The sequence below is a fragment of the Loxodonta africana genome, chromosome 7, assembly GCF_030014295.1.
Source record: "Loxodonta africana isolate mLoxAfr1 chromosome 7, mLoxAfr1.hap2, whole genome shotgun sequence".
NCBI classification, from domain to species: domain Eukaryota; kingdom Metazoa; phylum Chordata; class Mammalia; order Proboscidea; family Elephantidae; genus Loxodonta; species Loxodonta africana.
In genome coordinates, this window is record NC_087348.1 from 61,184,209 (window position 1) to 61,256,297 (window position 72,089).

The 72,089-nt window shown below is 38.0% G+C and overlaps 1 long non-coding RNA gene across 1 annotated transcript; it reads left to right on the top strand.

The window, feature by feature from the left end:
* Positions 1 to 15,892: 15,892 nt before the first annotated feature.
* Positions 15,893 to 55,451, top strand: LOC135231697 (uncharacterized). Its single transcript, XR_010322450.1, has 3 exons — positions 15,893 to 16,701; positions 18,009 to 18,097; positions 54,708 to 55,451. It is a non-coding gene; the product is annotated as an uncharacterized LOC135231697 (long non-coding RNA).
* Positions 55,452 to 72,089: the final 16,638 nt, after the last annotated feature.

Here is a 72,089-nt window from a genome sequence, read left to right on the forward strand (position 1 = left end):
TAATCTGTAAATGACAACAATGTCAGACCAACAAAAGAGGGAATAAATGGTATAAGTATAGAAGTTTCTAATGGAGAGGAAGGCAAGGTGGTACCAAGTAATAATAGACTGGTTCAAACCTAGGGAGATAGGGGAAATTTCAAGGTAACCACAAAGAAAGTTAACAAACCTACTCATCAAAATAAAGAAGAAAAACCTACAGTCTCAATAAAAACAAAATCTACAAAAACAGAAGAAAAGAAAAAGAAATCTACAAACAAAAGGAACTCAGCACAAGAGAGTATGAGGAACAAAGAAAATGTTAGCACCACAAAAAAAAAGAAGCACTACAAAATGACAGCAATAAACTCATACCTATCAATAATTACACTGAATGTGAATGGCCTAAATGCACCCATGAACAGACAGAGAGTGACAGCATGGATAAAAAACAGGATTCATTAATTGCTGTCTACAAGAGATACACCTTAGAAACAATGACGTAAATTTATTAAAAATGAAAGGATGGAAAAATATATATCAAGCAAATAACTACCAAAAAAGAGCAGGAGTGGCAATACTAATCTCAGATAAAATAGACTTTAAAACAAAATCCAGCATAAAAGACAGAGATGGGCACATTATATAATGATTAAAGGGACAATCAATCATGAAGACTTGGCCATAATAAACATCTACACACCCAAAATGCAGGGCTCCAAAATATGTAGAACAAACTGTAACAGCACTGAAAATGGAAATTGAGAGTTCAACAATAATAGTAGGAGACTTCAACACACCACTCTCAGTAAAAAAAAAAACATCTAGAAAGAAACTCAACAAAGATACAGAAGAGCTAAAGGGCACAATCAGCCAGCTTGACATCATAGACGTATATAGAGCACTCCACCCAAGGGCTGCAAAGTACACATTCTTTTCCAATGCACATGGAATGTTCTCCAGAATAGACCACATCTTAGGCCACAGAGCAACCCTCAACAAAATGCAGAACACTGAGATAATATAAAGTATCTTCTCTGACCACAATGCTATCAAAGTAGAAATTAATAACAGGAAGAATAAGGGAAAAAAAAATCAATTACATGGAAACTGAATAACATCCTGCTTAAAACCACTGGGTAACAGAAGAAATCAAAGATGGAATCAAAAAGTTCCTAGAATCAAATGAGAAAGAAAACACATCATACCAAAACCTTTGGGACGCAGCAAAGGCAGTCCTCAGAGGTCAATTTATAGCATTAGATGCATACATCAAAAAAAGAGAAAGGGACAAAAATCAAAACATTAGTTACATAACTTGCAGAAATGGAAAGAAAAGAGTAAAAGAAGCCCAGAGCCACCAGAAAAAAAAGGAAATACTAAAGGCCAGAGCAGAAATAAATGAAATAGAGAATAGAAGAACAACAGAAAGAGTCAATAAAACCAAAAGTAGGTTCTTTGACAGGATCAACAAAATCAACAAACCACAGCATTAACAAGATACAAATCACATGCAACAACACACAAGCTCCAGATGATAAGCTAGATAACTTGGATCTTCTAAAAATGAAACATTTTTGCTCATCAAAAGAGAACCTGCAGACTGGGAAAAAAATTTTGGCTATTACAAATCAGACAAAGGTTTAATCTCTAAAATCTACAAGAAAATCCAACACCTCTACAACAAATAATCCAATGAAAAAATGGGCAAAGGAAATGAACACACACTTCACCAAAGAAAATATTCAAGTAGCCAACAGACACATGAGGAAATGCTCACGATCTCTAGCCATAGAGAAATGCAAATCAAAACCACAATGAGAAACCATCTCACCGCAGCACTACTGGCACAAATTAGTAAAATAGAAAATAACAAATGTTGGAGAGGCTGCGGGGAGATTGGAACTTTTATGCACGGGTGGTGGGAATGCAAAATGATACAACCATTTTGGAAAACAATATGGCACTTCCTTAGAAAGCTAGAAATAGAAATACCATATGATCCAGCAATCCCACTCTTCGGAATATATCCTAGAGAAATAAAAGTCGTCACATGAATAGATATATGTCCACCCATGTTCATTGCAGCACTGTTCACAATAGCTAAAATGTGGAAACAGCCTAGATGCCCGTCAACAGATGAATGGATAAACAAACTGTGGTACATAAACATAATGGAGTATTACGCAACGCTAAAGAATGACAATGAGTCTGAAGCATCTCATAACATGGATGCATCTGGAACGCATTATGCTGAGTGCAGTAAGTCAATCACAGAAGGACAAACATTGTATGAGACCACTATTGTAAAAATTCATGAAAATGTTTACATACAAAAAGAAACAATATTTGATGGTTATAAGGGAGGGGAGGGGTGGGGATGGAAAAGCACTTAATAGACAATAGATAAGCAGTAATTTTGGTGAAGGGTAAGACAGTACACAATGCTGCAGAAGCCAACACAACCTGTACAAGGCAAGGCCATGATAGCTCCAAAGACATTTCCAAACTCCCTGAGGGATGGAATTGGTGGGGCTGAGGGCTGTGGGGACCATGGTTTCAGGAAAGATTTAGCTCAATTGGCATAACAGAGTTATAAAGAAAATGTTCTACATTCTACTTTGGCGAGTGGCGTCTGGGGTTTTAAAAGCCCGTGAGTGGCCATCTAGGATACTCCACTGGTCTCACCCCTTTGGGAGTAACGAAGAATGAAGAAAACTAAAGACACAAGGGAAAGATTAGTCCAAAGGACTACACATCTACCATGAGTCCAGGACAACTAGATGGTGGCTGGCTACCCCCCACTGACTGCTCTGACAGGGATCACAATATAGGGTCCCAGACAGATCTGGAGAAAAATGTAGAGCAAAATTCTAACTCAAAAAGAAAGATCAGACTTTTTGGCCTGACAGAGGCTGAAGAAACCCTGAGCCTATGGCCTTCACACACCCTTTTAGCTCAGTAGTGAGGTCACTCCTGAGGTTCACCCTTTAGCCAAAGATTGAACAGGTCCATGGGACAAAAGAAGACTAAAGGGGCTCATCAGCCCTGGGGCAGGGACTAAAAGGTAGAAGGGAACAGGGAAGCTGGTAATAGTGAACCCAGTGTTGAGAAGGGAGAGTGTTGACATGCCGTGGGTTTGTTAACCAATGTCATAGAACAATTTGTGTACTGTTATGAGAAGCTAGTTTGTTCTGTAAAGCTTCATCTAAAGTTCAATAAAAAAAAAAAAAAAAGTACAGTCAGAATGCTCCTTATAAGTGAGGATGACAAGACTTTGTCTCATATACTTTGGACATATTACCCGGAGGAACCAGTCCCTGGAGAAGGATATCATGCTTGGTAATGTAGAGGGTAAGCAAAAAAGAGAAACACCCTCAAGGAGCTGTATTGGCCCAGTGAATACGACAATGAGCTCAAACGTAGCAATGATTGTGAGGCTGGCACAGGACCTGTTAGTATTTTGTTCTGTTGTACGTAGTGTCGTTACAAGTCCGAATTGACTGGACGGAAGGTAAAAACAACAACAAGATTAGATTTAGAGTAGTAGGTCAGAATATTAGAAGGAGAATGAGTTAACATTTTATGTCTGTTTCAGACTGTCTGCATGGGGTCCTGCACATTCAGTATAACAAGATTTTGAAATTACCCAGATCCACTCCTAATATAATTGAATACGTACAAATATGAAATAGTGATCTAATGATTGAACGCATAAAAATACATAGAACAAGAAGGAAGAGGTTACAAGAGACCACATGACCACAGAATCTAATGTTGCAGTCATGTTTTGATATATTAACCCTTCCTGGGATTGTGGAAGGACTAAAGAGGAATAAAATGGTTTCTTCGTGCTTTAAGGATGCTTATGGAAGCAAATCTACAATGAGATGAAAAACACAAGCATAAACAGATAAAAATGTTGTTATATAAAAGGAAGAAAATTGGGATCTGATGTGACTAAGCATAACCTGACTTGTCAATCAGCTTTTCATATCACTGTATAAAACCTTTGGTCCCAATGCTGAAAGAACAGGTAAAAAATTATGAGGTAGACAATCCTATAACATTTTGCTGCTGCTTCTCCTTCTCTTTCTTTTCTGTATGCAATTTGTTATCCTTTCAATGTTTCTATGAGACTGACCTTATGTAAACAGCTCCTTTTGTTTCCGATTAAATCTGGTTTTAGTGTAATAACTACTGTAGCTTCTTTGACTTTAGCTCTCCACTGTATTTGGTGCAGAACCAAGTTAAGGTTTTTGAATGTATCTCTTAATTATTTAGATGATATTGGACTCAAAAGTTATATCTGTATTGCATGCTAAGTGAAAATACATCATTCCTTCAAATGTGTTTCTCCCTTTCAAAAGGCTCTGTTGTCCTTCCCTGACGTCTCAGTCCAGAAGCGATGCTCCTCAAGCAGGTTTAGTTAGCATTGAGATAAGTAGTTTCCATTCCTAAAAAAAAAAAAACAAAAATTCCTAATCACTCCTGAAATTGCAGTATTTCTGGGTCTCAAAATCCTAGAGCTGTGCATTAGTGACGGCCCAATCAGAAGACAAAAACCCACACAGTAATTTGTATAGGAAAAATTTAAAGAATTATTAGAAATAACAGGGATTGGAGTGAGGAGGGATTGACAAGCAAAAAGTAAAGAGAATTAATTCTAAAGAGTGTAGGAATAGAAGATATAAGGAGTAGACTGAAGCACTAAGACTGAAACAGAGCACCCAAGGAAGGTCCTCCCTTCATCCCCAGGGCTGAAACCTAGTCCTTGTTGGAGAGGGCACAGCTGTGACTCACTAAATGGCAGAGAAATTGCTGTGGTGGCTCGCCAATGCAACTTGCTGGAAATCTTCCCTCTGGAACTTGCTGGAAATCCATCTTCTAGGGGCTGGGGCAAGCTGATCATAGAAAGTTGTCTCACTTGAGGCATTCCAATATAAAACTTCCTGGTTGCTTGGACCTGGGGATGCAGATATGGGGGGAAGTTGCTGCCTGCTGGGTGCTGCTAACTGCTGTGCACCTCAGGGACCAGGAGCTGGGTGATGGCATGGTGGATACTGGGATAACCAGGCTGCAGAAGCCTGCTGAGTCAGCACACCAGAACCAGGAAGGAAAATCCCTTCTTTCTGCCATAACTATCCAGTGTCACCTACTGACAAAGCTTAACATGGGGACAACTGGTAAAGGAAAATAATGAAAGGGCCCATCTCCATATTTACAGAGCAGGCAATGAAGTATAAGCTGGGAAGAAATAGGTTGATAACTAATAAGAGCTGAAAAGTACATGATAGGGTATTTTACTCACTGGGAACTTAAGACCTTGCCTAAGTTTATACAAAGGGGAGGTGGGGCCAGGGCCAGATCCCAGATCTTCCAATGCCCAGTCCAGTGTAAGATCTATTTTACCATAAGGTCATCTAACTGGAAACTGCTCTTCCTGCCCCTCACCAACCCCCTCTCCACACCCCCGGGAAATTATACTCCTCTGAAAGAATTATCTCTCTTTAATGTGATAACAGGAATAACAGCTACATTTATTGGGCAGAAACTGTGTACTCACAAAAAGCAAATAGAGAAGGTAATATTCCCATTTTATAGGTGAAGAAAGTGAGGCATAAAGAGGTTAAGTGATTTGCTTAATATTAGATAGTAAGGGGGAGAGTGTTTTTGTCTGATTCCAAAATCTGGCTCTTAGTCACGATGCCAGTTAAATGCTTTGTTATTTACAGCAAAGAAATCTTTCCTTAAGTAGGAATAGAAGTGCTCATAGAATTAAGGAAAAGGGGATGGGAAGGAAGAGACAATTAGGAAACAAATGATATACCATCACAGATGGGCTGCTTATGTGTGTGTGTGTGTGTGTGTGTGTGTAGGAGTGTGGACAGGTTGCAGTTAAGTGTGAGTTGATGGGGAACTGTTTCTTGGCAGCTGGGTGGAAGCTGGAGAGAAGTGGGCAGCTGACACTGGGGCAGTACTGCAGGAAGCAGGAGGCCTTTACAGATCAACAATGCCTCCTTCACAGTTTGCTTAATCTTTGGGTTACAAATTCAGCTGAGTTGTACAGTTTCTTTCTTCTGTCCCCTTTGCTTTACTTCTTAGCAGTGTAATATAAGTTTTCTTTTTTAAAATTTGGGAATGAATAGCTACATCATTTGAATAAGGGCAGAGTATGGATTTTGAGCAGTTACTCTGGTTTTGTAATCCCACATGAACCCCATTCTCAATGCAGAAGTTTCTGGAAATTTTGCAAGTTCTTCAGAGTACATGCAGTATGGGTACAACCTTTGTTATACAGCATCCTCTTCAAATATGGTTTCATCTGAGTCCTTGGGTAGAAAATTTTCAGTAAGATGAATGAAATGTTATTTGCGGTTTGAAAAGGGAACCTTTTATATTCTTGGATCAGCTATATTTAAATCAACCTGCTCAGAAAATGCAGATTTCTGGTTCATTCTAGTTTGTGGACTCAGATTGGCTGCTTTTGAGCTTCGGAAGTCATCTGTGAATGTGTGCTTAATGCAAACAGATCGTCTTGTGAATTTGTAGGGGAAAAATGGACAAAATATTGGTAAGCATACTTACAGTAAAAAGCTGATTAAAAAAAAAAACTACAAAAAGCATTGTAGAATAATAGAATTGGAAAATATCTTGAAGATATTCTTACCCAGTCTCTTAATTTTACACAAGGGGAACATGAGAGTTGAGTTTCTCCTTTGATAGACAACTTTGCCTTCAGAAGGTCTTTCAATAGTACAAACATACTACCATGGGATGTTACCATATGGATGCAGAGTTGAACTTGTAAAAAACCACTGCAGCAAAACCACAAACTTAGAACTGAAAGGGGCCTGAACCTCACCTTGTCTAAACTCCTTATTTCTAAACTGGCAAAGGGAACACTCTTAAAATGGAATCCTCTCCAAGCCAAAACCGTCAACTATTTCTCCTAGTTTTCTGTTGGTAGCTCTGTTATTTGTTAAGTATTGGGCTTTGAGTACTGTCATCAATGAACTTCACAGCTCTCCTTTGTAAAACTGGAATAATAATTCTTCATAGAATTATTGTGAGGATTAAAGGAAATAGTAGCTAGAAAAGTAGTGTCAAACTATGAACTGTTACATATTCATGTAAGTAAATATGTGTACACTATATACTAATATGTAAAAACAACATAAAGTATTATTTTTGTTGTTTCAGTAGAAAGCTAGATAGATTTGAGCACTGAGATAGGTTTTATTTCTATGCAAGGGAACTCAGCTTTTAGAAGAACAAAACAAAGAAGACAGGCAGCATTTAAGGCAAATCCACAAAGCATAAATTGTAACTTGGCAGGAGTCAGCATTGTAGAACCGAGCAGCCACTGTTCCTTGATTGGAAATGGACCTAAGCCTTCATCTCTTTTAAAGACTAATGCAGAACAGCAGACTATTGGTCATTTTAAAATTATCATGTGTGTATCAGTTGGGCTGGGCCATGATTCTGGTATTGAGTGATTTTCCTATACATTATAAATCCTGCCTCTGTGATGTTAATAAGGGAGGTTGGGCAGCAGTTGTGTTAGTGAGGCTGGACTCAACCTACAAGATTGGATTGTGTCTTGAGGCAATCTCTTGAGATATAAAAGAGAGACATGAGCAGAGAGACAGGGGGACCTCATATCACCAAGTAAGCCGTGTCAGGAGAAGAGCATGGCCTTTGGACCTGGGTTCCTTGTGCAAAGAAGCTCGTAGTACGAGGGAAGATTGATGAGAAGGCCGACAGAGAGAAGAAGCCTTCCTCTGGAGCTGACACCCTGAATTTGGGCTTTTAGCCTACTTTACTGTGAGGAAGTAAACTTCTCTTTGTTAAAGCTTCCACTTGTGATATTTCTGTTACAGCAGCGCTAGATAACTAAGACAGAATTTGGTACTGAGAGAGTGGGGTGCTGCTCTAACAGATACCTAAAATGTGAAAGCAGTTTTGAAACTGTGAATGTGTCAGCAGCAGAGGACCAGCACAGCAGAGAGCCTGCAGCAGCAGAGAAGTGGCAACAGCAGAGAACCAGCAGCAGCAGAACCAGGAGACCAGCTCAACACAGTGCTGGAGCCCACCCACGGAGCCAAAGAGCTGAGTGCCTGTGTGTAGAGGCTTCCTGGTGGAGTGGGGTGCCTCTGGACACTTATAGAGCTAGGCTTGCTGACCCACAGAACAAGAGAGCTGAGTGCCTGTGCACAGAAAGCTTTCTGATGGAGTGGGATGCCTCCAGGCACTTATCGGTGAGCTATTTGAGCTTTGGAACACCTGCCCCAGCAGGCCGATGCAGGCATGAGGCCCGAGGGCAGAGAGGCCACAGGAAGCAGAAGCTGAAGAAACAAAGGACACAAAAAACTGAGCTGCCTCAGTCTCAAAAGGTATGGCCATGGCCTCTGGGAGTTCAAAGTGTGAAGCCACCACCCCTGATGTTTCTAAGGGTGGAGTCCCCACTCAGATAGACTAGGAGAATGGTGTGTCTAAAGCCTAGGGAGCAGAGTTGCTGACCCAGTGAGCCTGGAAGGAGGGGCTAATACCCAGGGTTAAGGAGCCTCAATTCAGAATTCAGAGAGTGTGGCCAACACTTAGAGTCTGGAGGGCCGGGCTATTGTGTACAGGGTCTCAGAGAACAGGATTATTTCAAAGTCTTGAAGGCTAATATGTTCTGCTGTCTTGTGTGGTGCCTGTTACGCCTTCTTTCTCTCCAGTTTCTCCTATTTGTAATGGAAATATCTAGCTTGTGCCTGTTCTGCCATTGTACTTTGGAAGCAGATAGCTTGTATTCTAGATTTCACACATGAAGAGAAATTTTTGCGTTTTGGACTTGCAGTTAAGAGGTGCTATGATATATGATGGGATGAATATGTTTTGCATGTTGCAAGGATATAATTTTTGGGGAGCCAAAGGGTGGAATGTCATGGATTGAATTATGTCCCCCCAAAAATGTGTGTGTATTAACTTGGTTAGGCCATGATTCCAGTATTCTGTGGTTGTCCTCCATTTTGTGGTTGTAATTTTATGTTAAAGAGGATTAGGATGGGATTGTAACACCCTACCAGATCAAATCTCTGATCCAATGTAAATGGAGTTTCCCTGGGGTGTGGCCTGTGCCACCTTTTATGTCTCAAGAGATAAAAGGAAAGGGAAGCTACCAGAGAGTTGGGGACCTCCTACCACCAAGAAAGCAGCACCAGGAGCAGAGCACGTCCTTTAGACCTAGGCTCCCTGCGCTGAGAAGCTCCTAATCTGGGGGAAGATTGATGAGAAGGCTGACAGAGAGAGAAAGCCCTCTCCTGAAGCTGATACCTTGAATTTGGATTTTAGCCTACTTTGCTGTGAGAAAATAAACTTTTCTTTGTTAAAGCCATCCACTTGTTGTATTTCTGTTATAGCAGCACTAGATGACTAAGACACATGTCAAATGTTATTCTTAGTACACTGTCTAGTATCATGGCAAAAATTCATTTGTCAGAGATGGAATGCAGAATACACACCAACTTCATTATGACATAGGGTGGAGGAGTGAGGAGGAGAGCAGCACAGGGTCCAGAATTGGACAACTTCTGTGGAGGAAGGGCCTGATGGGGTTTTGTCCCCACCTTATCACTTCTGCCTCTGTCCTCTTCTTCTTCTTCTTCTTTCCTTCTTAGCACTTATAACCATTTGGCATTATATATTTACATACTTGCTTTATTGTCTGTGGAGTCCCTGGGTGGTACAAGTAGTTAACATACTGGGCTACTGATGAAAAGGTAGGGGATTCAAGTACACTCAGAGGTGCCTAAGAAGAAAGGCCTGATGATCTACTTCTGAAAAATCAGCTACTAAAGCTCCATGGAGCACAGTTCTACTCTGACACACTTGGGGTTGCCATGACTTGGAATCTACTAGACAGCACCATGTCACTGGTTTGTTGTCTCCATCCACCCAACAGGATAAAAGCTCCTGAGAAAATAAAATTTAGATAATCAAGAATAGTGTCTGGACATACTAGCAACTCGGTCATCATTTGTTAAATGGGTGCTAAAAGTCAGACCATGTCCTTCCATTAGGGAGAAATTGGCGAGTCAGATTTAAGCACCAATTAATTAAAACATTTTTGGGGAATCCCAAAAGCAGTTTTTATTTTTATTCTTCTACATTTTTGCTTTTTTTCATTTGAGGGAAACTTCAGAAATCTTGTCTCTCCTAAAATTTGATGTTCCTTCAGGCCTGGGCACATAACTCAATCGCAGTTCAGAGTAGAGTAGATTTTTTGCTATATATTTCCACTTAACTAATGAGGATGTAGGAAACCCTGCTGGCGTAGTGGTTAAGAGCTATGGCTGCTAACCATGCTAACCAAAAGGTCAGCAGTTCAAATCCCCCAGGTGCTCCTTGGAAACTCTATGGGGCAGTTCTACTATGTCCTATGGGGTCACTGTGAGTCGAAATTGACTTGACAGCCATGGGTTTTTTTTTTTGTTTGTTTGTTTTTTGGTAATGAGGATTTAATTAGTTCTGTTAGGAAGCCAGGCAAAGATCTTAGGAGTCCCTGGGTGGCACAGATGGTTAAGTACTCAACTACTAGTGGAAAGGCTACCAGTTTGAACCAACCCAGAGGTGCCTTGGAAGACAGGCACGGCAATGTGCTTTCTAAGGGTCACAGCCTTGAAAACTCTAAGGAATGCAGTTCGGCTCTGTGCACACGGAATTTACTTCACAGCAACTAACAACAACAACAGTTAAAACCTTGGCTTATAGGGAGCTTGAGTCAACTGAAACTCTAAGTTTCATTTACTTGACATGATGTTCGGTCAGATTTCTGCTTTCTAGAAAATCTGTCTTCATTTTTTCAGATCTAAGTGTAGGACTTTATCCATGTTTCTGTTGCAGCTTGTCAAAAGTTTTTCCACAATATTAGCCACCTTTCTGTAGTGGACATCTGTTGTTTCTGTCTGGGATTTAGCTTTGCTGACACTATTTCCTGACAGGCTTTTGCATATGTATGAAAGAACTCTAGGTTCCTTCTCCTCTGTGCTTGTTTTTAAATCAGGACTCATTTGCCTGCTCTGTGTAGACTCAGACTGGGTTCTCTGAATGCCTCCCTTATTTCTTCCTCATAACTTATAATTGCATAGTTAGGATTTTGTTTCTGAAAATTCCCCTTTGAATTTATGTATTTCTTTCTTTTGGAAAAGCTGTTTGGAGATATGCTTCATTGTCGCTATTGTTATTTATATCGGTAATATCCATTTAATAATACAGTTAAAGTTTCCATAGCACTTTCTGTAGTGCTTATACATATATTTTCTGAGGGATATGCATATGCTCAATGAAACTCAAGCAGTTTTGCTGGAGGCAGCCTTCTTAGTCTATTGATGCTTTGTAGAACAGTTGTCTTATTCCAGTTTTTAGTAAAAACACATTTACTGGAAATGCCCAATAGGACAGGAGGCTTCTAGCTCAGGATAATTCCACTCAGATAAGAATGAGAAACAGGAACCCTATAAATCATATTTGGTGATTAGTTCTGGAAACAGTCAAATGACCGGAAACCACATTCTGGGAGAGAGACACCAGGGAATCAAGGCTTATGAATAATATGTTTCCTGTAATTTTGCTGAATGCAAATATAAATAACGTGAAAGAAAGGGAAAAGTAAACTTTAATTGACCCAAAAAGCAGGTAAGTGTTACTCAGCTTGCTCGTAGTGTGCTTGCCTTTTCTTTTTATTCGCTCACACCCCTGGCCTGGAGCAGAGCAGTGCTCACAATGTTCAGAGTTAGCCTTTATTAAATGAAAACAAGAGATTCCCTATTTTAATTCCATTTCAAATTTGCAGCTGATAAAACCAAAGCAAAGGATTAACCGATTTTTTTTTTTTTTTTCTCCTAAGGATGCCAAGAGAGGGGGTATACTATGGAGGTAAGATTCTTTATGCAATAGAATTACCATACTGTTACTTCCTAGGGGTAATTTTGTCATAAAAGTAAAATAATAGTGAACATTTATTGGGTGCTTTTATGTGCCAAGAGATGTACTAAATACTTTATATGATGTATCCACCTTGCTTTTTATTGTGGTAAATACAAAATATAAATATATATATATATTTACCAAACCCACTGCTGTTGAGTCGATTCCGACTCACAGCAACCCTATAGAACAGAGTAGACCTGCCCAATGGGGTTTCCAGGGAGCGGCTGATGAATTTGAACTGCTGACTTTTTGGTTAGCAGCCTGAGCTCTTAATCACTTTGCCAACAGGGCTTGCTCTCTCTCTTTCTCTCTCTATGTATTTCAGAACATTTGCTATTTTAGCATTTTTTACGTGTACAATTCAGTGACTTTAATTACATCCATCATGTTGTGCAACCGTCAGCACTATATCCCATTTGCTTGAAATATCTAGAATAGGCAAACATGTAGAGACCCAAGTTTTTTAGTGGTTACCAGGTGTGAGATGGGGAGGAAAAAAAGGAATCATTGCTTAGGGAACATGGAGCTTCTGTTAAGTTTGGTGAAAACATTTGAAAATATCTCCTCTTAATCTTTATAATGACACTATAGGTTAGATCCTATTATCATCCGCATTTTACAGAAGAGGAGGGCTCTGGTTTTTGTTTTGTCCCAAACTACATTGTCTCTATGTCCCAATTTTTTTTTTTTTCTGACTGTAAGGGCTCAAGAACAGGAATGGAAAAGTCTGAGAATAAAAGGAGGAAGGTCCTAAGGGTTAAACGGGAGTGAGAAAGTTTACCAGGCAGAAAACCTATTGAAAAAAACAGGAACTGAGAACAGAGAGCTAACAGAGTTGTGGGAGGGTGATTTGGATTTTGTGACTTGCCACATACTTTCCTCACATGTACAATGATGGCAGAATATTCAGATGATTTTAAGATGAAAAATATATTTTTTATTTTGGTCTTTGTCAGTGTATAAAAATTGAATGCAAATATTTTCCCTCACCGCCTGGAAGGGTTAGGAGATTAAATCCTCTCCTCCATCCAGAAAAGGGGAATGATTAAGGATCTGGTTTTAATGGCCCATCAAAGTCAATTGATAAAAATGAAAAGGAAAGTTAGGGTTTAATGAGAGAGGCTGAGTGAGTGGGAGAAAAAGAAGTCAGAGGCAGGCTTCCCTCGGGAAGAAAGAAGGAGGTGCATGGGCTCTAGGCCCCTGAAGATCCAGGTGGCCCTGACTCCTGGAGATGCCCAAGAAATGCAACAAAACGTCGAGGAATGTGATGGCTCTGTAGCGCATCTAAGGAAGGGAGAGTCATAGTCCTTTTGCTTCCCCTCACTGTGCACGTTAAAAAAAGAAAAAACCAAAGCCGTTGCATCGATTCTGACTCATAGCGACACTGTAGGACACAGTAGAACTACCCTACAGAGTTTCCAAGGAGCACCTGCTAGATTTGAACCACCAACCTTTTGGTTGGCAGCCATAGCACTTAATCACTACACCACTAGGGATTCCTTGCAGGTAAAAACTGGAAATTCCTCCCCACATCTCTACTGTAGTAAGGAGACCAAGGGTGAGGGGGACAGCTGTTGCCCTTTTTAAGCCACAGCATCCAAAAGGAGGTGGTATGAGAGGTGGGATCCAATGGGAAGATCCACTTGAGAATTACGTTAAGAGATATTCTCATCTCACCCCAAAGGTTCCTTCCAGGACAGGTATTGGCAGTCCTAAGTCCTGTTTTGTTGAGATAGTACTATTTAGTCCAGCATTCTTAGTAAAAATCCCTGACACAAGTTACGTACATTCTGAATTTAAGCTAAATGCACTGTTAGTTTATAAAGGTTCTTACAGCTGAATTTTTCTGTTTATTTGGCTTGTGGTTACAAAAGACACTGAGCTAAAATCAAAATTGGTATACTCTGTGATACTCTGTGCCCTAAAGGAATCAAGATTGCCAGATTCCAGCCTCAGGTAAGCAGTTTATCACTGTGAGTTCTTGGCAAGTGACTTTTCTAGGTCTTATTTTTCCCGTTTGTAAAAATGAAGGGTGGGTGGGCTGGTTACTGCTTAAGGCTCCCATCAGTTCTGATGATTCTGGATTCCTTCACTCTCTCATACTGAGTCAAGTTAACAAATATTACCCACAAGTTGCCAAATTGACCAGCTATTCACAACTAATTAATAAAATGCTATTTAGAAGTTACCTAGGAGGATCAGTTCAGACTGGAAAAGGAGTAATAAATTCAACAGAGGCAAATAATGAATTAATTTGGTGGTCTCTGCTGCTTTGCCTTCTTGTGACTGAAATTTTAAGTGATGGAAAAGATAATGGAAAGAAGCAGCCTGGAGAAGTGACTAAGAAAACAGGCTGCAGCTGCTGTCTGGTGCACCAGTCCTGTTTGAGCCGCACAGAAAAGCTACTTTTTAGCCGTGCTGGAAGCAGCAGCGTCCTCTTGAACATTGCAGATAGCCAAAGAACTGTGGACTAAGAGGCAGAGGATCTACTTTGCCATTATTAATAATAAAAATCACCACCTTTGCCATGTATTGATCACTTAACGATATGCCAGGGCCAAGGATTTTTACTACATGATCTCACTTTATTTGTACAGTAACTTTTTGAGGTGGCTAATTTTAGTAACTCTTAGAGACAGGGACATTAAAACTCCAAACATATTAATGATTGTTTCAAGATGGACCAGCTAAGTGGCTTTTGTAATGGATAAATTAATAGCTAATCTTCGAGCAGAAGGGTACAAAGAAATGGCCGTCACATCCCTTGTTTTTCCCCTAATCCATTCTCCTGAAAATTCCTACAATATTTATAGATGAAACCAGATGATGAACCATATCTAAGCAGCAGTTAAGGAGGGAAAAATATCAAAAGGGCAATGATTTGAGAGGAGTTGTGTGAAGGAGGAAAGGAACAGGTTTTTGATGTGGGGGTGTGGGAATTGCCATAGCTAATTGTGTGGACATAAAAGAGTTGTTTTTTTTTTTAATAACTAAGTCTGTGTCTTCTCTTCCTTGGTCAAAGTCCTGACTCCAGTCCCAGGAAGTAGAAGGTGGCTCTCTTCCATTTCAGCAATCTGTCCTACAGCATGGAAGGGTTTTGCTTATAGAGTCAGTCTAATATTTGAAGAAAGCTAAGTGAGCCATTAATACCCTAAGCAGGTAGAATTGACTTTCTGACTTAGTGGATTTGAGGCAGGATTTCTGCCCACAAACACTTATCTCCTTTACACTGCCTTCCATTTCACCTTGGTTAAGTCCCAGTTAAAAAGAGAAATTCACAGGTGGGGCAGGGTCGGATGGGGTGGAGCCTGGTTAGTGCTATAACCAAAGTCTTTAGACTAGCTTTCCCAAAATGGATTCCTGGTAATACTAACCTCACAAGTTGCTCTTCAAATTAAAGGCTGTGTGGTCAAATTTCTATAGGGAATGTTAAATCTTCTATTGGTATCAGTGACAGGTTACTAGTATTCTGAGCCAGACAATTATTTGTTGTGTGCAATTGTCCCAAGTATTGCAGGGCATTTAACATCCATGGTACAGGGTTTTTAAATGCAAGTAGGGGTCCTCAGCCATCATGATAATCAAAATTACTATAATACATTTTTAAATGACCTTCAGAGGGTGGTACCAAATCTGGTTGAGCACTAATATAGCTACCACCTTATGCAGATTCACAAAGTATATCACATATTGGTGTACTAAAAACTCAAAGAGTTAGTTTTTACATATTTTATTCAATTCAGGATATAATACAGAAGTATAGAAATATTGCCTCCATATTTTTCTTTAGAACAGCAGGTGACATCCCATGGAATGTGCTTTGGAAAATGCAAGGAGAATGAGGAAAGTAATCTACTAATGACTAAGTAGACACTAATGACTATCTAATACCCGGTGCCCACTATTCAACCCATAGGCCAGATGTGGCCCACTTGACCCTTGGGACTTTCAGAAAAATTTTAAACATGATTAGTCCTTTTGAGCCATTGGGACCTACTCTTATGCTGCTCTGTGAGACTGATGGCCGGGTGTCAGCCTAGTTGGCTTGAATCAGTGAGTTATTTTATATGATGCAGATAGCAATTCATTACATAGTTTGAGCTGTTCAGGTTTTGTTTTACTAACATTTCATCACACACCATCAGGGGATCACTCTGGAATAGTCCTGCCGAAATACAAATAGGTGTGAAATGGGCCTCTATATGTCTTTGACTCGTGTCAGGGCCATGTACAAATCTTGTACACCAACCATGGACCATTTCACTTGCCTTCATTTTCAATTAAAAAGGTTAAATTAGGTCAGCACATGAAGAAAGATGTTTAGTTATGTAGGACTTACTGTAGTAGAAAATAAAATAAACTTCCTGCGTTCTAAACTTCACATCCTGTCAATGGAGGAAACAGATCCAGAAATTGGTTGGTGGCAGAGATGTGATATGGAACCAGAAAAACCTGACTCCTAGGTAGAACTCTTTATGCTGCTCCATTCTTTTATTTCATAATAGAAATGGAACTCCTGAGATGTGAAAGTAAGATACATGGAGTGAGAAGTGAATGACGGGAAGAAACTAAATTTGGTTGAGAAAGCCTTAAAACAGGAAGTTCTCAGAAAACAACTATTTAACCATCTCATTGCTTAAAAAAAAAAAAAGCAAAATAAAAATCAACTTATTTCATGCCAGATATATCTCTGGTAAACCGCCAAAGCCTGGAATCTCTATCATCAAGGAGCACTAAGCCCAAACGGTAGGTTCAGGTTTCTTGGGGGCACATAATGACAAAGCAAAACAAGGCTTTGCTTTTTATCCAAATGCAGTGTAAAAGGAGGTTTGGGTTTCTGAAATTCTGGCCTGTCTTGGGCAGGTCTTGAGAAGATTATACGGTCTTTTCTTAAAAGACCTTAAATACTTCTTTCATCCCTTTCTCAGTCACAGCACATTGTTTTTTTTCTTCTGCTATTTGACTGATAAAGTCTTTTGGATACCTCTCTCTCTTTTCCTCTCTCTCTCCTCCCCTGCTGCAGCTACAGAAATGGATTCAGAAATGAAACAGTAACTCTCTACTCTTTTGATTTTTTTTTCATTAAAGGAACTCTCAAGGTGTACTATTCTCATATTTAAATTCCAAGTGATAAGAGCTGTCTCATTATAAGCAGTTAAATCCTGAGTTACAGTTTTTATACATGCATACTTTTCCTAAGGCATGTTTGATCATTTTATGTAAAAAAAAAGACTTAGCTCCGAAGGGGTTGAGGTGTAGGGGTATGGTAGAATCAGTGGAGGTTTTGGGAGCAAGTAGTATCTGAACTCTGCTTCAAAGCAGTAGTCTAAGACTTAAATACCTGGTGGTACTGGGCACGAAACAATGCTGAGTGAAATGGGCCAAATGTAAAAAATGTAAATACGCCTGATGATAAAGGACAGATGACCCAAGGCCTCAGTGTGGGTCAGATCATAGGGAGTACCTGTAACTGCTAAACTCCAGTGGTCGTGCCCCATCTCAGACGGGCAAACACTACCACAACCATGGGGGAATCGTAACTTACTTACTGTTGGCAATCTTTGAAAAGCAACTAGAAATCGAAATTTAAAATGGTTGTAACTATTTAATAAAAACATTATATGGATGAACAAGTCAAAGAGAATAGGCTGTCTCACTGGTTCTTGACTCCTGTAAACTTAGTCCTAATGCTACATCTCTATCCTTCCAAACCACCGTCTTCCAGTATCAGGAATCTTGTCTCTGGAGTTGGTTTTCAGTGGATGGGTATAATAAGTGTTTTTATCTTCAGAGTCCTAACAGTAAAGAAGCCAGCAGGGGGAACCCACAGACTGTGTGACTTGTAATATAACTAAGGGAGTAGATAAATTGTTTTTTATAAATGAAAAAATGTTAAAAACAATTTTGAGAACTAGCAACCAGATTCTAGCAGTCTCACCATCATTGTGAGTCCTAGCTTATCTACCAACCCCTGCTTTTACTTGTTTAAGAAAATATTGTTATGTCAAAACCATTTATATAATTGGAAATATTGAATGCAAAATTTTCTCTAGGACTTTGATCAAAACATGGAATGTGGCCTAAATGCGGAAAGTGGGAATCATTATCTTACCGCGATCTGTGTGAGTGGTGACTCAGAGGGGTAAGTGGGTGAGATGTCCTTCCACATTTACTTTAACACAAAATGGAATTATCAGTCGATGTTTTGGTGTTGAGGTTTCACTATGTGTGGAACACATACATATGACCACGTGGAGGGCCGTGGAATCAGTACCTGGACAGACCTTTAGCCCACTTGTGGAATATCAGGCTGCTATTATTTTATTTTATTTTATTTTTTTATGGGGCACTGGCTGGGAGGCTGTGCTACAGGTGAGCATGTCAGAGGGGAAAGGTGAAAATAGTGGCACCTTTTTCCTTTTTATTTTTTTTCTAATACTGGTTTAGTTATTTCTCACTGGCATTTGTCAAAAAATAAACACTGTCTTTTTCTTTTTATCACTTTGAAAATATGGGATAAAATTAAAGATCTGGTTTCTCAGAAAATTTCCCCCTTTTCCAAATTTCTAAGAATGATTTATCATCAGAGAAGATAAAGCCTTGTCTTCATTTCGTGAAGGAAGGGCTCATCCTTCTGCAAGAGTTGCTTTAGCATTGTTTGGCCCATTTACTTTTAGTTCACTATTGTTTTGGGGCAAAAAGAATGGTCAGCCAGCAGGAAAAAAGAGAGCAAATAAGGCCAATGTTGAAACTTTTATTCCTAAATAAAAACCTAATGAGTACCCCTTCTATGCCATCAACCTTTACCTTAACGGTTGGTTCTCTTTTAAAAATCGGGGGCTGCTGTTTTTGTAATACAGTAAAAAAAAACCAGAAAAGTCGAGTTATAATCAAGCATATTGAAGTCTAATGGTAGAGTCATTCATGAACAGAGAGGGGACTGAATATTTTCATCTTTACGTAGAACAGCAATAAATGACCACATTGCCACACAATTGTTTTCATTTGTTTCTTTCCTTCATAGCTAATCAAGCTGGATTATACCTATTAAGCAAATATGATTTCATACTTTGAACCTAGACACAACCCACTGTAAATAAAATTAGAGGTAGAAAGGTGGAGAACCTCTCTTTTCCTCAATTTGGGATTCAAAATAGGTAAAATTTCAGACTTTTGATATTTAGTACAAGCTGCCAAGAATTCTGGTCATAGCTTATTTGGAATTTTAAAAAGTGAGATGAGGACTTTTAGGACAAGGGCAAAGTTACAGCAACTGTTTTCGTCACCTTCTGCCGTCTCCATAACCTTCCTCGTCCTCCCCAACTACTGCTGTGAATACGGTATTATATTGAAAAGGACATAGTATTAGTCGGAAGGGCATGGAAAGCTGTTGTAATTAAAAATATATATATATTTTATAAAAATATATAAAATCCTTAAAAATATTTTCAGCTGAGTTAAGCTGGACCTGAGAAGATATTCTAACTCTCAAGATGTAGGAAATGCTATAAAGCCAATATAATTTTTCAATATTCTCCCAAGCTAAGAGTGTCTGCCAGTATTTGCATTACCAGCAAGACTCTAGGTATCATAGTTACCAAGGAAATAGGTCCTCGTTGTTGTAACAAAGAGACTCCTGAGCACTTTTCTTCATTCTGTTGCAAATTTTATTTTAGCAAATTCTACCCACGGCACTATTTTTACCCCAGTGGCCCTTTATCTACCCTCACTCCGAGGCCCGGGGTGTTTCCATTCCAGAAGAAAGATCTGTCTCATTTAATTCTCTCCTATGGGCTATTCACGACAACAAACCTCAAAAGTTCTCACTTGAAGAATTATCATTCATCTCCCTTAGACCATCAATCAGAACAGATCCACAGCACTCCTGAGTCAAAGGAGAGAGAAGTCATTGTAGGAGTGATTGAGAAGCCAAACATAAGTATCAATTGTTGATGTACCAGAAGCAACCAATGAAACCTTTCCTGAGAGAATTGAGGGCCGCTTGGGATTTTTGAATCTGCGGGAAAGGAGGGTGGAAGGTGAGTGGATCTCAGTTCATCTTCTCTACCAACCAGGATAATTTCGAACTTGGGATCCATAAGGCAATGATGTTGATTTTTGTCTGCTTTCATACGTACATATATATATCTATATATTAAACCTAGTAGAAATTACACTTTTTTCTTCGTGATAACACCCATAGGCTTAAGCCAAAACAAACAAAAAACTAAAGTTCCTTTGTTTTGGCCTGGGAGTCTATCTGCTCAGTTGCCTACCACATCTGTTATTTGTGGCAGGTCAGAAGCCCTGATTAGCTACTGATTGTATTGATTACGATGCCTTATGAAGAAATAAATACAATTTATTAGTGATGGAAAGGCTGAGAAGTCCTTCACAGTATAATAATAACAAAACAGCAATAATTTATATAGTGTCATTTACAGATTTCTGAGTTATCTCATTTGTGTATTTCAATGGCTCTGATGAAGTGGACCAGAGAAACTAAGTGATTTGCTAAAGGTGAGACAGATAATACTTATCCAAATACCATTAACAGCACTTGGCACCAACTCTGTAGGGTAGGTACTATATTATTACCACAGCATTGTGGTTATGCATGCAGGCTCTGTATGTAGATTAAAAAAAAAAAAAATTTTTTTTTTTTTTAAAGTTCAAATCACACAGATGCAGGTTTTGCCTTAATGTAAGTAAAAATTATATTCTGAGTTATGCAGATGACACAGCCTTGCTTGCTGAAAGTGAAGAGGACTTGAAGCACTTAACTGATGAAGCAATATGGATTTATACCTCAACATAAAGAACACAAAAATCCTCACGTCTGGACCAATAAGCAACATCATGATAAATAGAGAAAATATTGAAGTTGGCAGGGATTTCATTTTACTTGGATCCACAATCAACACCCATGGAAGCAGCAATAAAGAAATCAAGACTCATTGCATTGGGCAAACATGCTGCAAAATACCTCTTTTATTTTTTATTTTTTTATCGTACTTTAGATGAAGGTTTACAGAGCAAACAAGTTTCTCATTAAACAATTAATACATATATTGTTTGGTGACATTGGTTGCCAACCCCACTACGTGCCAACACTCTCCCCTTCTCGACTCATTACTAACTTTCCTGTCCCTTCCTGCCTTCTCATCCTTGCCCCTGGGCTGGTGTGCCCATTTAGTCTCATTTTGTTTTATGGGCCTGTCTAATCTTTGGCTGAAGGGTGAACCTCAGGAGTGACTTCATTACTGATTACTGAGCTAAGGGTGTCTGGGGGCTATACTTTCAGGTTTTCTCCAGTCTCTGTCAGACCAGTAAGTCTAGTCTTTGTGTGTGTGTGTGTGTGTGAGTTCGAATTTTGCTCTACATTTTTCTCCAGCTCTATCTGGGACCCTCTATTGTGATCCCTGTCAGAGCAGCCAATGGTGGTAGCCGGGCACTATCTAATTGTGCTGGACTCAGTCTGGAGGAGGCTGTGGTAGTTATGGTCCATTAGTTCTTTGGACTAATCTTTTCCTTATGTTTTTGGTTTTCTTCTTTCTTCCTTGCTCCAGACAGGGTGAGACCATTGAAGTACCTTAGATGGCCACTCACGCAAAAGAGGTCTTTCAAGTGTTAAAAGCAGAGATGTCACTTTAAGGACTAAGGTACATCTGACCCAAGCCATGGTGTTTTCAGCTGCCTCCTATGCATGCAAAATCTGGACAATGAATAAGGAAGACCAAAGAAGAATTGATGCCTTTGAACTATGATATTGGCAAGAAATATTGAATACACTGTGGACTGCCAAAAGAAAGAACCAATCTGTCTTGGAAGAAGTACAGCCAGACTGCTTCTTAGAAGCCAGGATGGCGAGACTTCATCTCATACTTTGGAGATGTTATCAGGACAGGTCAGTCCCTGGAAAAGGACATCATGCTTGGTAAAGTAGAGGGTCAGCCAAAAAGAGGAAGACCCTCAAGGAGATGGATTGACAAAGTGGCTGCAACAATGGGCTTAAGCATAGCAATGATCATGCTGATGGCACAGGACCAGGCAGCATTTTGTTCTGCTGTACATAGTGTTGTTATGAGTTGGAACCAACTTGACGGCACTTAACAACTCCAAGCAAATTATATAGAACACAGTAGATATCCAGTAAATATTTGATGACTTCTGCTTCCAGTGTGTCTGAGCTTATCTCTGTGTTAGCACCTTCATCCTGTATTGCAGTTACCTTTTTATTTTACTGTATCTTGAGGGCACAGATTGTGTCTTGTTCACTATTGTATCAAAAGATATTACATCAAACATGTTACATACAACACTCAATACATACTGTGAAAGGAAAGAAGAAGGAAGAAAGGAAGTAAAAAGAGAAAGGAAGTGCGTCAGAGTTGTCCAACAAAGGAAGTACTTTGCAACAAAGTATTACAACCAAGGTTGGATAGCCATTTTCTAGAATGGATCTGAAATTTCTTTGGATGATAAAATCTGCCAGGTGGTATAATCATACAAAGTATTTAAAAAGCTATATATGTCTTTTAAGATTTAGAAATTCCATTCAAAATGTGGTATTTACTTGCCTCTAAACTGTAAAGCAGGAAACCCTGGAGGCATAGTAGTTAAGAGCTAAGTCTGCTAACCAAAACGTCGGGAGTTTGAATCTACCAGGTGCTCCTTGGAGACTTCATGGGGCAGCTCTACTCTATCCACTCGGGTTGCTATGGGTAGGAATTGACTTGATGGCAACGGGTTTAAAATGTAAAGCTGTTAATTGTTTGTCAAACATAGTTAATGAAAGCATTGGCATTGAGTTTAGATGCATCTTTGACAAACGTGGTGCTTTAATTCTGTAAAGGAAATGCTCCATTAGATTTGTAGTTTTCCAACTACAGGAAGAATATAATAAGTTATTCTTGCTACAAAAAAAGAATGCTGAAGTTTGTAGAACTATTTTTAATTATGTTAAATCAGAGCAAAACTTGATCCTGACAATCTGTAATTATACATATATTTTATCTGCCATGGAAGACTTCTGGGGGCAGAGAGTATTCTCTAATTTGCAATAGCCATTTTAGTACATGTCTTAAACTTACTTCAAAAAAAGCTAACTTATTTCAGGACAATGCTAAATTTCATACTGATTTCATATAGGAACTTCTTTTTCAGAAATGTGAAGGTGATAGTCGTCATTATGAAAGAGAATGACTAATATCAGTGAGAGTAGGACAAGAGTAAGGGCCTTTCACAAGTGATTCCTTGACAATACTGTTTGAGTGTGGTTTCTTCTTCTGACATGCTGCATCCGCTTTGCTTTGCCTGGAGTGACTCTACCTGCTGTGTAAGCAGAATATTTTGTTGTACCTTGACATTCTCTCTGAGAAAGAGGAACAGATACAATAATTCATTTGTTGCCGTTCTAGTCAACAATCAGTTGACAAGTAGCCTTGTCACTCTAATTTTTTTTGATTTAATGCATGAATCACAATGGTCTCAGCTTTACCAAAGCTAACTCTGATGGCTACTTTTTAGACCTATGATTTTTCTGATTCAAAAGAAAGAAAGAAGGGAGGGAGGAAGGGAGAAAGAAAAAGAGAATTATGAAAGTAGGAAGAAAAAGAGTTGGGAAGGAAGGAAGAAGGTAGGAAATGGAGAGAAAGGAGAGGAGTGGAAGAGAAGAGGAAAAAAAGGGAAGAAAGGGACACAAGGACAGGAGAAATCAGGAAGAGTGGAGAAAACGAGAAAAGGAAATATCAGATATTTTTGTTTTTCATTTTGCAAACAGAGATACCAGAAACAAAAATAAATTGGTTAAGGTGGAAAAAAGGCATAGTTGATACCACAACGTTCAGGACTAGGATGCTCTAGCCGAAGACCAAATTGAAATGCCTAAAACCATAAGGAAAATATATTATCTTACACAGAAATAAGGCTAGATCAGTGATTCTCAGCCAGATGCAATTTTGCCCACACAGGGAATGTTCTTCATTGTCTAGAGACATGAGTGTTGGGGAAGGGGAGCAGGATCCTATTGACATCTAGTGGGTAGAAGTCAAGGATTCTGCTAAGCATCTAACAATCCTATAACGCACAGGTCTGCAGCTTGATTTCTAACACTCTGATACTTTCATATGTACTGCAAGCGTTAAGCCTAAAAGAACAGAGCTTGAAGGAAATGGACAAAGAACAGCTTCTTGACTTCTCTTTTTCTGTTTTCAGTGCTGCCTGTGGCCCTTCTACTTGATACCTACTACTTTCTTTCATTATGCTAATACCTTAAATTGAGTATACTTTGGAGTTCCTGTCATGGAAGCCCTTCTTATGTTCACTTCTCCATGTGTGATTCCCCATACTGCTGCTCTTATCCAAAAGAGCCCCGGTGGCACAGTGGTTATTATGCACTCAGCTACTAACCGAAAGCTCAGTGGTAGGAGCCCACCAGCTGCTTCTCAGGAGAAAGAGGTGGCAGTGTTCTCCCACAAAGATTGTTGTTAGGTGCCACCAAGTTGGTTCTGACTCATCGCGACCCTATGTAGGAAACACTGCCCGCTCCTGTGCTATTCTCACAATTGCTGCTCTGCTTGAGCCCAGTGTTGCAGCCTCTGTGTCAACCCATCTCTCTGAAGGTCTTCCTCTCTTCCACTGATCTTCTACCAAACACGATGTCCTTTTTCAGGGACTGGACTCTCCTGATAAACATATCCAAGGTATGTAAGATGAGGCCTCATCATCCTTGCTTCTAAGGAGCATCCTGGCTGTACTTCTTCCAAGACAGATTTGTTCATTCTTTTGGCAGTTCATGGTGTGTTCAATGTTATTTGCCAATACCATGATTCAAAAGCATCAATTCTTCTTTGGACCGCCTTATTCATTGTCCAACTTTAACATGCATATGAGGTGATTGAAAATACCTTGGCTTGGGTCTGGCATGTATTAGTCCTCAAATTGACGTCTTTGCATTTTAACACTTTAAAGAGGATTTTTGCAACATATTTATCCAATGCAAGGCCTCGTATGATTTCTTGACTCCTGTTTCCATAAGTGTTGATTGTGGATCCAAGTAAAATGAAATCCCTGACAACTGCAATCTTTTCTCCATTTATCATGATGTTGCTTATTGGTCTAGTGAGGATTTTTGTTTTCTGTATGTTGAGGTGTGCTCCATACTGAAGGTTGTAGTCTTTGATCTTCATCAGTAAATGCTTTAAGTCCTCCTTGTTTTCAGCAAGTAATGTTGTGTCATTTGCATATCATAGGTTGTTAATGAGTCTTACTCCAATTCTGATGCCCCACTCTTCTTCATATAGTCCAGTTTCTCAGATTATTTGCTCAGCATACAGACTGAATAGGTACACTGAAAAGATACAACCCTGACACACACCTTTCCTGATTTTAAACCAAGTTCCAGAATTCACATTCTCCGCAATGTTATCCATAATTTGTTATGGTCCACACAATCGAATGCCTTAGCATAGTCAATAAAGCACAGTAAACATCTTTCTGGTATTCTCTGCTTTCAGCCAGGATCCCTCTGACATCAGCAATGATATCCCTGGCTCCAAGTCCTTTTCTAAGTCTGGCTTGAAATTCTGGCAGTTCCCTGTCAAAATACTGCTGCAGCCACTTTTGAATGATCTTCAGCAAAATTTTTCTTACATGTGATATTAATGATATTGTTTGATAATTTCTGCATTTGTTTGTACCACCTTTCTTGGGAATAGGCATAAATATGGATCTCTTCCAGTCGTTTGGCCAGGTAGCTGTCTTCCAGATTTCTTGACATAGACGATTGAGTACTTTCAGCATTGCTTCCATTTGTTGAAGTATATCAATTGGTATTCTGTCAATTCCCAGAGCCCTGTTTTTTGCCAATGCCTTCAGTGCATCTTGGACTTCTTCCTTCAGTACCATCGGTTCCTGATACATATGCTACCTCCTGAAGTGGTTGAATGTCAACCAATTCTTTTTGGTATAGTGACTCTGTATTCCTTTCATCTTCTTTTGAAGCTTTCTGTGTCATTTAATATTTACTTGTAGCACCCTTCAGTATTGCAACTCAAGACTTGAATTTTATCTTCAGTTCTTTCAGCTGGATCAATGCTGAGCATGTTCTTCTCTTTTGGTTTTCAATCTTTGCACATGTCATCATATACTTTACTTTGTCTTCTCCAGCCACCCTTTGAAATCTTCTGTTCAGCTCTTTTACTTCATCATTCTTTCCTTTTGCTTTAGCTACTCAATGTTCAAGAGCAACTTTCAGAGCCTCTTCTGACATCCATTTAGGTCTTTTCTTTCTCTTCTGTATTTTTTAATGACCTCTTGCTTTCTTTATGTATGATGTCTTTGATGTCATTCCATAACTCGTCTGGTATTTTGTCACTAGTGTTCAATGTGTCAAATCTTTCCTTAAGATGGTCTCTAAATTCACGTGGGATATACTCAAGGTCATACTTTGGCTCTCGTGAACTTGTTCTAACTTTGTTCAATTTCAACTTTAACTTGCCTATGAGTAATTGATGGTCTGATCCAGAGTCAGCCCCTGGCCTTGTTCTGACTGGTGATATTGAGCTTTTCCATCGTCTCTTTCCACAGAGATAGTAAATTTGATTCCTGTGGATTCCATCTGGTGAGGTCCATGTGTATAGTTACTGGTTATGTTGGTGAAAAAAGGTATTTGCAAGGAAGAAGTCATTGGTCTTGCAAAATTCAATCATGCTATCTCTGGCATCGTTTCTATCACTGAGGCCATATTTTCCAACTGCCAATCCTTCTTCTTTGTTTCCAACTTTCACATTCCAATCACCAGTAATTATCAGTGCATCCTGATTGCGTGTTCGATCAATTTCAGACTGCAGAAGTTGGTTAAAATCTTTAATTTTTTCATCTTTGGCCTTAGTGGTTGATGCATAAATTTGCATAATAGTCATATTAACTGATTTTCCTTGTAGGCATATGGATATTATCTTATCAGTGACAGCAGTGTACTTCAGGATAGACCTTGAAATGTTCTTTTTGACAATCATTCCTCTTCAAGTGGTCATTCCCAGCATAGTAGACTATGTGATTGTCTAATTTGAAATAACCAGTAGCAGTCCATTTCAGCTCACTAATACCTAGTACATTGATCTTTATGCATTCCATTTCATTTTTGGTGATTTCCAATTTTCCTAGATTCATACTTCATACTTTCCAGGTTTCTGATTATTGATGAATGTTTGCAGCTGTTTCTTCTCATTTTGAATTGTGCCACATCATCAAATGAAGGTTCTGAAAGATTGACTCCATCCATGTCATTAAGGTTGACTACACTTTGAGGACACAGCTCTTTGCCAGTAATATTTTGGGTGCCTTCAACCTGAGGGGCTCATCTTCCTGCACTATATCAGACAATGTTCTGCTGCTATTTATAGGTTTTCACTGGCTAATTATTTTCAGAAGTAGACTGCCGGGTCCTTCTTCCTAGTCTGTCTTAGTCTGGAAGCTCAGCTGAAACCTGTCTGCCATGGGTAACCCTGCTGGTATCTGAATACTGGTGGCATAGCTTCCAGCATCACAGCAAACACAAGCCCCCACAGTACAACAAACTGACAGACACGTGAGGGTTCTCAAATTTAGTGGCATAAAATTGTTTACTAAATTTTAATGTAAAGTAATTAAGATCAAATATGATTTAAAATTTAGTTTCTCAATTGTACGAACCAAGACTTCAGTAAGTTCTTGTGACTAGTGGCTACCATATTGAAAAACACAGATATAGACCATTTCTGCCACTGAAGAAAGTTCTATTGGCAGCACTGGAGATGGCTATTAACAATCTATATGAGTTTCACTTATGGTAAAACCAGTTTCTGCGTGTTATTCATTAATTAGGGCTCAAGATTGGGAACAGATCAGCTGTAGATGGGATTTGTACTAGAAGCCAATTCAGCCTTAAGAAAGTTTTTATTTTTAATTATTATTTTTATTTAACCTGGAGGCTAGATATTAGGCCACACACCCTGTTGCTAATATGTGATTCATTTTTAATGTAAGGTTTATCAAAGTAGAGAAAGGCTTTTAACATTCAGAAGATCAAGTTCTGTAGTGAAGCTGGCTTGATAATTCCTAGAATGGGGACCAGAGGGAAGTAAATTTAAAGAAAAAAGCCCATGGAATTTCTAGTCGTTAAGTTCTATCCTTTGAAAAACCTCTAACTTTTTGTGAGTATTTTACATCTCTGTACAGTCTTTTTCAAAGAGAATTTTTCTGACTCATTGTTGGAAGAGATATTTGGCATGTGTTTATATTGAGATATGCTCTAGCTCTCCTGAAACCTGCAAATCAGAATTTCCATGGTGGGGCCATTGCTTGTTATAGGGATTAATATTTCAGGCAGTTAGGAAAACTCAAAGGATTGCTCTGAGCAGAATTCCCTTCTTGTCTTATTGGCATTTCCAAACGATTTGTTTCAAGTGGCTTGCTCTGTTGATGAGTTGTGTGTTCTAATTATTCACACCAAAGCAGATATAATCAATTACATTTAACATCCTGACCTAAGTAGAAGGGTTTTTTTTTTTTTTTTCAAGATTGGTTTTTCTGGAGTGGATTTTTTTTTTTCCCCCCAGTTAGGCTTGGTGAAGACCTTTGCTTTTCTTAGATGGAAGAATAATCAGAAACTCCTTATCTATTAATTTAATTAACATTGCTTGATGGCTTTTATTAATTGTCCATATTTCTATACCCAGGAGATTTGTTCTTAATAACCGAATGTTTATTTCCCTTAATGTTGGGTAATTCTAGGGCTTTGGAGAAAAACAGATTTCAGTTTTGAATATCCTTGGGTAAGTTATTTAATGACTCTGACCCTCAATTTCTAAACTGTATAATTGGTAATTACACATACTTCTAAGGGAGAGAGTACCCAAACTCATTGCCATCGGGTTGATTCCGACTCATAGTGACCCTGTAGGACAGAGTAGAACTGCCCCATAGAGTTTCCAAGGAATGCCTGGTGGATTTGAACTGCCAACTCTTTGGTTAGCAGCCGTAGCACTTAACCATTATGCTACCAGGGTTTCAAGGGAGAGAGTAAAGCATAGGAATTAAGTGCATGTAACATGAAGATGAAGTTTCTGGGCCGTGCAAATGGCTAATGGGCTTGCCTGCTATTTGAAATGTTGGAGTTCCAAGTCTAACCAGTGGCACCTCAGAAGAAAGTCCTAGCAATCTAGTTTCAAAAAATCAGCCACTGAAAACCCTCCAGAACACAGTTCTACTCTTACACGTGCAGGTTTGGCATGAGTTGGAATCAACTCAATGGCAACTAGTTACTGGTTTAACTTGTAGTCAGACAAATTTGCATCTATAATCTTAGGTCTACCACTTTCTTAGCAATTTTATCCTGGAAACTTATAAATCTAAGTTTTCTCATCTGTAAATGGGCCCAATAATATATATTTAATAAGACTGTCATGTGGATTAAATGTAATAATATTAGCAAAATGCCTGGCTTAACAAATAGAAGTTATCCTTATTTTAGTCACTAGCTTATTGTCAAGTAGATAATATATAGTACTTGGCATTTAGTAGATGCTTAACAAATATTAATTCTCTTTCATTTTCCTCATCAAATCTACTAATTTTCATTCAGGTTGTACTTTATACAAAGGTAATAGATTTAGCTCTTCATATTTTTTTTTTTCACTTTTTATCTTTGTTTTCTCCCTTTTCCTCTTTAATCAAATTTGAACAATTGATTCTGGGAATATTCACAGATATTATCTTAGCACTATCCAGATTTGCAACTCTTGGCCTTGCTTATAAAAAAAAAAAAATCAGCAATTTTAATCTATACATGACTATATGTGATAGAATTTGTTTAAATAATAGCACATCAGTAACTTGCCACATACTGAGCGTACAGTAAGGAAGGAGAAATTCTCCCGAGTTATTACTTGCAGGGTACAAAAAAGAAAGTACCATGGTAATGTGAAGTGCTCAGGAGGAAAGACATTTTCATTCTGAATCCCAGTCAGGTGACATTTAGGAACTTAAAATGGCCTTCTTGTTATAAAATAATACAGAACATTTATAGGTTTGGGGAATATAGGACAGAAAAGATGGTCAGGTTAGAAGCACAGTGGCTGTTGTTGTTGTTCTTTGGTGCCACTGAATTTACTACTATTTATAGTGACCGTATGGGTAACAGAACGAAATGTGGTCCAGTCCTGAGCCATCATCATAACCATTGCTATATTTGAGCCCATTGTTTCAGTCACTGTGTCAATCCATCTCACTGAGGGTCACCCTTTTTTCTGCTGACAATCTACCCAGGCATAATGTCCTTCTCCAGCAATTGATCTGTCCTGATGATATGTCCAAAGTAAGTGAGACAATGTCTCGCCATCCTCTCTTCTAAAGAGCATTCTAGCTGTACTTCTTCCAGTACAGATTTTTTCATCCTTCTGGCAGTCCATGGTATAGTTCAATATTCTTTACCAACACCACAATTGGAATGCAGCAATTCTTTTTCAATCTTCCTTTTTCATTGTTTAGCTTTTGCATGCATAAGCAGTGGTTGAAAAAACCACAGCTTGGGTCAGGTGTACCTTAATCATCAAAGTGACATCTTTGCTTTTTCACACTTTAAAGAGGTCTTTTCCCACAGATTTGCCCAATGCAATACTTCATTTGATTTCTTGACTGTTGCTTCCGTGGGCATTGATTGTTGATCCAAGAAGAATGAAATTCTCAAGAGTGTCAATTTCTTCACTATTTATCAAAAAAAAGACAGTCGTAGTTCCATGAAACTATCCTGTGAAAAAAGCAAACAGCCCAAATTGGAAGAGTAACCCTTTATAGAAACCAATTTTCAACATCATGAATAGTAGAAAGATTAAGCAAGTGTGTAATCAAAGACTGAGAACTTCAGATGAATAGTTACTACATTTGTGAAACAAGGAAGGAATCCATAGAACATGTTGTGACCAGGCTTCATATTGGATGTAAGTATTTCAACTCCTCAAACTTTCCAAATTCTTTCTCTTAATGGAAATTTATAGTGACACCTCACTTCATAGGATTTAGACTTTATTTTGCATAGTTTTCCTTAGTTACTGTACAATAATATGTATATAATTAGTATTACACCATTTGGATTCATTTATTCTTAATAATTTTTTTGATTTTTATGAAATTCCAAATTAAAGAACCCCTCTAGCTATTGTTAGAGAGATATGCTTGACTTTTTATTAACAGTCAAAAATATATCTCTTATCTAATAAATATGTTTTAAATAGTCAACTTTGTTAGTAATCAAATAAATGAATTTTGAAATGAAAATATGGCTTATCAATTTATCAAATTTGCAAAGATTTTTTTAAAAGATGATACTTATTGGTTCAGGGTAATGTCACGGTTATTCTCATGTATTGCTTTTGGAAAGATATACTCTCAAATGCCATTCAGTAATATATGTCTAGATGATTAAAATAACTTCTGTTTTCTGACATAACAATTTCATTTTTAGGAATTTAAATTGAGTAAATAATCAGAGATGTGAACAATGATTATTTTTACAAGCATATTTATTACATTATTTATAATGTCAAAGATTAGAACTAATGTAAATGTACAATATTTAGATTGGTTAGACAAAGTATGATATACACATAAGATATAATATATAAACATTTAAAATCAAATTTTGGATTTAGATGGGGCAATTATAATATAAAGTAGAAAAATAACTTGAAAAACCCCACAGTGGTCTCCTAATTTCTCTCTGTCTATGTTGTTGTTGTTGTTAGGTGCCATCAAGTCGGTTCCAATTCATAGCAACCCTGTGTACGACAGAATGAAATACTACCTGGTCCTGAGCCGTCTTCACAATTGTTGCTATGTTTGATCCCATTGTTGCAGCCACTGTGTCAACCCATCTCTTTGAGGGCCTTCCTCTTTTCGCTGATCCTGTACTTTACCAAGCATGATGTCTTTCCCCAGGGACTGGTCCATCCTGTTAACATGCCCAAAGTATATGAGACGAAGTCTCACCATCCTCACTTCTAAGGGGCATTCTGGTTGTACCTCATCCAAGACAGATTTGCTCTTTCTTCTGGTGTATTCAATACTCTTCACCAATATCTTAATTCAAAGGCATCAATGCTTCTTTGGTCTACCTTATTCGTTGTCCAGCTTTCATGTGCATGTGAGGCCACTCTCCTACAAGAATGTAACAATTTAAAGAAGCAAGCATTCTTTGCGAAAGAATGCAAGCAAGAGCAATTCTAGTGGTATAACTGGGCACAAAAGGTAATCAGTATACCTTTCAGAGCACAGTTTTATCTAGATTGGTTTCCTACCTGAGTCTTTCATACGTTGCACATGTTTACCTTTGAGAATAAAGCAGAGATTTAAAGTTTCCTTGAAGGAATGGCTTTGCCTGATCTTCAATAATCTCAGAGTAGGAGAGCTGGGAGTACACAACAAAGGCCAGCTGGGCCCTGGGAGCTTTAGCTGGGGTAGCAGCCTTACAGTATGCTGGGTAGCTGTATCATTCCTGCTGCTCTCAATTTGTTTTGAACCTAAAATGCTATGTTCCAGTGCCATATAGTTGAGGCTTTTACTATTCTAGGTTACCTTTACAAACTGGTAATGTGGGGTGGGAAATTCTGATTTTAACTTCTATCCATTATTACACTAGACATATTGTGGATGTTGCTTGTAATGATTCCTGATCTGTGCTGTTAAAGGCAAGGTATTACTTTGCAAAGTTTATGACAGCAGTCTTGCTGAAACAACCAAATGCCCTCTATTATGTTAATGTTCTATTTAAATAACAACTAGCTGTCCTCTGACTCTGCTTCTTCCTCTTATGTGTGTCTGGACAGTTGGACTTATGTGCTGGTGAGTATTTTTAGGCTTCTTCAAGAGGCCAGAACACCAGTTAATGCCAAAATGCCAACATCATCCTGACAGCCCTTTTTAGATCTTGACATCTGATGCTTTCTCTGAGTGCTTTGTAAAAACAACATTTATAATTTCCTCCTCCAATACAGTCATAAAAGTCTGATGCACTTTTTAGAAGAAAACTCTGCTTTAAACAGGGAAAATTGAAAGTAAATTAAGTCAGAGAGCTTTTTGAGCCATCAAGTAAGATGTTGTATACCATAATGACATTTTAACCCACAACTTAGCGCTGAAGGTGATCAATTGGGCTGATGAGCTGTGTCTGTGTAAAAGTAAGGGTACCAAGCTAGTCAAATACCTTTGTAAGCAGCTTGCCTTATCATAGTCTGTTTTGCCAGGCACCTAATCAAGGGCGTTTATTTCCTGTGATTGTGGGAAAAGTGGAAATATCAATGGAGAACAATCGGTTATGAGTATTTGCTCAGTGTCAAGCAGGGTATCTTGCGGAAAGTTTAAGCTTCTCTTATGCACGCATTCAAAAAGCTCCATCTTTTAACAAACTCTTTTATAAGTGGAAGCTCTTTACAATTAAATAGCAAATGTATTCTTTCTTTATATAGTTGTGAAAGTGGGTAAGTAAAAGATATAATACGTAAACGATTAAAGTAATTGATATGCTAAAATAATTACTAGCTTAAAATAATTACTAGCTACTTTGCTTTTATTAGTTCTAATTGCCCTTTCCAACTATATTTATCAGAACTAATCTTCCTAAAACCTTGGAATGAAACTTGCACATATTCCATAACTTTGCAATTTACACTTAGATAATAAATAGATTTATGACTCCTCCACATTGCAAATTCAGGTTTAATTCAGTCCAAGATATTAATTAAAAACGTTTCAATTTTCATTCAGAGGTTGGACTCCACCCTCACCTGACCACACCCCCAAAGTAATGTCTGTACTAATCTCCAGGGATGGAGCTCTAGTTAGTTTTCGCTCTCTTAATTCCACTCTTGTTTCTCAGAGTAGTGGGAAGTGGTAAGGTGTGCAGGTAAGGGCATAGGGTAGTTGTAAATCAAATAATGACTTTGCACTCTCTGGATTTGAAAGAAAAATTGCCCTTTTCTTGTGTAAAATATCCTATTTTTTATAATGAATCCTAAATTTGTATAACTGGTTTGGATTTCTCAATCTATGGACTCCTCTTTCCTTTTGCCTGTAACATACTTTTGTAGATTTCTAGTAATTATCTCAAATTTAAGATGTCCAAAGAAGAACTAATATTATTCTAAAACTTCCACTTGTAGTCTCCCCATTTCAGGAAATCATCCTTTCAACTGTTAAGGCCAAAAACCTTGGATTCTTTCTTGACTTACTTTTCCTTTCCATAAATCTGAATGGTCAGTCAATTCTGTTGGTTCTGCCTTCAACATGCCTCCAGAATTCAACACTTCCACTGTTATGAGTAAAGTCCAAGCCACCATCATCTCTCAACTGGATTATTGCCGCCGACCTGGTATCTCTGCCTCCACCTTTGCCCTTTTCTCTATTTTCAATGGACAGCCAGTATGACCCTGGCTAAAAACACCAAAATGACTCCCTGTTTTACTCACAGCAAAAACCAAAGTCACTACAATGGTCTACTAGGCCCTACATAGTCTGATACCCATGATCTCTCTGGTTTCATCTCTGATTAGATTTTTCCTACTAATTTAGCAACAGCCACATTAATCTTCCTCTTCCTTAAACATGCCAGGCAAATGTCCACTTTTCGGCCTTTGTGCTGGCTGTTTCCTCTGCCTGGGTTGCTCTCTCCTCACTCTTTCCATATCTCCTTTGCTCATTTCTTTACTTCCTTCAGATCTTCACTCAAATTGTCACCTTCTCACTGATGCCTACCTTGTCTACTCTGGCATTTCTCATCCCCCTTATCTTGTTTTTTTTTTTTACATTTTTTATTGTAAAAATATTGTCAACACAACATTTACCAATTTAACATTTTTAACATGTACAATTCAGCGATAAAAATTACATCAATAATGTTTATTGACTGTGCCCCTCACTACAATGTAAGCTCTATGAATGTAAAGATTTTTGTCTGCATTGTGTCCTGATGCTGTTGCTAAAATGGTGCTCAGAACTGTCTAGAGACTTAGTAAATATTAGTGGATTGAATTGATTGAGATGCTTTCTTAATTTTTTTTTTTTTTTCCTGAAGACTTCCAGTGCTAGGGACTTCTCTCTCTCAGGTACCTTGACCTGGGCAGGAGCATCTGTTTCTGGGTAACTACTGTTGGTTTCTTCCCCTGCCATTAGCAGTTTAGTGCCTGCTCTACCTTCTTGCTGATTCGATGCTTCAATCTCTTCTATGTAGCCCTATGATTATGACCACGATGACCTCAAGTGACCCGTATTTGGTCCAGGGGAAATACATATTCCAACAAATTAAAAATGCAGGTCAAATTCATTCTATCCTAATAATTCAGCCTGCTTTACATTCTCAAATGTGAATCAGACCTAATCATCTGCAGAACTGCAGAAAACACACTTCAGATTCTCTAAGTGATACCATGGAAACTCCCTAAGTAGTCTTGAGGTAGCACTCCACTTCCCTTCCTCCCTTGGGAGTTGGGAACCCACAACACAGAATCTAGAAAACTTCTCCAAAAATTTAACTTTATACATCTTCTCTTTGGCTGTCTAATGTGGTTTCTTTTAATTGAGGTATAACTTACCTACAGTGCAATTCACCAGTTTTAAGTGTACAATTTGATGAGTTTTGAAATATATATATACAGTATGTAACCACTTACCTCTTTGATCTTGAGTAAGTCATTGAAATTGCATTTTTCTCCATTTTTAAAATTTTCCTCATCTTCAAAGGGCAAAATAAAACCTAAAATTCTCCTAAGGGTTTGTTGTAGAAATTCAGTGATAAAAAAAAAAAAAAATTTTTTTTTACATGGACATAAATCATCTAGTATAGAGTCTGGCACATATTAGAACCTTGGTTAATGTTGGTTCCACACGTGTCCTCCTATTGATGGCAGATGCTAGGTTTTATTTGTTTTTGCGTACCTCAGCAAGTAATATGGGACAGAGACATAAAAGATGCTGAGTAAATGTTTATGGAATGAACAAAAAGAGAGATATAACTCAAGTGCTATAAACACACAGAAGAGAAAGCAGTTAATCATAAAATTTATTAATATCATATTTCCTTCATCTCTGTATTTCCCAAGCAACTTTCTGATATTAATTTAGTTCCCAAGAAATCCTCCCTCCTAGAAAGAGAATATACAGTCCACTTGATGAGAATTTTGGTCCATGAGGCAATCATGTTTCTCATTATAAATCAAGAAATTTGCTTTCAAGTTACTAATCAACCTCCAGTGAGTTTGATTATTTATCAATTAGTCCCCTAGAATGTGATCAACCTTGAATAAATAGATAGGAGAGAATTTTTGACATTGTAGAGATGAGGATCAGATCTTAGGCCCATGGAGTCTTCACAAGAAACCACATAGGGCACTGACAACCCTCTTACTGGGACATTGGTAAGTCTGAGTTTAGGATTGTCTATAAAGAGATATCAGGGCTGGACCTTAAACTCATAATATTGAAGAAGGAATGCTGTAGAATTAAATTTGAGCCTCTTAAAAAGACATATAGGGCCTCACCATAAGCTGATTCCACCCAATGCTAATGCTATTATCTCCTATTGTTGTCATTAGCAGTTTTAGGTCATTCTCTGACTCTTGGTGACCCCATGCACAAGGATTAATAAATGTTAGCTAACTTTATTACTTTATAAGAAAGTGTATGAAATGCCAAATGTCACCTGGACTCCCAGCTTCTTAAGACCAAGAATTGAATCTAATCATATACAATTCTCAATGAAAATTGTAGATATTTTGAAGCAAAGTGAACATCAGGTATCTTTGTTCTCAAAAGTCTTCCAGCCACCCCACCACTGGAATTCGTCGTTGGCTACCTGCTCCACCAACCTCATGCCACCCACTGGCTCATCACCTTGCCTTCTCTATGTATGCTCATTCTATTTCAGGGGAAAAACTGTATACATCTTATATTCTCATTCAGAGTGATTGAGCTGTCCTTAGTTTTTTATGATTTCTACTCTTTCTGCCCTTGACCTCAGAGCTTGACCCTCAAAAGTATCGTCATAAACAAAGTACATCCCTCTCTAAAAGAAATTCTAGTTCTTGCTATTAATATAATATTTCATCTCTGCTGCAATTATCTTTTACTGGAGTACAACTGTTCTTTCTTTACAGTTATGAAGGTGATATTGGGACTTGGAGATTGGGGCCCTCAGTTCCGCTTTACCAGTCAGGATCTGGACGCAATCTGAAAGAGGTCCTCTGATCAAGATTTTGATTTACTTCTTTTGTTACTCTTTCCTTTGATCTTTGAACTTCAATGTTATCCTAATTGTTGCAGTTACATACTCAGGTTTGCTATTTTGGAATAACTTTCAAACACGGGGTAAAACTATGATATAAAGTTTAGTGCCAGAAGATCTGGATTGAGTTCCATTTACTTACTGTGAGGTATTAGGCAAGGTATTAAACTCTATGAGCCTTAATTACATCACACATAAAATGGGGAAGATAATACTTCCTAGCTTGTAGACATAATAATAATTGCTAATATTAAATAATTATTCATATTGTTCCAGGCTTTTTCCAAAAGTCCCACAGGGTAGATATATTTATTATTCCATTCTTAAAAATGAAGAGAGTAAAGTTAGAGACATTAAGTTTATTATTTAATATCCCAGTGCTAGAAAGTTGTAAAACAGAGTTTGAATCCAATCAATCCAACCTCAGGACTTGAGTGCCTTACCGCTGTGCTAGGGATGGTTATGAGAGTCAAGTGAACTAACTAAATGTTTGGACGATATAAAAGGGATAGTCTAATTCTTGGCTGTTGTTGTTAAAATTAATTGCATTCCCTTGATCCTTTCATAAACTCCTTGTCTTTGTGCAAAATACGTGCTGGTAGCCTGGGTTAGTGAAAAAAGTCTTGGCAAGTTCTGGCCTTAGTCTCTCTTTTTATTTTTCCTCCTCTACTCTTATTTTTCCCATCCTTCCCTACTTCTCTCCCCTTCTCCTTCTCTATCTGTCTCAGCAATGCAGTCTTGAGTAAATCATTTAAATACACTGGGTCTTAGGGTTTTTTGTTTTGTTTTTCACGTGAAAATTGTGCTTTGTTGAAAAATAAGTTTTTGGAAGTGGTATTTTAAATGTCATGACCTATAATCCCTTAACAACCAGCATTAAGACTTTTGTTCAATTGAAATATAATTCACATACCATTAGATTCACCATTTTAAAGTGTATAATTCAGTGTTTTTTAGAATATTTGCACGTTTGTGAAAACATTACCACTATCTCTAATTCCAGAACATTTTCAACACTCCAGTGAAAAACTCCGTATTTATCAGCAGTCACTTCCTATCCCTTCATCCCCCTACTCCCTGGCAACCACTAATCTGCTTTCAGTCTGTATGAATTTGCCTATTCTGACCATTTCCTATAAAGGCAATCATACAATATGTGACCCTTTGTGTTTGGCTTCTTTCACATAGCATAATGATTTTTAAGGTTTATCCATATTGTAGCGAGTCTCAGTACTTAACTCATTTTTATGGCTGAATAATACTTCATTTTATGGATATACCACATTTGTTTTCTCATTCAGTAGTTGATGGAAATTTGGTTGTTTTCACCTTTTGGCTATTAGGATTAATGCTACTATGAACATTTCTATACAAGGTTTTGTGTGAACATATTTAAAATTCTTGTGGACATATTCCTAGGAGTGGAATTGTTGGGTCATATGACAACATAATGTTTAACTTTCTGAGGAACCACTAAACTGTTTTCCATAGTTGCTGTATCGTTTTATATTCCCACAAGTAACAGGGTACCAGGTTCCCCAAATTCTTGCCAAAGCTTGTTATTGTCTGTCTTTCTGATTATGCCCTTCCTAATGAGTTTGAAGGGCATCTTACCATGGTTTTGATATGCATTTCCTTAATGCCTAATTATGTTGGGTATCTTTGTGTGTGCTTATTGGCCATTTGTATATATTTCTTTGGAGAAATGTTTATTCAGATTTTTTGCCCATTTTATACTTAGGTTATATGGCTTTTTATTCCTGAACTTAAGAGTTCTTTACATGTTCTACGCCCTTAGCAGATACCATATTTTTACACAAATAATACTGTATCTTTTACACAAATTTTTGCACAAATATTAAAAAATATTTGTCAACCACTCCCTTCTTCAGGGAGGTATATTTGTAAGTGCCCGATGCCAATTCCTTTTTTTTTACATGTTACTGTTAAAAAAAAAATAGCATAGCACTTTTACAAAAATACCTTGTGGGGTGGGGGCAGGGAGAAGGAACAGTTGACAGACAAAGGTAGAAGGTTCACGTTATTTGGGTAAAAGTACGGTATGTGATTTACAAATATTTTCTCCCGTTCTATGAATTGTCTGTTCACTATTCTGATACCCCTTTTGGTACACAAAAGTTTTTATTTTGATGAAATTCATTTTATCAATTTTCTCTGTGATTGTTCATTTTATTGGTGTTAAATCTAAGAAAACAATGCCATTTCCATTCCATGAAGATTTGCACATATATATCCTTGGAAGTGTTTTATATCTATAGCCTTTATGTTTAGGTCTTTTATCTATTTTGAGTTAATTTTTGTATGGTGTTAGGTGAGGATCCAAATTCATTTTTTGCATGTGGTTATCCAGTTGTCCTAGCACCATTTGTTGAAAAGACTGTATTTTCCCTATTGAATGGTCATAGCACCTTTTTTGAAAATTAATTCTATCCTGGAATCTCAATTCCATTTATATCTACCCTTATGCCAGTACCACACTGTCTTGATTAATGTAGTTTTGGATTAAGTTTTGAAAGTGGAAAGTCCTCTAATTTTTTGTTTGTTTTTTCAAGATTTGGAATTTTTATTGGGATCACATTGAATCCATAGATCAGTTTACTACCTTAACAATAGAAATCTTACAATTAATGAACACGGATGTCTTTCCACTGTTTTAGGTGTTTTTACATTTCTTTTAACAATGTCTTAAGGTCTTTTTGGAAACCCTGGTGGCATAGTGGTTAAGAGCTACGACTGCTTACCAAAAGGTCAGCAGTTCAAATCCACCAGGCGCTCCTTGGAAACCCTATGGGGCAGTTCTACTCTGTCCTATAGGGTCACTATGAGTTGGAATCGACTCGACAGCAACAGGTTTGTTTTTTTTTTTTTTTGGTTTTTAGGATCTCTTTGAGTTGGAATCAACTCAATGGCAATGGGTTTCATTTTTTGTTCTGATAGTTTTTAGTGTACAAGTGTGGTACTTCTTTGATTAAACTTATTGCTAAATATTTTATTCTTTTAATGCTATTCTAAGTGGATTTGTTGTCTTCACTTTTGGATTGTTCGTTGCTGGTATGTGTCTGATTGCACAAACATTGGTGTTAGTATTCCACTGAAAATTGGGACACCGTTGGATAAGTAAGAAAATACAACTTGGAATTTCAAGATGGAAGTCCGTACTCTAAAAATACATTCAGTCCCTCAGAGGCTGTGCTGGTAATCAGCAGGTAACCCTGGGTAATTCTCCCATTATGCATTCCCAACATTATCATCTGTTTTTAGTTACAAAAAAAAAAAATATATATATATATATATTAACTGATTTTAAATTTATGATCCTTTGGTTTCAACTGGCTAGGCAGGAAGAAAGCAGTCTGATATTTCATTCATTCAGTATATATTTATTGAATGTCTGCTATGTGCCAGGTGCTGTTCTGAGTGCTGGGTGAACATGGCAGGTAAGTTTCTTTGCTCTTGAAGCTTATGTTCTAGTCAGGTTAGATAGTAAAGAAACAAATAAATAAGACTTCAGAAAGGGCTATGATGAAAATAAAACAGGACAACAATAGAGAGTTACTAGAGGTAGGGATAATATACTTTCTTTAGGTGACAAGAGAACACTGCTCAGAAATGGTGATATTTGATTAAGACTTGAATGAGAAAGGGAAAGCCATGGAAATATCTGGGCAAGAGTGTTTCAGAGAGAGAAACTGACTTGTCAGAATGCCCTGAGGTGGAAACAAACTTGGCATTCACAATTTTAAATCTACACAGATTTAATATATATATATATATATATTTTTATACATGTTTATACCCATGTTAACAGTATTTTTGAAAATCTTAATTATATATTTAGGTTAGGTTAACTCAATTCTATGAGGAGTGCTAAGCATTCTTTTTTTTGTGGGGGGGGAGGTGGTTATTACAAGATGTAATAAGATTCATTTTGTTTACATGCTGGCTTTGTAATAGATTAAAATGTGATCTAGGATATTTCTTTCTGTATTGTAATAAATGTGCTATCTTCGATTTTCTTATGCTGGTATTGATATGATAATCAGATATTACATGCCAATTTCTATTAGTTTAGTTACAAATTAGCAAAACCCAACTGTATCTTGGGCTAAAATGGAAATGTATTCAAGCAAAGAAGCAAAGGAGTTTTTCAGCACAAAATTGGGTTGGGGGAAGAGATATAACTGGATTTTAATCACTACCTAGATTCTTTCTCCTTCTGTCTTCTCTGCTTACCACTGTCTCAGCTCTCTCTTCTAATTTACATGGGCTTTTCCTGCATGGCAATTGATGTGGCCACCCGCAGCTTCTAAACTTCAATTTTTTTTTAGCTTCTGCTACCACTCACACACCCGCTGCCGTCGAGTGGATTCTGACTCAGAGCGACCCTATAGGACAGGGTAGAACTGCCCCATACAGTTTCCAAGGACAGCCTGGCGGATTTGAACTGCCGACCTCTTGGTTAGCAGCTGTAACACTTAACCACTACACCACCAGGGTTTCCACTACCAGCAGCTACTTTCTCTGAATCCCAAAAATCTCAGGCAAGGTCTCTGATTGGCTCAGCATGAGTCACGATACTTCCTCTTGGACAATAAGCTGAAGTAGAAGTTGAATAATGTAGAAGCATTGGTAGTTCTGCTGGTGTGATTTAAAGAACAAGGGATTATTTTTCCTAGAAAGAAGTGTTTAAGTGTGTATGTAGAGTTGGGAGATGCTATGCAAATAAGGCACTAGATATTTAATATGCTATTATTTACAAACATACACTTGAAAGTCATTCTAAACACTAACCATACTGCCAAGTAGGCCCTATTCCTGTTAAAATACAAAATATAATTATGAGATTTAATCCATTTAGAGAAAAAACATTAAAATGAACAGAGGGAAAAGTCTTAATATTCTGAAACTACCCAAATCGAAATTTTGAGATTGAAACCACATGTTCCAGATCTGAAAAACAGTTAATAAGGGAAACTCTATCTATGCATGAATGGAGACATGACTATTTAGAATGTCTACATGAGTCACTATACCAGAATAATCACAAAACTCCGGTCTATTCTGATTGCGACAGAGAGAATGTTTATTTACCCAAAATATTTAGACCTTCCACTCTGATTATTTTAGGCTAAAGTGTGTGTGTTTTCCCTTTCAAACCTAAATTATTTGGGCAATTGCCTGAATCCTATACTTCACTCTCTGCTTCACAGTAGAGCTTTAGCATTAATGTAATTAATTTGAGCATTATAGATCAACAGGATAATTTAATTCCCAAAATGGAATTCTTCTGCTTGCCATTCTATAGACTGCTCACCAACTCTGCTCTTGGTGTGTTCGATGCACTTTTAATTACAATGTCTTTATTTTGCCTATACATGCAGTTAAACTTGAATCCAATAATAGACAGGGTGTGTTATATAATCTCACTCATCAAACCTTTATTTTTTTTTTAACTGGTCAACAAAACAACTAAAGATGTTTATTGCCATTAGGGCAACTTCGCATTTTAGGACTTTGTTTTTTATTTTTGGATTTGTTAAACCCTTTTCAGATTATAATGAAGTGGCAGCAATGAGCAATAAAGAAAAAATTACACAACACATAATTTCCTACTAAGTAATAATCATACACCAATTACCTTAAGAATGCAATCGTGTTCTCTTTCCTGCCCTAAGCTCCTCTAATTATTTCGTTTTGGAAGCAGATAAACTTTATGAAGATTTAAGGTGCTTCAAAAGACCATTCTATTTATTTATTTTTCTGTTAAGTTCCACTAATAAAGCCTAAGAAATTGGGAGAAAAAAAAAACAAATAGATAAAGATTGTTCTATAGAAACTTTTAAGCAAAAATGTACTTCTCTGAGATTACATATTTAAATAAGTATGGGCGGGCTTGTGCTTATTTTATCAGACTCTTAAAAGGGTCTCCCCGTTCACACTCATTTTTTATAAAAGCAAGCATACACTAGGTTCCTTCCATGAAAACTGACATATGCCTAATGTAGACTATGTTATTTCCACTGCACCCTAAGACTCTGGTCAGGAAGAATGGGAGACTCAGAGCTGTGTCAGGTGGTTGGTACATTTACTGTGCTTGGGGTTTAAAATGATTTATAAGACTATAAAACACTTTGTGAATGTGGGAATTGTTTGTCGTAGCCCCACTACACTGGGAGCCCTGGTGGTGCAGCGGTTAAGGGCTTGGCTTAACAGCTCAGCTGTTAACCAAAAGGTCAGCAGTTCAAATCCACCAGCCACTCCTTGGAAACCCTATGGTGCTGTTCTACTTTGTCCTGTGGTGTTGCTATGAGTAGAAATTGACTCGATGGCAATGGGTTTGGTTTGTTTCAGTTTCACTTCACCAGAATAATTGCTTAAAGTAGATTAAAGAAAGACAATGGCCTCAGATTGTAAAAAGAACATTCATCAATGTATAATGTGTGTCTTTTGTTATCCTGGCCCCGTCAAAATGAAATTCCAGAATGCTCTTTTTACTTTTGTAATTCCGAGAATGAGGTTCTGGGATGGTTTAATGGAGAACTCCCCCATGGAAACAGCAAGGGGGCACATGTCACAGTGTCCTTCCTAATTGTTTACAGAATGTCTCTCCCTAGACCGTGTGATCCTTTGAGGGCAGGAACTGGGTCTTGCTTGTTTTTGTATCTCCACCTCTGAACACATAGCAGGTACTCAAAGATGTACATTGAATAAAAGAGTGAACGAATAAATGAACCAGTGAAGGAAACAAATAAATGCAAACTTGCAGAAATGAAAAGAAAGAAAGAAAGAATGATAGAAAAGCCAAATGAAATCATTTAAATCTTTGACCAGTAGCAGATAGATTAAATCTATTGTTTTCTAGAAATAGCAAGAGGAGCAAATTTTTACATCTTCCTTTAAAAGCTTGTATCCTTGAAGGTCAATGGAATCAAACAATTAGTCTTGCGAGGATGCCTGTAAAATGACTTTGGTTAAATATAAAAGTGCAGATTATGTAACTTCTTTATTATTTTAAATGATCAGGCAGAATGAGCAGAGAGACAGAGGGAAGTGAGACGGTGAAGCATGAGGATATTTGGGTCAACACCATTCCAGGCAGATGAATTGTGTGTTCAAGAAAAAGTGACTGGGCTGGAGTGAGTTGAGGAGCGTAGAGGGAGAGGCTCGCAGGGAGGTACAAACCAAACCCATTGCGGTGGGGTTGATTCTGACTAATAGCAACCCTAGAAGACAGGGTAAAACAGTCCCACAGTATCCAAGGCTATAATCTTTACTGAAGCAGATTGCCACATCTTTCTCCTGTGGAGCAGCTGGTAGGTTTGAACTGTTGACCTAAACGCTGTGCTACCAAGGCTCCTTCTCAGAGAGGTCTGACCAACCCACCTGTTCCCCTCAAGTGGTTTCCTACTCACAGCAACCCTATAGGGCAGAGAATAACTGCCCCATAGGGTTCCCAAGGTTGTAATCTTTATGAAAGCGGTCACCTCTTTCTGCCACAGAGTGACTGGTGGGTTCCAACTGCTGACATTTCGATTAGCAGCCCAGTGCTTAACCACTGCATCACCAGGGCTCCTTTCTCAGAGGGGTAAAAACCAACCAAACACATTGCCCTCAAGTCAATTCCAACCTATAGTGACTCTACAGGACAGAGTAGAACTGCTCCATAGGGTTTCTAAGGAGCACCTCGTAGACTTGAACTGCTGACCTTTTGGCTAGCAGCCATTGCTCTTAACCACTATGCCACCAGAGTAATGGGGACCAAATTGAGTAAGGACTTGGTATTTACATGCTGTGCTTAAAAAAAAAAAAAATCAGCATAGCATGTTTACAAAAATACCTCCCTGGGGGAGGGAATGGTTGCAAACAAACATAGAAGGCGAGCCTTATTTCCTTAAAAATACTGTAGTCCTGAGTGAGGCAGGAAGACTTTGAGAGTTTGAGTAGAAGAATATCACAATCTAATTTACATTTTGAAAGGATCACTCTGGCTACTGTAAGGACACCAGGACAGAAACACAAGAATGAAATTCAGAAACCTGCTGAAAGGCATATGGGGGATTTCCAGTTGGAAGAGAAAGAAAATAGATAAAGAAGAAAACCTCAGGAAGTTATAAGCAAGGAGGATAATAACACTGATGTGCTAGAGGCTGGCACTGAAGGGCTACTTTAGATAAGGTCATCAGGGTCAGTGTTTCTTAGATAATATTTTAACTTAAATATGAAGATGAGAAACCCCAGCTGAATGAAACATAGGAGCAGGGAATTCTTGATCAAAAGAATAGCTAAGGTGAGCCTTACTCAAACAGATTGCCCAGCCAGTGCTTAATGAATCTTCAGTTAGCACTAAGCCATCAAAGACCTTTTAATGTGGTTTACCACTACCTGTCTGTCACTTGCTGTACTTGGTGGCTTGGGTGTTGCTATGATGCTGGATATTATGCCACCAGTATTTCAAATACTAGCAGGATCACCCATTGTAGACAGGTTTCAGCAGAGCTTCTGAACTAAGAAAGACTAGTAAGAAAGGCCTAGAGATCTACTTCCAAAAATCAACCAATGAAAATTCTATGGATCAGAACAGAATATTGTCTGACTGGACTCAAATATGGCAATGACCATTAAAATGGAATAGGACAAGGCAATGTTTCGTCCGGTTATACATCAGGTCACCAAGAGTCAGACCTGAACTGATAGCAGCTAGCAACAATAATAATGTGGTCCAAATTTCAGAGGCGTGTGGTATAGTCAAAGTGTATGGGCTTTGGTTGTTGTTAGGTGCCATCAAGTCGGTTTTGATTCACAGCTACCCTATGTACAACAGAGTGAAATACTTCCCAGTCCTGCGCCATCCTCAAAATCATTGCTATGTTTGGGCCCATTGTTGCAGGCACTGTGTCAGTCCATCTCATTGAGGGTCTTCCTTTTTTTTTGCTGATGCTCTGCTTTACCGAACGTGATATCCTTCACTAGGGACTGGTCCTTCCTGATAACATGTCAAAAATATGTGAGACAAAGTCTTGCCATCCTCTCTTCTAAGAAGCATTCTGGCTGTACTTCTTCCAAGACAGATATGTTATTCTTCTGGCAGTTCCTGGTATACTCATTCAATAATATATGGGCTTTGGAGTCAGGAAAATTTACTTCAATTCCCAACTTTTCCGTTATCAGCAGTATAACCTAAGATCAGTCACTAAACCTCTTTGAGCTTCACTTTCCTCATTTGAAAATGTGGTGAATAAAACCTTGTGAGTATGAAAAGAGATAGCATACATAAAGCATCCAGCATGTCTCCTGACATATATTTTGTATTCAATAATATTATTTCCTTCTTGAAGAAAAATGAAATATATTGAAACGTTGAATAAGACAAAATCAGTCTTTTCTGCACAGCAGATAATGCTAATTGGCAGCAGGGGAATTGCTCTCCCATGCTTCTCAGTGCTTTGCTTTGCATACAGATGGGATGCTGTTGGACACCCTGTCAGCAGGATGTGGGCTTATTTAATATTGATTAATATTTCAAAATATTGCCTTATCTCTATAGCAAATCAAATCTAATCAAATGGTCCTATAGCAGGAATGCTGAGTCCACCACAATCTTTGGCCCAGCCTACCTTGTGATTAACAGCTCACTGGACTGGAGGATTCTTTGGAAAGACAAAGAAGAAATATCCCCAGGCACAAGCCAAAGAGACGCAGGTGGCGTGAAGGCCACAGCTAATACGGAGTTCAGTGCTGACTGCCCACAGCACAACTTGTTGTTTTTTTTTTTTAACACAAAACCTAAAAGCTTAGTGATCTATAATTTCAAATCCAAATATTAAATAAACAAATTTTTCTGGATTATTTTACCCTGGAAAGGCACTTTTTAAAACTTTGGTAGTGAGTATGAATCTTTACCCACCCACAAACTCTAGGGCTTAAGAAGTGTAACCTTTGTTTTTCTATAACCCAATATCATTTCAGTTTCAAGGCTTCATTCCCCTGGTGGCAGGAACTAAAATCTCAATCAATTAAAAGTCCTTCCCCGTTCCTCCAGGGTGGCAGCTAAATTCTGTAGCTCATGTTGCAGGGCACAGTGATGTCTGGTTCCTAACTGTCATCTCTGATATCAGTCATCTGCTCTGGTCCTCAGTCATCGATCCCTGGAGGTTGTTGCTGTGCTGTTGCATGTCTTATGTCTGGCTTTCTCTGCTGCTCTCTCAGAGCCCCTCCTGAAAATATAGAAAACCATTGGCTGCTTTGCCTGCCTGCTCTGAGACTGTGGGAAGGGCGGGCAGGTGGGGAGGGTGGATAGGGGAACTATTGGGAGGGGGGAAGGGTGGGGTGGGGTGTGGCGTGTACCACACAGCCACTTATCCTTTAGTTTTTCTTCTTAGGAATCACACCAACTTCTCAGCTCTCTTTACTTCCCTCTGACTTTCCTCTGCCTAGGCATTTACAGCTCAAAAGTTGGAAACTGAACCAGGCTTTCTACTGGGTCATATCATCCCTGTGAAAGTAAAGACAAGATGCCTAGTTGCTTTAATTCAAAGAAGTAGTTGGGAAATTATAAATATCCTGGAAAAAGCATTGATTAATATTTCAAAATACTGCCCTGTCTCTATAGCAAATCATTTTTGACATGACCATCAGTTCTACAGAAAAAATCCAATAGACGAAAAGAGATTTTATTGACTTAGAGTTGATCATAGGTGTAGAGGAAGGAAGATACCCACTACTTAAGCACTAGGGTTAATACTTCATTGCTAACTGTATATATGCCCTATGGGGCAATTCTGCTCTGTCCTATAGGGTCGCTATGAGTTGGAATGGACTCAAAGGCAACGATTTTGTTTCCGGTTTTTTTTAAATGTACGGTGTGTCTCCTAATTTTTTTTTCTCAGTGCTCTTTTAAAAACAGTTAAACTTTTTTGAGTAATTCAGACCACGAGAGTTAAAGAATCGCCTCTGTCTCTTATTCTCAGATGGCTTCTCCGAATCACGTTCCACCAACTAAAAAGAGTGTTAGAAGCAGACTGGTTTTCATTTGTTTTGCACTGATAAAGCATGTCCTAAGCACTAGGATCACAAAGGACTCCAATAGATGGTGTCTTAGCACCTTTTTAGTCAAAAGGCATAGAATCCCAATTCAAACTCTTAAAGCTAAAAGGAGAATGTATTGACTCACATATCTGGAAATTGAGGTGCAGCTTGATTCTTCATGGAACCCTGGTGGCACAGTGGTTAAGAGCTCATCTGATAACCAAAAGGTCAGCAGTTGGAATCCACCAGTCAGTCACTCCTTGAAAACCCTATGGGGCAGTTCTACCCCTTCCTATAAGGTTGCTATGAGTCGGAATCAATTCAATGGCAACAGATTTGGTCTTTTTGGTTTTGATTCTTTGTAGCTAGACTCAGTGACAGAATGACATCATTGGGGTTCTCTTTCTTGTCTGCCTATTTCTCCTCTCTCTCTCCATATTTTAGTTTTTCTATCTGTAGGTCCCAGAGAGATGACCAAAATGATATTCTTATAGCCTGCGATCCAAAAATAACTCTCAGTCTCAAACTATCAAATATCAGGGATGCTTGGACTTCTTGTTCATTCTCAAATGAACTGTAGCCAGAGGGATGTAGTTTTCTGATTGGCAGGCCTGAATCACACGGTTGCAGCTATGATGGAATTAGTAGTCACTGTAATTGACAGCTCCACCAGGACCACATGGAATGTGGAAGCATTTATTCCTGGTAAAATAACAGAGACAGGCTACAACAATAAAACAGATCTTCTTTACAGATGGAGTGAAGGAGAAGACTGAGGTTTTCTTTGTGTGTTCCTTTCCAAACCTGGATTTGGGGCCATGTCCACATCTCCAGTGATTCACGCACTATGACTTGGGACCCAGAATACACAAAGCATCTTGTGAGAAAAGAAAATGGTCATTTCCTTATCTCCCAATGATATTTCCACCCTATTTTTTTAAATACTATGAAATTTCTCATGGAGACATGTTTTGTTATTTTCTTCCTCTTATCTTCACTTTCATCTTATGTGATCATATACACAAGGACATTTGTGAGCAAGTTTGTATAGTTGATTGAACAGGCTAATTAGTAAGTCAGATAAGATAGTGACAAATATCTGTTTAAGTGAGATTCGATCCAGTGGTTTTTTTTTTTTTTTATTGCTTCCAATTTTTTTTGGCAGTAACTTCTTTCTAGCTGAAAAAAACAGGAGCTGAGTTGTAGAACCCTTCATCATACATCATACCTAGATCTCAGAATCCAGTTCCCCTTCTTCACTTTGTTTCTCTGGCATGACAGATGCTTCTGCCAAATAAGTATTATTAGTGACATGGAGAATAAGACTAAATCAGATTTACTGTAGCTTGTGGATTAAGAACCTCCAAATCAGGCAGAAAATGTCAATATCATTGACCTCAGGGGAGATACGTGGTTTTTGCCCAGCACAGCTTTGGGCTCTTCAGTCAGCAGCAAAGCAGCAAACAACAGCACAGAGGGGTTTTCTCAGGACCAGAATGCAAAGTGTCATCACTGGTCTTGTTTTAGGGAGGTCTCTATTGGTTCTGAGCCTGTGCAGGAAGAGAGAACTGGACCTGAGGCCACAAAACTGAAATTTTAGCCCTAGCTCTTTGCCTAACCCCTGGACCTCTTTCTGTATCATTTTCCTCTGTATTTGATATGAATTTGACGATGGTAATTCTCATGGAGTCTGGACTAGAATATTGCTGCCTTTTATAGAGTAGCATGGAAGGGTTCAAGACTTAAGCTTTTGTCTCTATACTCTTGAAATAGTGCATGTTCCTCCCTTCAAGTTTTTGGTTACTCTATAAATCCCTTTCCTTTTTAGGAAAGCTTTCATCACTCCAAAGCCATGGGTTTCCCTGTATTCTGTTTCTCTTGTATTTCTTTGTAAAACAATAATAAAAACTAAGCAATGAGTATTGCCTCTATGCCAAACTTTATGCAAAATACTTTGTACTCATTTTCTTAATCAGTTCTGGCTACAACCATATAATTTAGGAACTTTTTTTTTTATTGTGCTTTAAGTGAAAGTTTACAAATCAAGTCAGTCTCTCATACAAAAACTTATACACACCTTGCTATGTACTCCTAGCTGCTCTCCCCCAATGAGACAGCACACTCCTCCTCTCCACCCTGTATTCTCCATGTCCATTCAGCCAGCTCCTGTCCCCCTCTGCCTTCTCATCTTGCCTCCAGGCAGGAGCTGCCCACATAGTCTCATGTGTCTACTTGAGCTAAGAAGCTCACTCCTAAGTGTCATTTTCTGTCTTATAGTCCATTCCAATCCCTGTTTGAAGAGTTGGCTCCGGGAGTGGTTCCAGGTTTAGGCTAACAGAGGGTCCAGGACCATGACTTCCAGGGTCTCTCTGGTCTCAGTCAGACCATTAAGTCTGGTCTTTTTTTACCAGAATTTGAGGTCTACATCCCACTGTTCTCCTGCTCCATCAGGGATTCTCTGTTGTTTTCCCTGTCAGGGCAGTCATCAGTAGTAGCCAGGCACCATCTAGTTCTTCTGGCCTCAGTCCAATGTAGTCTCTGGTTCACATGGCCCTTTCTGACTCTTGGGCTCATCTTTACCTCATGTCTTTGGTGTTCTTCATTCTCCTTTGCTCCAGGTGGGTTGAGACCAATTGATGCATCTTAGATGGCCACTTGCTAGTGTTTAAGACCCCAGATGCCACTCACCAAAGTGGGATGCAGAATGTTAGGAACTATTCTTGTCCTCATTTTATAGTAGAAGAAAATGAGCCTTAAAGAGTTTAAGAGACTTGCTTAGAGCCACACAATGATGGCCTGAACTCTTAAATAGTTTGAGATACTGCCTCTCTGACCTATAGCAGCTGCTTTCTGGTTTCTCTTTTCAGCTTCCTCAAAAAGGATGAATGTAGCAGGTAATGCCCCAGGAAGAGTTATTTTCTTCTCTCTGTCAGGGTTTTCTCTGTATTTCCCCATTGTTTCTACCTTTCTCTAGTTAGGATTTGCCAAGCAAAAAGAGCTACCTCACTTTATACATCCTCAATTTAATAAAAATAAAAATATAAGAATAAGACAAGCAATGGATTCAGGCATGAATCTTAGATGATCTTGTCCTTTTTCATGTGTCTTAATTTACAGGGACTGGGTATGGGTAAGAGGGTTATTGATGCTATACAGTGACAATACTTGATAATAGTTCTGTTGGAGAAATTCAGTATGAAAACATGCAAGAGGCTGGGAGGATACAATTGAACCAGCGTGATACAAAGGACATATTTTGTCTGGAGTTCAAATATAATTTAGTTTAAGCTTGCCTGTGACAATCTTCACATGTGATAATGAAAGCTAATACTTATGCAGTTCCTAGTATGTTCTAGGCATTTTTCTAGATTTTTCATATACATTAACTCATTCAATTCTCACAATTGCCCTGTGAAGTGGTGGACTGTAATCCCCATCTTCTGGTTGAGGAAATCAAGGCTCAGAGAGGTTAGGAACTTGATAAAAGTTACAAAGCTAGCATGCTAGGCTGCTGGGATTGGAACTACTGATGTGACTCCTGAGACCAAGACCTTAACATTGCTCCCTGCTCTAGCCCTGCAGGGTCTTTAACTAGTATTGATCCAGAGTCCAGTGTTCTCTCTGTTCTTTGTTTTTTCCATTCTCTACAGCCCTGTCTCAGTCCAGCCTAGCCTGTCTTGCCAGTACAGGCAGGGTTTATTCTCTGACGGCTTTGTGACTTACCTGATTTTCCTGTTTACTCAGAGTGAAAAAGGGGGAAAAAGAATGCAAACACACAATGATCTGTTTTTATCCCTTACCTCTCGGCTCTGACAACCAGACTGCATTTGCTGATTTAGCTCCAGAAGAAGCAATTCTTATCCCAAGGGCAGATTTCATTGCTGGCTTGGTTGGCAGCTTCAAAAACCGAGCTGGCCTCCTGCTGCCCAACACTTATCTGTGGTAGTCACAGATCCTAGTTCTTATGGTGGGAACATCTCTGGCACAAGCTGTAATTAGAAATGACATTGCTCCTGAACCTGAAGTTTCCAAGCTACAGATAAAGGGCCAATTGAATGTTATTGGCTGCACGTCCTGTCCTCCAGCCGTATTCATGGTGCTTGTTACAGAGGCTCTTGGCTACTTCTCTGTGTGTCCATCTGCTGCGATGGCAACGTGCCCTCTTGTTCTGTATTTGGAATCTTGCCTGTGGCCATGCCTGCCAGGCCATGACAGGCGCCTGCAGATCAACACAAGCGTTAGATCTTTTCTAGCTATTTTTCCTCCTCTGGCAGCCACAGACCTTGTAAGACATGAGGCACACCTTTGAATGCCATCTGCCAAGCAACATGACTATTTGGAGATGAGATAAGGGGGAGGCAGCTTCCATGAAGAGTGGCTGCAACATGGGAAACTTGGAGTGTCAAAATCCCTCAGACCTCTGATGAGAGAAAAGGTCTATGCTAGAGGGCATGAGAACAGTCAGGATTGCAAGTGGTGCCAGGGGATTGTGGAATCTCAGATAAACACAGACAAAGGACTAACATGTGCCTTCTAACAGGAACTAACAGTGAACCTTCCCAGATATGGGCAACTTGCCAGAAGCAGATCCTATAAGATCTGAAGAAGTCTTTCTGGCCTTTATAATAGAAATGAAGAGTAGAGGATCTAAAATCTTACCCCTGTGTCTGAAGCCTAAAAGAAATGTTTTCCAGTAGCTTTAACATTTTGAAGCTTGGACAAGTGCACTCATATATGAGCTCCCTTGCTTTTTTTTATAAGGTGTATAAAACCAAAAAACCAAGCCTGTGGCCGTCGAGTCAATTCTGACTCATAGCAACCCTATAGGACAGAGAGTAGAACTGCCCCACAGGGTTTCCAAGGAGGGGCTGGTGGATTGAAACTGCAACCTTTTGGTTAGCAGCCAACCTCTTAGCCACTATGCCACTAGGGCTCTATAGCTGCATAAGTGATCTAAATGAGGGGCAGCATACCTGGATACTCTTTCCTATTATAGATCAATAATAGGACAGGGAGAAAAAAAACCTGATTTTTTTTTTAAATAAAAATTTTGATAACTCTGTAATAATTTTGATATCAAAAGCTTTAAATATTTATTAACACTGTTGGTAGACACATTTAATTTTATGAAATGCTATAAAATAAAATTCATTTGGAATACGTAAATACTTTCTTTGATGATCTTTTTCCTAAAGAAGGAGCCCTGGTGGTTCAGTGGTTAAAGCATTAAAGCTCTGGGCTGCTAACTGAAAGGTTGGAGATTCGAACCTACCAGCCGCACCATGGAGGAAAGATGTGACAGTCTGCTTCCATAAAGATTTATAGTCTTGGAAACCCTATGGAGCGGTTCTGCTCTGTTTTGCAGGGTTGTTATGAGTCGGCCTCGACTTGACAGCAATGGGTTTGGTTTCCCTAAAGAGAAGAAAAAATATGCCAAGATTTATGGAGCATCTCTTATATGATGGCTGTTACATACACCAGTGCGGGTTGCCACAGAATCCATTCTGACTCATGGAGTCCCCGTGTGTGTCAACTCCTACATTTAATCTTCACACTAGCAGCTCTATAAAATATATATCTTTACCCTCATTTGACTGAGGATAAAACTAGCTAATTTAAATCTCTTGTACAGGGTAAGATCCAGGATAACTAGTAATTTCTGATGTTCTATTTCCTGTTACTCATTATCAGATAAATATTAAAAAATTTAGTTAGACTTTTTCTGTATAAAGAAGATAATAGCATCATATGATGAAGAGAGAACTAGCTTGTAACGTGACCATAGGCAAATCAAATCTACTTTAGGCCACAAAATGAAAAGGTTTTTTTCTCGACGGCTCCACAGAAGAGAGCAAAGCAAAGTTGAGGAGGTATGAGTTCAAATTAAATTGCTAAGAAATAAGGTGCAGCATATTGGGCAAATTATTTAACTCTATGAGACTTATAGAAATTGTACTAAGTGTGAGGTTATTGAAAACATTTGAAATATTTCACATATGCTTAGCATAGCTCTTTACTAGTTAATCAATGAATACTAGAAACGTTAGAAATTATAACATAGTTGTTAATATCACCGATTTGGAACCAGAATGACTGTGTATGAATTCTGCATCCACTACTTACTAGCTATGTGATCTTGGGTGACTCCACCTTTCTGTACCTCAGTTTCCTCATCTATAAAATAGGTATGATAATAACATTAAGTGTTGGTTTCGAAACATGTTTGCAATTTTTTTTGACACTTCACTCACAAAAGATCAAGAGTCTAATTCACCTCTCCTTGAATATGCATCAGTTTTAATGACTTGTTTCTAACTAGCAGAATGTGGTGGAGGTAATTCTGTGTGAATTCAGAGGCTAGGTGATCCAACTTCAACTGTGTTTTCTCTTTCAGGACACTCCTCCCTTGAACCCAGTCACCATGTTGTGAGGCAGCCTGGAGCATGTGGAGAGGCTGGATGTAGGTGTTTTAGTGACCTGCCCAGCTGACTTCTCAGCACACAGACAGCATCAAGAGCCTGGAATGTGAGTGAGTGATTATAAACCGAACATTCAAACCATTCCAACAGACACTGAGTGAAGCAGAGACAGGCTCTTCCCACCAAGCTCTACCCAAATCACAAATTTATGTTGTTGTTTAAAGACATTAACTTTGAGGATGGTTTCTTCCACAGAAATAGCTCACAGGAACACAGTAACTACCTTATAGTGTTGTTGTGAATATTGTTAGCATAAGTAAAACACTTAGAAGAGTTTCTAGTGTATATAAAGCACCACGAATGTGTTAGCTATTTTTATTGTTGTTTTTGTCATGTTATTAATTATTATGGCAATAACCTAAAGTCATTTTGTAAGGTTACTTAACATTTTTTGGTCCCTAGATACTTACACTTGAAGTTTAAAGGCAATCGAGAAATTTGCTAGGTTTATGTGGCATGCCAGGCAGATTTAGATCTATTTTATTTTATAGTTCTATTATAATGAAGAAACAAATATATTCTGTAGATTTCTGAGTGAAAGCAGAGTTTTAGGTTTTGCATATTTAGATATAGGTTGAACTGTAAGCTGTATATTGCCAGGAATTAACTTCTATCTTGTTCACTATTCTAGCACTAGTGTACAGCGAAGGAACTAGACACTGAATCCTGTAGATGAATAAATAAATGAATGATGGAATCAGAGATAGTCACCAGTTTATATGTTGTAAAATTAATATTCTCTGTATATTCATACATTTCTTTCCTTTAATTATCAGGAAATGTTTCATAGTGAAAGAATCCTTTTAATGATTTGAGTAAAAGGAAAGTGTACTTTAACAGAAATTAGGATGGAAGGTGAATGCAAGTGATGAGATAAAGAGGATATTGACTGAATTAATCTGGAAGCATCTGAGTATTTAAAAAATTGAGGTTGATGGTTCAGTCAGTAAGAGATGTATGGGAGTGTCGTGCTGGAGATGTCTGATCAAGGGTTCAAAAACAAAGAATGAGAATCTTAAATCCCTGTATTTTTCTGATGATTCCAAAAATAGTGGATCATATGTAAAAGTCAACAACAGATATCACAGACAACCTTGTTTAAAAATGGGCACGTAACTACAAAGTAGAAAATCCTCAAGGACAGGGCAAGAGGCATTATCTGAAGTATACTAAAGTGGATATTTTTATAGAATTACCCAAAGAGAAGAAATCCATCCCTCACCCATGCTTCAGAGCACTCAGAGCATACTTCTATGCCACATAATACAGAAGAGAAGACGGACAATAATTGTATATCACACAGTACATTAAGCCCCATGATAGACATATGAACACAATTCTATGGGAGAATCCCAGAGAAGGAAGTGACACATGGCCTGAAAATGCCAGGGTAACCCTTGAAGGTGGGCTAACAGTAGAGCTAGGCCTTGTAGGATGAGTAATGTCAAACAAAGAACTGAGATGATCCCAGGCAGAGGGGGCAGCAAGTGCAAAAATCCTGAATTGGCCAGAGGCATGGCAGATTAAGGCAATGGTGAGAAGTTTGATTTACTGGAGCATACATAGTTAGGAGTGTGAAGGTGAGGTGAAAACTGTGAAGTATTTATGTATGTATAAGCTCAGAATTTGAACTGTTCCCTAAAGCCAACTGTAACCCAATGATTAAGCAGACAATGATCAGTGTTTTTGTTTGCTCCTTTGTTTTCAATTACCTTGCAGAAATGTCGCTAGGGAACTTGTGTGGAAGATAGACAATAGAAGAAAGTGCTGAGTATAGAGAGATCCACTAGGGCACTAAGATAATAACAGCTCAAGTTAGAGAGAATGAAATTATGAGCCAAGGCTGTGGCAGTTGGGATGAAGATCGAGAATTGATAGAGTAGTGTCCGCAGAAGAAGCCTGGAAAAGATTTGTTTACCTATCAGGTTAATTGCCAGAGAGAAGACGCAGTTTCGAGTGACTCCAAGGTAGCCAGTAAATTCCTCGGTAGACAAGGTGCCGCCTTGAAAATAGCATGATATGTCTCAAAATGTTTTGGGAAAGGACTATTAAGTTCAAAACTCAGCCTCAGGTCACGGGGGCTAAGAAAACAGTCAAGGTGGGCTGGGGTGTGGATGACTGTTACTCTTGCTTGGCTTTCTTGCTGTTGTTGCTGTTGTTATTTTCTTTAATCTCCTCAGAGGCCAGCAATGCTCAGAACACGGAAGGTGCTTAGTGAATGCAAACTGAGTAAGGAAATGAAAGTCTTGCTCAAGTTTCTCTGGAGACCATGGCTAAAAACACTAAAAACACCTGTTGTGCAGGAAAGCGTTGAAGATGGTGGCTTCCTAGATAGACTTCCAAATAGACTGTAACTATGAGCTTTTCATTTTTTAAAAGGCTAAGATTGAAGCAAAACCAAATTAAGTGATAGAAGCAGGAAGAGATCTCTTTTTCTATAGACTGATAAAATTTATTTTCTGGGTAGTTAGGTATTGCATTAAAGTTCTTACTAGTTTTTGTTTTCATTACTGTGTTCTAAATGATAACATTCCAGATGACATTTTCATACAAGAATGTTTTATGGTATTAGAAAATAAAACTAATCACCAGCATCTCCAGTGTTATCCAGATAATGCTTTCCCAAGTTATTGATGTTTTCTTGCTAGTTAATAAAGCTTTTTTAATGAAATAGTTTTATTTCCTAATAATTAAGGCTTTTAATTGAGCTGTGATAAATGTGCTCTTCCGGGTTTTTCTTCTGTTTATTCACAGTGCTTTATAACGTTGATATAAATATCAGTCTCTAAGAGCCTAAAAGATCTGAGTCATTCACTAAAAGTGCTGGGATGGGACAATAGAAGAAAATTGTGAGTCATTCTTTTTTTACCAGAAAGGAATGTGCCATTGAGATTAAATTGGTTGGAGAAATAGGATTCTAAGGCCATCTTTACCTCTGTACCTACACTAGCCTAATAATCAGTAGTAGTGAGCCAAGTTCATTCTCTCCTCTATGTCTTAATCACGTTACTCCCTAATCTGGTTTATCCAATTTTTATTAATTTGTCAACACCATGTTTGGTTCCTTTTATCATTATGAAATTTTCATGCTTACTGCAATCCATGACCACTTGTTCGTTCATTATTTATAAAACTCTGTGGGCAGGGCATTGCATTAGTTAAAACGCGATATGGTAAGTCTAAGTAAGATTAGAGGATTGAAAAAGTTTTATGGGAATAAAGTAGAAGGGGTAACTTCTTTTCTCCTATTTACCATTTTTGCCACTTAAATCTTGATTGTCACATCTTTCAGTTTAATCTAACTTTGACTATTTGTTTTCATGACAAAAACAATACACCAAGAATGGTAAGAGTGAGAGGGTGGACAGTATAGATATAACGCACATTTGTTAAATGTAGTGAATCTGTTTATCTGGCTGGGATTTAGGGACTAAGACACTGGATGGTTTCTGTGAGCTCTTCTTATTTTTATTAAGAAAAAAGAGAAGTGAACTCAGAACACAAGAATGTGGATGTATAAGGCTGCAGTGATGGGTTGTGTTTCTTTGGGACCTCTTATTTTTGCTCCATTCTATAGTCATAAGAGCTCTTGTGAATTAGTAATGATGGTCATAAGAAAGCCAGACTGGACAGAGTATGGCTTGGACATGCTTGTTAAAAATAACTGAATACTAAGCAAAAGTGTGTACACCTCCTTCGTCACACACACTGAGTGGCAAAGAATCATCATCTAGGTTTGGGTCTTACAAAATGAAGGGACATAAAATTCCATAGAGATCCCCAGGCATTGATTGCTCTATAATTTATCTAAATTAGTTGAAACTTGATAAATCACGTCTTCTTCTCCCCTAAAGAAAAAGGAGTTGACATTGTCCATTTTGACATCCAGAAAGAGCGTAGGTACCAGAGAAGGTTAGAATGACTACCCTTGAGACTTCTAGATATCTAGTTGCTTTTCTGTTTTTCTTTTCTTCAATAATATCACCTTGATCTTTCCAAAACAGAAATTTAGTGACTAATAGAATAATAATAGCATAAATGGGTACATTGTAATAATGTTGTAATAAAAAAAAAAAAATGTGGGGTAGAGAATCAAGAGCTACCTATTCTGAGATACTTGTGGTTATCCTGTTAAGACTTTTATTTGAGGAAGGTATGAGCTTCTAAGGAAACCCTGGTGGTGTAGTGGTTAACTGCTACGGCTGCTAACCAAAGGGTTGGCAGTTCGAATCTGCCAGGCGCTCCTTGGAAACTCTATGGGGCAGTTCTACTCTGTCCTATATGGTCGCTATGAGTCGGAATCGACTCAACAGCACTGGGCTTTTTGTGATGAGCTTCTGAGTTCAAAGAGGCCATGGTGAAATTATTCTCATTGGTGATTAGAGATGTGGAGGTGGGCAAAATCCTCTTAGGAATTGGTTTTTAACAGGTCAGTTCTGGCAAACAGATGTCAGGCAAGTCTTTCAGTACTGGGCCAGCCAAATTTTTTTTTTTTTAAATAATTTTTATTGAGCTTTAAGTGAACGTTTACAAATCAAGTCAGTCTGTCACATATAAGCTTATATGCGCCTTACTCCATACTCCCACTTACTCTCCCCCTAATGAGTCAGCCCTTCCAGTCTCTCCTTTCGTGACAATTTTGCCAGTTTCTAACCCTCTCTACCCTTCCATCTCCCCTCCAGACAGGAGATGCCAACACAGTCTCAAGTGTCCACCTGATACAAGTAGCTCACTCTTCATCAGCATCTCTCTCCTACCCATTGTCCAGTCCCTTCCGTGTCTGATGAGTTGTCTTCGGGAATGGTTCCTGTCCTGGGCCAACAGAAGGTTTGGGGACCATGACCGCCGGGATTCTTCTAGTCTCAGTCAGACCATTAAGTCTGGTCTTTTAATGAGAATTTGGGGTCTGCATCCCACTGATCTCCTGCTCCCTCAGGGGTTCTCTGTTGTGCTCCCTGTCAGGGCAGTCATCTGTTGTGGCCGGGCACCATCTAGTTCTTCTGGTCTCAGGATGATGTAAGTCTCTGGTTCCTGTGGCCCTTTCTGTCTCTTGGGCTCATAGTTATCGTGTGACCTTGGTGTTCTTCAATCTCCTTTGATCCAGGTGGGTTGAGACCAATTGATGCATCTTAGATGGCCGCTTGTTAGCATTTAAGACCCCAGATGGCACATTTCAAAGTGGGATGCAGAATGTTTTCATAATAGAATTATTTTGCCAATTGACTTAGAAGTCTCCTTAAGCCATAGTCCCCAAACTCCCGGGCCAGCCAAATTTTAAAGAATGTATAAAATTTTCTTTAGAAGAAACTAAGGTGCATATTATTACTTTGGCATATAACAGATAGAATGTTGAGCTGAAAGATTTATGCAAAATTGTATATAGTTGAGTACCTCTTACTGTGAGTAAAGTGAAAATGGTATCATAACATGAAAATGGCATATTTAGGGGAACATGTGGGATATCTGTTATGGTTATGCAAGTGAAGGAAGTAATTTGGTCAAATGTTCTACCCAATAATGACAGAGTGCTGAAAGGAGACTGAGTGTAATACCTGAGAATAAAATGCAATCTTCAAGACAGGGATGCAAATTCCAGAACTTAAAATGTGCTCAAGAACACAAAAGCCCGAGAATCACTATGTTAGGATTCAAGGACAGTTTTTGTGGGATGGAGAAGTTAGCTCAGAACATAAGAGCATGGATGTATAAGGCTGAGGTGATGGGTTATGCTTCTTTGGGGGATCTTATTGTTGCACCGTTCTGTGATCATAAGAGCTGTAATGCATTGGTAATGATGGTCATAAGAAAGCCAGATTGGGCAGAGTATGGCTTGGGTAAGGTAAGAATTAGTGAAAACTCATTTCCGATACTTATGTATTTGTTCACTCAGAAAACGTATATTGAAAACATAAATAAGGGGAAAGAGAACACAGTGCTGCCCTTAAACAGTTTAGTGTCCTGGGAGAACACAAACACTCAACTGTAGTACTCTGGCATAAATAATGGGCGAAGAGGTAAGTCTACAACTCTAGGGCATTACAAAGGAGGGAACATTACCATACTACTGGCATGGCAAGTGTCAGGGAAGGCTTCCTGAATGTGAGGAATTTAAAAAGAAACCAAGGTGAAGAAATTAACAGGGAAGACTTGAAGGTTCTGGTGTATTGAGACTATTCTCCTAAGGAATGGACTATTCCAGGCAGGAGTAAAATTAAAACGTGTAACATATTAATGAACAACAATTTTATTCTCTTCTCTAGAAATCAATAATTATTTTTAATGTTTAGTAGGTATGTAGTATGGCTCATGGTGTGTATAAATAAGACTTAAAAAAAAATTTCCCTCTTGGAGTGACTATAAAATATGTTATTCTTCCAATTAGCCTAGGTTTCTTTCTTTCTCTTTTTTTTAAGCTTCACTTTGTACTAACAAGGAGCCCTGGTGGCACAGTGGTTAAAGCAATAGTCTGCTAGCCTAAATGTCAGTAATTTGGAATCACCAGCAGCTGTGTAGGAGAAAGATGTGGCAGTCTACTTCTGTAGAGATTTACAGCCTTGGAAACCCTATGGGGTCTCTATGAGTCGGAATTGACTGGACGGCAGTGGGTTTTTGGTTTTGTAATAATAGAAAGGTGTGCTGGGAGTTGGCGAATCAGGGAGTTTTTACATTGATGTAAAAAAAAAAAAATTAGTGGTCTAATAATTAAAACACCTGAGAATCACTGCAGTAGATGAAGTCAAGAGATGCGCTCTTTTAAAAGTTCGAATACATTTGATTCCACGTGATGGTGTGAAGTGAGCATTGGAGTGAGGAAATATGGGTTTCAGTTCCAGATAACCTCTGTGACCTGGGAAACTCTGTGATCTCTTTTTTATTTTATTTTATTTTATTTTATTTTATTTTATTTTATTTTATTTTATTTTATTTTATTTTATTTTATTTTATTTTATTTTATTTTATTTTATTTTATTTTATTTTATTTTATTATTTTATTTTATTTTATTTTATTTTATTTTATTTTATTTTATTTAGAAAAGGAAGGGGGCTAGCCTAGATGATTTATAATTTACCTTTAGGTTTTAATATTTTAACATGATATTTAATTCAACTGCCTTTGGATAACAGTATCTACCAATATTAAAATAACAACAAGAAAAAGCCCAAACAAACCTACTTCCCTTTAATTGATAATCCAAAACCAAACCTGTTGCCGTTGAGTCAATTCTGACTCATGGCGACTCCATGTGTTACAAAGTAGAACTGAGCTCCGTAGGGTTTTCTTGGCTCTGATCTTCACAAAAGCAGATCTCCAGGCCTTTCTTTCATGATGCCACTGGGTTGATTCAAACCATCAGCCTTTAGTCTAGTAGTGGAGTGCAAATTCTTTGTGCTACCCAGAGACCTTTAATTGGTAATAGTGGGATAAATATAGAAAGGTAGCTATAGTCTGGTGGTTAATGGCCTAGGCTTTGGAAACAGATTGTCTGAGTTTAGATCCTGGCTCTGTCACATAATAGCTTTGGGAAACTGTCCTTTAGTATCCTTATCAGTTTAGGGATAACAGTAGTACCTTATGTGACAGGGTTGACTTAAGGAATAAATGTGTTAATAATAAATACTTACATGAGTAGGTATGTAGTTTGGCTTATGTTATGTATAGCTAAGACTTGTCTACTTATAATTAATTTCCCCCCTTTGATTGACTGTAAAATATGCCTATATTTTGTAAGTAATAAAGTACTTACACAAGTGGCTAACATATAGTAAACATGCAATAATATTCTTTATAGGTATTAGCCATCTTATTTGGGGCGTTTCCTAAATACTTGAGACCTGGAATAAAAAGTCATTTTAAAAAAGTGGCAAAAGTTATAAAAATGGGAATTGGACACATTTTATAACACCTTGGTTTTGATCCAACATTTATCCATCCAGGGAATGCAAGAATGGACACAGTCTCTCTGTTTTTCAACATGGATGAAATACTGTGGAACAAAACTATAGTGAATGAGAAAATGAGAAAAGAAAATACACTTGAAAACTTGTATATGTTTATGCTTAAAAAGTCAGTGATCAGAACATCAGAACATCAGATACCCCTTGGAATTTCTGATGATGACAAGTGAGGGAAGGATGCTCGTACAGTATGTGGTAGTCCTGAACTAACTACTCTTTTCCCTCTTTTATTTAATATTACTTAATACAAATGCCAACTTTCTTAAAGCCTGATTTGGTTTTCCCTGGAAAGTTTAAAGAAATCTGGATTATTTTATATTAGAAAGTTGATGGATATGGAGTTTGGGGCAGCTGGGTTAGAAAATCAAGATCTCTATTCATGATCAAGGTGCCACAGTGAGCAAATCGCTGGGCCAATAGGAATCAAGTGTTAAGACCATAGCTGGAAACAGGAGGGTCAAGATCATGGTTGGAAACACTGTGACAAGCAAGACAAGGATGCAAACAGAAGGAGAAACCACAATGTTAGACCCAGGAGAGCAGGCAAAAGTGTGTGAGAGTAAGACCATACTTTTCATTGAATAATCTGTCACCATTATCTACAATGAAGGGAGCTAGCCTAGACGATTTATAATTTACCTTTCAGTTTTAATATCTAACATGATATTTAATTCAATCACCTTTGGATAAGAGCATTTTGGACTGCACAAAATTTGTGAGAAGAAAAGTTAGGCAGAATTATTCTACAATTCTCATGATAATTATGTTATGGCAATGAAAATTTAACGGTTTTTTTTTTTTCTTTTCTTTTCTTGATGGCTAAATGTTTCTGATTTGTGGCTCTTTGCAACTGAGTCGTAATCCTGATTCTGCCACTTGCTAACTCTGATAATTTGAGTAAGTTATTTATCTTTTCTAAATTTAATAATTAAAAGTGAAAATAATAATAATAGAATTGTTTTGGGGAGTAAATAAAGAAATATGGATTAAAACCCTGAGCACAATAGCAGACACATAATAAGCACTCAAGATATGGTGTCAGATTAATAAACCCTTAATAATAAAGAAGACAAGGGTTTTGAAGTAACATAACAAACTACACAATTAAATAAATGTATTTAGTTTATTCATTTTTTAATTTATAAATTTATTCATTCAACAAGTATTTATTAAGCATCCATTATTTTTGTCTTACTTTATGTGGTAAGAACATATAACAAAGTTATGACAGTTAACAAAGCGAACAAAAACCCTTGCCCTAATTCCCTATTAAATATAACCTGATGTAGAAAAAATACAACAAAATGGACATAAACAAAAATAAAGTTTACACAGGCAAGGATCAGTGTACATGGGCAGCTGTGAAATGTATTTGGGTGTGAGGACTTTCTCTGGCACTTCTCAGAACATTCGACATGGGTGGCAGCTTCAGCAATTTACGGGAGGACATATGATACACCATCCAGGAAGTTTACCTGGGCTAAAGCCCTTTAACAATACTTAACACTCCCATGAATGAGAGAGTTTCCTCGTAATTTAAAATCTTTGTGACTCTCCTCCTAAAATTCTGTTTAAACAAGGTGCTATCAGTATAAAGAGCAAAGAAAAAAAAAAAAAAGACATAATAAACAGGAACAAAGAATAATGAATCAGAAGTGGCACAAATGAGTGAGAGGAGCTCAGGTTAAAAGGAGCAAGACAGCTGCCAAGCCTGAAAAAGGGAGGGCAAGGATTTACATTTATGAGTTAAAAAAAAAAACAAAACCCATCAGACTAACTAATTAAAGCTACAAATTTTAATTGAAGTTAATTGGATTGGGTAGTTGAATAAAAGGAGTGGAAAAAAAAAAAACTGTCACTCTTTTCTCTCCTATCAAACCCATGAATGAATGATGAAGTACAGGCAGTTAATCAAGGAAGAACGCCCTGTTCTCTTATTGAATCCTAGAATGTTAGAGCCTAAGGGTTCTTTAGATCAATCATCCAGCACCATGATTTAATAGATGTAGATACTAGGACAAGGACAAATAAGTGACATGCTTAAGGTCACCCATCGTGCCAAATAGGGGAAGGACTTGTCTTCAGTTTCCCTAGTTAGAACTTTCCTAAGCACATACCATTGTTGCTAAAGGACTGTGTCATCTTTGGAGATCTGGGACAAATTACTAACCCCAGGAATAAGAAGAGAATTTCAAGTCAAAGCTATTTAAAAACCAGGTAACTGGGTATCTCTGGAAATTACTGTTTTGATCAAGGAGTCCCTACAATTAAAATAGAAACTGGACAGTCCTTGTAGCTGGTGAGATTGAGAAATGGTTACAAAGAAATGAGGGAGAGAGCAATCGGGCTGGCTTTTATTGCAAAGTTAAGATAGGGTCCAGTGGGCTTAAATTCCCAAAGAGACCTAAAATTTCTTTTTTCCTCTGGTCCTGTAAGTACATTTTGTGCTGAAGTGCATAATGATCATTAAAAAAGTGATTTACCCTCTCTGTTTTGGTGTAAAAGAATAATTATTTTGACAAAGACTCCAACACAATTTAATAGGAGAAAGGAAAGTCGTTTTAAAAAATAACATTGGAGCTACAAGATGCCTAATGGAAAAAGAAACTTTGACACCTATCTCAGACCATACATAAAAATATATTTGAGGTAGAGCATAGGTTTAAATGTGAGGGCTGGAGGAAAACAGGAGAGTATGCCTTTGGGCAAAGATGTCTTTGTTATGATACACAACCATAAATAGATGATTGGATGGATGGATGGGTGGATGGGTGGATGGATGGATGGATGGATGGATGGGTGGGTGGATGGATGGTTGGATGGACAGCCAGACAGATAGATAGCTAGAGAGACAGATAGCTAAATGGGACTTTATCAAAATTAAAAACTACTGTTTACCAAAAAGCACAACTAAGAAAAGGCAAAGGCAAACTACAGACTAGGAGAAAATAGTTATAATTTTCAATGCATGTGTCTGACAAAGAGCTCATATCCTGAAAATATATAGAAGTCATATGTTGTTAGGTGCCATGGAGTTGATACTGACTCATAGCGACCCTTTATAACAGAGAAGAACTGCTCCATGTGGTTTTCTTAGATGTAATATTTGTGGAAGCAAATCTTTGTTCTGCAGAGCTGCTGGGTGTGTTTGAACCATCAGCCTTTCAGTTAGCAGCTGAACATTTAACCATCTGTGCCACCAGGACCCATATAGATACTTCAGTAAGCAAAGACACTAAACCCCTCCTCCCTCAATGGCAGAAGACTTGAACAGGCACTTCAAAAAAGAAGGTATTCAAATGGACAATAAGCAATACACTATTACTCATGAAAGACATGCAAATTAAAGCCACAATAAGATATCACTATGCTTCCATCAGAATGGCTAAATATTAAGAAAGATAAATAAAAAATAAATGACGCTACTAAATGTTGGTGGCAGTTTAGAGCAACTGAAACTCTTATACATTGCTGGTGAAAGTGTGAAGTGGCACAAACACTTTGGAAAACTTCTTGGCAGTTTTCAATAAATTTAAATATAAACCCTATGACCCAGCCATTCTACTCCTAGATATATAACCAACAGAAAAAAGTTCAAGTGTCCACAAAAAGACTTGTATAAAATGTTCATAGCTGCTTTATATGTAATAACTCCAAAATGATAAAAACAAAAACAAAACTAAATGTTCTCCAGCAAGAGAATGCATAAATAATGATGATATATTCCTACAGTGGATACTGCACAGTAATAAAACAATCCACAGTATGGATGAATCTCAAAAAACATTATTTAGAGCAAAATAAATCAGATACCAGAGAGTACATACTTTATGATTCAATTTATTTGAATTTCAAGAACAGGCAAAACTAAGCTATGGTGAAAGAAACCATAATTGTGGCTCCCTCTGTCTTGCAGAGGTTGGGGGTGCCATATTAACTGGGAAGAGGCATGAGAGAACTCTCTGGAAAGTGGACATATCCTATATCTTGATCTAGGTGGTGGTCACATAGTCTATACAAAGAAAAAAATTCATAGAGAAGTACACTTAATATTTTTGCTTTTAACTATATGCAAATTCTACCACTCACCTTTGAATTATGGTGTTGGCAAAGAATATTGAATATACGGTGGACTGCTAGAAGAACGAAAAAATCTGTCTTGGAAGAAGCATAGCCAGAATGCTTCTTAGAAGCAAGGATGGTGAGACTTCGCATCATATATTTCAGACATGTTATATATCAGGAGGTCCTAGTCCCTGGAGAAGGACATTATGTTTGGTAAAGTAGAGGGTCGGTGAAAGAGACCCTCAGCAAGGTGGGTTGACACAGTGGCTGCAACAATAGGCTTAAACATAGCAACGATTGTGAGAATGATACAGGACTGGGCAGTGTTTGGTTGTGTTGTATATACAGTCACTATGAGTTGCCACAGGACCAACTCCATGGTACCTAACAACAACAATATGCAAATTATACCTCAATTAAAAAAAGTTAAGAAGAGAGAAAAAAATGGGTTTAAAAATTTGAAACTGTGTGACAGCAACCATGGTAGCCTTCTTGTTTTTTAAATTTTTTTTTTAAGGGGTTTATCTCTTTAAGGATCCCTGGGATATTGGTTGCCCACCCAATTTTTCCAGCTCTTACATTTCTTGGAATCCTACTTTTTACAGTGAAAGTATTTGTTGTCCTCCAGTGGGGACTTGTGTATTGGTGAAAGGTGAAAGAAACATTTACTGAAGCAAAATAGCTAGGGTATCAGGCTTAAATGTGAAGCAGTACATCCAGGAAATGCAATTGGGTAAAAATCTTGTCTCCTGGCTTTTGTATAGCTAGATAAGCTCTGTAGGCATATTTATGGTTGCCTGTGTGATGGTGAGCCCTGATGGGTTTTTTTGGCATCATTTTTGGAAACCACAGGTGCACAATGTACCCCAATGGAAGGTGCCCCACAATATACCCTGCCACCCAGATCCAGTGGGAAAGACTGGGGCCCACCAATAATGGTGCCCAAGAACACCCTGAGATTTGTGGTAACATGTATTCCTGATAATATTCCTCAAAATCGATATTACCAACCCAAAATTTAAACATACCCCATGACTCAGCATGCTTCATTAATGAAAATATATAGTATTCAGAAGAAATTCAAAGCAGAAAATTATTGGGTCTTGAAAGGGTTAAATATAGATTGAGGAGTCCTGGTGGTGCAGTGGTTAAGCACTCAGCTGCTAACTGAAAGGTCAGCTCAAACCTACTCCTCACTCCTCAGGAGAAAGATGAGGCAGTCTGTTTCTGTAAATATTTACATCCTTGGAAACCATATGGGGCAGAGTTACCATGTCCTATTTTTATAGGGTCACTACAAGTCGAAATTGGCTCAAGAGCAATGAATTTTATTTTGTTGGTACATACAGCTTAAGAAACACCCCGGTGGCGCATTGGTTAACCACTCAGCTGCTAACCAAAAGATGAACCCACCAGCTGCCCTACTGGATAGTTCTACTCTGTTCTGTAGGATCGCTGTGAGTCAGAATCCACTCATTAAAGCACTGTATTTTTTTTATATAGCTTAGGTCTTTCCTTTCTCTTCCCCTCCGGTCTCTTCAGTTCTTCTCCCTTCTCCTCCCTCACCCCCTTCCCTCTTTTTCCACCTTTTCCCTCTCTCTGTTTGTAGCACACTTACACAAGTGACTTTTCCTCCCATTGGCCGAACCCAGTTTACGAGAAAGGTAACATATAAGAGGTCATCTTAGTCAGGGTAATCATATAAGGTGTTGTCCAAACCCACGACACTTCAGAGGATGTAAGCATGTTCTAAAAAAATTATGTATTACATGTTTTCAATATTCTATATATTAAAATATTGTATACATATTTATTTTTGCTTGCTACCCCAAAATTAATTTCATTATGATCAAAAACAATTTAAAAAAAATAAAAATAATGTATATCCAAGAAGTTTAATGCAAACTAACGCACTGAGTAACACCCAATCCTTCATTATGTCAATTGAGCATTAAAAAGTAAAATAAGCATAATCATTATTCTTAGTACATTTTTAATACTTTAGTTGGTTTCTGGGCCATATCCATCTTTAATACGGTGCCACTAATATTTTCTGGGAAATGTTTTTAATATAGTCTTATTATTTTAATATTTTCATAAAATTGCCTGCAATCATCTGGTTAATAAATTTGAAAGTGCTGTCACCTACAGCTGGCTCTTCCCTATGGATCATATCTTTAATAGAAAAAAATGATCTCTACTGTGTGCAGAGGTATTTGGTAGGCTCAGAGCAAATTATTCTAAATCAAGCATATTCTTAATTCTGATTTCTGTTTTGTTTGAAATGTGTAAATATTTTTGCCCAAACATTTTTACTGTACTCTCATGGGGCCTTCATTAATATTACTTCTCTTCCTCACATATATTTACAAGACAAAATTAGTCCAATTAGTTATCTCTGATTTTTTTTTTTTGGCAAGTTTCATCAAAATTAGATACTTAGAAAATAGTAGGTCTTCTTAGTTTTGGTCCAAGCTGGTACAGAATATAAATACAACCAATGAAAAATAGGAGCAGCTTCAAAAGACTTTTTCCAAAAGTCAAGATATTTCAAAGTGTAATTATAGAATTTCAAAATTATTTTTTGCACCATTTGAGTTCCTATTGTTTAATTTATTCAGTTCCTCCCTCGTTATGCAGTGTTGTTGTTGCTGCTGCTGTTGTACTCCATTTGTTAAATAATTTGATTAAAGATTTGTAACTGGCTTTGAAAACAAAAGGAACCAATATTTAGAATACGTTTTTTCAAAGAAAGTTTAATAATAATGTAGAATCTTATAAAATAGTTCTTTTTAATTGTGATAAATATATATGTAATGAAACATCCCAACAACCTTAACATATATAGTTTAGTGACATTGTTTTCATTGTCTTGTTCAACCATCAACTTTGTTCGCTCCCAGATTTTTCCATCACCATTAACTGAAGTTTAGTGTCCCCTAAGTATTGAAATAAGTTATCCACAAAAGGACAAATATCGTATGATCCCATTTATATGAGATATCTAGAATAAGCAAGTATATGGAGACCAAAGCTTATTAGTGGTTACCAGGGTATGCAGGAGGGAGAGGGAAAGGAGGACTCAAAATAGTTTTTTAGACTTAAATATTTCTGAAATCCAATTGATGGGAGGCAGAATAGAGAGAAAGCAAGTTCTGGCATCCCGAAGCATTGCTTTTGTATTTATCATTAACTTTGTCTTAAAAATACTGTAGCTTAGTCACTTACACTGTATCTAAGTTTGTATATAAATTCGTAATTCTTGACAGCTACAACTTTTATTTGAATTAGTAGAATACCGCATTAGTTTAATACAAATGTCAGTTGTAATTTTAGTACTACTAGCTTCAAATATATGTCTGTTCCATAGATCTTTAAGGACATTGTTTTTAACTATAACATTGTGCTTTACAGAAATTCCTATTCATATTATCACCACAGTAACAAATAACTTTTTCTTAAATGTTAAACTTTTACACTAAATTTGTAATAGTATTCAAAGTGATTTCAGATGTTTCATACTTGAGAAAACAAATTCTCAAAAGTGTTACTTTAATTCTATGAATTGGTTGAAATAATTGAATTATTATTGGACTCACATGATCTGATGACACCTATAAAACTTCCATGACTTAAAAACATTTGCAAAAATCTTTTGCCAATAGAGCTAGCACATTAGTTATTGTTTATCTCTTGTATATACACAAGGAAATGTGGAACTGAAAATGGGAAACTTTATACGCATAGTCATTTGATTGACTCGAACAGTCATGCTTAGGAGAGTGATATGTAAACCTACAGCTGCCCACACGAAATCATCATCTTTAGGCACATTCTTCTCAAAGAAAGTGGTATCACTCTGGCCTCAATGGTGGATGTAAATATTAACAAATATTTTGTGCAAGTAACATAAACATCATAAATTTTAAGAGAAAATTAAGTACGTATCACTTTTTTATGACACATTTTTGTTTTTTAACTCTTTGCTACCAAAGATCTATCGCAGAGCTAAATAGAGGTGTTATTGGTACGTGCCTGTGAGTTGGTTCTGACTCATAACAAGCCTGTGTGCAATGGAGCAAAACACTGCCCAGACCTGCGCCATCCTCGCCGTTGTTATGTGTGAGACCATTGTTGCAGTCATTGTGTCAACCCATCTCATTGACAGTCTTCCTCTTTTTCACTGACCCTCTGCTTTACCAAGCATAATGTCCTTCTCCAGGGACTGATCCTTCCTTATAACATGTCCAAAGTATGTGAGACGTAGTCTCACCATCCTTGCTTCTAAGGAGCATTCTGGCTGTATTTCTTCCAAGACAGATTTGTTCATTCTTTTGGCAGTCCATGGTATATTCAATATTCTTCGCCAACGCCATAATTCAAAGGCGTCAATTTTTCTTCTGTCTTCTTTATTCATTGTCGAGTTTTCACGTGCATATTGAGGGAATTGAAAATACCATGGCTTGGGTCGAATGTACCTTAGTTGTCAAAGTGACATCTTTGCTTTTTAACGCTTTAAAAAGGTCTTTTGCAGTAGACTAGCCCAATGAAATATGTCATTTGATTTCTTGACTGCTGTTTCCATGGAGTTTTATTGTGAATCTAAGTAAAATTATATCCTATTTCAAGATTTTCTCCTTTTATCATGATGTTGCTTATTGGTCTAGTTTGCAAGGATTTTTGTTTTCTTTATGTTGAGGTGTAATCCATACGGAAGGCTGTAGTCTTTGATCTTCATCAGTAAGTGCTTCACGTCCTCTTCACTATCAGCAAGAAAAGTTGTGTCAGTCTGCATACCGCAGGTTGTTAATGTATCTTTCTCCAATCCTGATGCCATGTTCTTCTTCATATAGTCCAGCTCCTCAGAGTATTTGTTCAGCATGCAGATTGAATAGGTATGATGAAAAGATACAACCCTGAGGTACACCTTTTCTGGATTTAAACACTCAGTGTCCTCTTGTTCTGTTCAAATGACTGCCTCTTGGTCTATGTACAGGTTCCTCATGAGAACAATGAAGTGTTCTGGTATTTCCACTATTCTTCACAATGTTATCCATAATTTGTTATGATACACACAGTTGAATGCCTTTGCATACCCCAAAAAACCCAAGTAAATGTCTTTCTGGTATTCTCTTCTTTCAGCCAGGATCCATCTGACATTAGCAATGATACCCCTTACTCCACGTCCCCTTTTTAACCCGACTTGAATTCCTGGCACTGCCCTGTTGATGTACTTCTGCAACTGTTTTTGAATGACCTTCTGCAAAATTTTACTT